Source organism: Micropterus salmoides, unplaced genomic scaffold (assembly GCF_014851395.1).
Source record: "Micropterus salmoides isolate LMB-PRFRI ecotype aquatic unplaced genomic scaffold, ASM1485139v1 Ms_hic_scaffold_16, whole genome shotgun sequence".
NCBI classification, from domain to species: Eukaryota; Metazoa; Chordata; class Actinopteri; order Centrarchiformes; family Centrarchidae; genus Micropterus; species Micropterus salmoides.
The window spans coordinates 6,439,710-6,511,486 of NW_024040707.1; the positions used below are offsets into that span (position 1 = coordinate 6,439,710).

At 41.1% G+C, this 71,777-nt stretch overlaps 5 protein-coding genes across 5 annotated transcripts; 3 read left to right on the forward strand and 2 right to left on the reverse strand.

Moving 5' to 3' along the window:
• Positions 1-316: 316 nt before the first annotated feature.
• On the forward strand, positions 317-4,652 carry igfbp6b (insulin-like growth factor binding protein 6b). The gene is made up of 4 exons (XM_038721834.1): positions 317-904; positions 1,800-1,834; positions 2,611-2,730; positions 3,083-4,652. The coding sequence occupies exons 1-4, from the start codon at positions 568-570 to the stop codon at positions 3,194-3,196; spliced, it is 606 nt and encodes a 201-aa protein (XP_038577762.1). The 5' UTR covers positions 317-567; the 3' UTR covers positions 3,197-4,652.
• Positions 4,653-9,434: 4,782 nt separating this feature from the next.
• pip4k2ca (phosphatidylinositol-5-phosphate 4-kinase, type II, gamma a) lies at positions 9,435-24,132 on the forward strand. Its single transcript, XM_038721836.1, has 10 exons — positions 9,435-9,895; positions 10,849-10,946; positions 12,501-12,597; positions 13,285-13,434; positions 18,707-18,853; positions 19,336-19,374; positions 19,468-19,581; positions 20,335-20,599; positions 21,403-21,506; positions 21,702-24,132. Exons 1-10 carry the CDS (start codon positions 9,737-9,739, stop codon positions 21,780-21,782), a joined length of 1,254 nt encoding a protein of 417 aa, XP_038577764.1. The 5' UTR covers positions 9,435-9,736; the 3' UTR covers positions 21,783-24,132.
• A 4,310-nt stretch (positions 24,133-28,442) lies between these two features.
• On the forward strand, positions 28,443-30,968 carry gpr182 (G protein-coupled receptor 182). The gene is made up of 2 exons (XM_038721838.1): positions 28,443-28,665; positions 29,286-30,968. The coding sequence occupies exon 2, from the start codon at positions 29,289-29,291 to the stop codon at positions 30,378-30,380; it is 1,092 nt and encodes a 363-aa protein (XP_038577766.1). The 5' UTR covers positions 28,443-28,665; positions 29,286-29,288; the 3' UTR covers positions 30,381-30,968.
• Positions 30,969-31,382: 414 nt separating this feature from the next.
• Positions 31,383-37,612, reverse strand: LOC119905106 (zinc finger and BTB domain-containing protein 39). Its single transcript, XM_038721837.1, is given in 5 exon segments — positions 31,383-33,736; positions 34,744-35,103; positions 35,185-35,407; positions 35,409-36,469; positions 37,475-37,612. Coding segments are annotated over 4 exon segments (2,574 nt in total). The 5' UTR covers positions 36,431-36,469; positions 37,475-37,612; the 3' UTR covers positions 31,383-32,767.
• Positions 37,613-39,768: 2,156 nt separating this feature from the next.
• On the reverse strand, positions 39,769-62,212 carry agap2 (ArfGAP with GTPase domain, ankyrin repeat and PH domain 2). The gene is given in 20 exon segments (XM_038721839.1): positions 39,769-41,128; positions 41,970-42,249; positions 43,240-43,462; positions 43,645-43,735; positions 44,688-44,839; positions 45,157-45,216; positions 45,647-45,781; positions 45,915-46,040; positions 47,351-47,531; positions 48,034-48,138; positions 48,521-48,595; positions 48,751-48,903; positions 50,923-51,041; positions 51,190-51,324; positions 52,320-52,455; positions 52,583-52,668; positions 52,823-52,910; positions 55,729-55,787; positions 59,795-60,166; positions 60,169-62,212. Coding segments are annotated over 20 exon segments (3,531 nt in total). The 5' UTR covers positions 60,917-62,212; the 3' UTR covers positions 39,769-40,921.
• Between the last annotated feature and the right edge of the window lie 9,565 nt (positions 62,213-71,777).

Genomic DNA, 71,777 nt, shown 5'->3' on the forward strand with positions numbered 1-71,777 from the left:
TGTTACCATGGCAAATGTACCAGAAAGTGCAAATATCTGAACATGAGTACTACACTTTATGCATTTGTAATGTTGAGCACAAGTGTAAGAAGAAGGGCTAGATGCATGTGTTGGTATATAACAGGAAAGGGTGGGGAGATTTTGATAATTTCTGAAAGGAACATAATCCACCCCCCACTTTCTCTCTCCCTCCCTGCCACCTCCCTCTCTCCCTCCCTCTCTCTCTCTCTGAGTCCCAGCCCCTGAAGGTGTCATAACTGTGCTCTCTCCCTCTCGCTCTCTCTCTCCCTCTCCCTCACTCACTCACTCACTCTCTATCACCGCCTTTCAGATCTTTAAAAGCTGGTGCTTTGCTGTGTCTCTCTCGATCTCCATTTGTCTCCTCTGGCACTGCAGGGGACTCACCCGGCAAAACACCAAGGAAAGCTACTGTATAGAAACGGGAAGAAGACTGAGGAAAGGGGAGAGAAAGGGAGAGAGAAGGGAAAATATACATCCAGAAATAGCATCAGCCACATTTAACTGACAGAAAGTGACAGAGAGGACAACTTGAGACCTGGACAGAAAATGCCTATTCTTTCTAACTTAACAACCGTTGTTTTATTGCTGATTGCACAGTGCGGATCATGGACCGGGGCAAACCGTTTGGGCCCCTTCAAGGTCTGTCCCTCCTGCAGGGATCCACTGGGGGCAGGTCGGCCCCCCAGGGACCATAATGTTGCTGGCAGCACATCAGTGTTGGCCCAGGGAGAGCCCTGTGGTGTGTACACCCTGAGCTGTGCCAAGGGGCTCCGCTGTGTTCCCCCAGCAAGGGAGCACAGCCCCCTCCAGGCTCTGTTGCAGGGAAGGGGCATTTGCGCCAAGCACAGCAGGACTAGTCCCACTGAGAGGCCCCACCCCACAGGTAAGATAATGTATATACACACACACACGTGCATGAAATCACATATGCACACATGCATGCATGCTTCTACAAATGCACACAGACACATGCGTGGACACTGCAGGTAGGCTGGCCATCAGCCACCACACATAATTGTACTTACAGTGTATCTCCTGTATTGCTGTGAATAGCATGTGATGCTGTGTCACTCGCCAGCATAAAGAAAGGCCAATTAGTGTGTGACATTTAAGCCTGGATGCATTTTGTGCACCATAGATGAATTTGCAAACCTCTGGCATCCAGTGCTGCTCAGCAGTGCCTCTGGAGTCACTGATAAAAATGTAATTTGTCAAACATTATTGTAAAGGACTTTGATTTGTTAATCAGAAATGATGGCAATTCACAAAAAACAGGGACCTTTTATTTAGTCCTGGGGTGTTGCAACAGTGTATAAGTAAAGATGCATATCCCTGCATTTATATAACTTGTACAGTGTTGTGTATTTCTTTAATTTCAATGACAGGTGCATGACAATGATCTGTCCTACAAGTCAGCCTCTCTGTAGAGAATTTCGAATGCATGTGAAACTGTCACAGTGTCACCTAGATTCTGATCAAGCTGCTTTTTATTGCAGTGATCTCCATCTACTGTTCAAACTGAGATACTGCGATTAAGTATATGGAAAGGAAATATACTGATGGAAATTAGGTCTCTCATTGAATGACCAACCCAGATAGATCTCATCTGACAGACTGCTTAATAATGTCTTGTGCAAAAATATAGAAACATAGATACCAAAGTTGAAATATTATAAATGCAGCATATACTGTAAAATGTGACATTGGATGTGGTTTGATGTTAATGGCTACGATGGTTTAATGTCACATTCTCATGCTAGTGTGTCATTTCCTCTCAGGTCCTCATCCCTCACACAGTGGTGACATTGAAAGAGTAAGTTCATGCTCGTATTTTACAGTTGAATTGAATTTACAGTTGATTGAAGCTAATGGATCATCATCTAAATTATCAACATTCTGAGATGTATAAAGCATTTTATATAAGATATTGTTAATACACATCATATGTCGTGGACAGGGTCGTATATCGAGCTGCACTATATTATAGAGAGTTATTACCATAGATCCTCTGCTGTTTGGGGTGTTGCAGTGGCATGTACACACAGTGCCCTGAAGCCATGCATTATGGTGCATGATGTGTGTGCTGCTATGCGGCAGAACTAATTGAGCATGATGTGAATCAGGAAAGTTTCAAGTCGGCCGCTGCCGCCAGAGATTTTTCACTTTGCGAGCCGGGTGATCTGCAGCATTTGAACTAATATGTATGTTATCATGGTTACAACAATAGTCACATAGCTGATCAAGATGACACAGTTTAATTTCACAAAAACGCACAGTCACTTCAAATCATTCAGTGACCTGAAAAGCCAAAGCATTGTGTAACAATATGATTATATAATGTTTTACAATATGTGACATCTGATATATATATAAATACACATCATCTCTGCTTCTGGCTCTAATGCTGTATCACTGTAGCTAATTCTTAGTGATTCACATTGATATGTGTTGTGATCAAAGAAGATTTCGTACAACACAATCACCTGAGGAGAGGTAGCAGCTTGCCACTGTCACTCTTTAAATGAAGACAGGTCCTGTCTATTTGCCTCTAATGATGTTTGAAGTCACACTCTGCATTGCTGTTTTCAGGCACCCTGCCGCAAGCTGCTCAATAGTTACCTGAGGGGTCTGGAGCTGACAATCTTCCAGTCTGACCGCGATATCTATATACCCAACTGTGACACTCGTGGTTTCTACAGGAAAAAGCAGGTAGAGTGTCTCCTGAAACAATATGAAACATATTACTGGAACTTTATTGGCTGTTATGTGATGTGAAAATGTGTCTTTGCTGCACTGACTTGGTGTTCCTGTATGTATTTCTGAGAGTGTGAGAGCTGCACTCCACTGCAGCTTTCTGTTCGGTGCATCCAGAGATTTGTCTGTGACCACAGGGGCTCCTCTCTCTGAGCCTCTCAGCTGTGAGCTCAGAGAATCAGTACTGCGCTATGATGACATATCATTTTCTCTCTTTCTCTCTCACTACCTTTCCACCACTCTCCCACTCAATCTCCGCCCTCCTTCCCTTTCAAAATCTCCCTCTCTGTCTTTTAATCTCACACAGTGCCGCTCCTCCAAGGGCATGCAGCGTGGCCACTGCTGGTGCGTGGATGAGCTCGGCACGCCCGTGCCCTCAAGTGCCAGCGAAGATGGCACTTTACCATGCGATGGGGAGTGAGGGATGAGTCTGTCCTATTGCTTTGAGCCTGGAGGAAGAGGAGAAGTTGGAGGAGGAGGAGGAGGAGGTGGTGGTGGAGGAGGAGGAGGAGGAGCACAGGGAGAGGGGGGGTGGCTTTAGCATGTGCTAAACACTGCCTGGACAGGAGGTAGCAGGGATAAACCACTTCCTATGGAAAATACACACCAGTTAACGTTGTCCGCTTTAAGCAAGACACACACACTCTCACAGTCCAGCAGCAGCAGCAACAATAACATCTGCCTGAATGTTCAACAGTTGCAGCAACGTTCTCTGCGTCGTCTGGTGACAAGCTGCATGCTCACATTAATGCTCCGTGAACTGCCTCAGTGATCCAAGCGGTATTACTCCGAATGATCTCTATATTCCCTGGCTCTTGTCCTGGCTTTCTGGTAGATTTTTATTTTACTTTTTACTTTAGGATAGCTGACACTGCCTGTGTTTGTTCTGATCTCAGTGGGCTGAAATACTGTTACGCAGGTGACGTGACACAAATGTTTGAAAAAATGTGTCTCCCTCACCGTCCTCTCTCCCTCTCTCCAAAGATACACTGATATCAAAATACCTAATTGACAGAATATTTCTTTTTTTTTTTTATTTATTTTTGAGTCTGTATTTCCATAAAGTACTGCTTGAATCTTACAGTATCTTATATATGGTGTCAAGTCAGAAAAAATAGTCATACGAATATGATCTTGGATGCTTCTGTTCATTTTATTTGTCAAAATGGCGTTCTGACTGCTTATTAGTTGATTGTTTGTACATATGTTGGAATTTTGTGGTCGACTGTGTGTTCTGAAGTGGCAGACAAAAAGCTTACGGCTGTTCCCTTTTCAAAAAGTTGTAAGGCATATTTTTATACACGTCAATATAATATTTTATATATGAATTGTTGGTTTATTTAATGAACTACAGTACAATGCCATGTATTTTTATATTGTCAGCAGTTTCTTATTTAAAGACAGAGATTATTTTATTTCATGTTAGGGGAAGTGTTGTGCTTTAAAGGCACCTTTATGGCAAAACTCATCACATTCATCAGAGCTCTATTCAACTGCTGCACATCCTTATGGTTATATCTCATGTTTTTAATTTCCTTTTTTATTTATGCTTTGTTTATTTGAGAATTGAGAATGTCCATGTTACTATTATGTTTTATGTTGGCACATCATAATACAAATTCTGATTTCAATAGAGGAAAAAAAAAAGCTCAAATTTGTTATTGTTATAGTATGTCTTTCCTTGTCCTTGCAAAAGTCATGAAATTGTGTGCTATTAAAGTGTGATTAGAATTTATCTGTTTCTGAACAATCTTGTTGTGCCAATGTGTGTGCCGTGATGATAGGTCCGTGCACAAAGGACCTGTAAGATTTGCAAATATGAAAATAAAACATAATGATAATAAAAATGGAGAAGAATTAAACATATATTAATATAACAATGGCTGTTTGGTGTTCTTTTTATAAAAAGCATTTGCAGCTCTGGTGACAGGTGGATGTAGGGTAGGGTTTGGTGCCAATCCACTGTTGCTCTCAAAGCAATACGTCTCATAGTTCTCGCGATATTTCAGTCTGGACCAAAGATGTGGACCGACAAAGAAACTGCCGGAGTGGCTAATACATGAGACCGATCTAAAACAATAACTTAATGAGACTAACACGCCAAGAATCAAAAACATCTAAATGGGCTAAAACATCAGCAGCCAGGGGAGAGAAAACATGGTCAATATGTTGAAATCACCCACCTACAGCTGATATTATAGCCTACTGCTTAAACCTGACATTTGCTGTCAGTTTTCTTAGCTTTAGACATTGGTATCTCCACAGTGGCTGAACAGATTTTTACCATTCAAACTACATTTGAAGTTCCCGTCTCCCTTTGTTCTTTTGCAATTGGAACTGCGAAGATAGCCCATACCAATCTCTTACAATGTTAGTTTATATCAAGAGACACCCATGCTGGGAACATTGGGATGAGCCCCAGTCAGCAACAAAAACAATAGCTGTTAGGTTATAAAAGGGTCTGCATTTTCTGCCCACGTATCCAGGAGATACAGGCTTTGTTTCAAAAATAAAAACCTAATTCCTTCTTTAGCTTTTTCACAAGCTGCTGAATATGGAGCGTAAATGAAAGAGTGTCATCTGGAACAAATCATAAATTAGCCTATAAGAGGAAGCGTGCTCAATCGTTTTGCCAGGACTGTGACAACCAAGATGAAGTGTGGTACTAAATCAGTTGTGGGAAGATTTTTGGAGGATGAGCACTGATGCAGTTCATAAAGGTATCTAACCCAATAACAAATACAGTGACTTCTTCACAGTCACTCTTGAAGCCTTGTGCTGAGAGTTTCTCTGAATCCTCACAAGCATATGAACACGTTACTGAGTACTACTGATTCAGAAAGCCTTGGTTTAAAGCTCTATGCTTGCTGTGCCTGTGAGAACCCCCCCCCCCCGCAGTCTCCAGCAGCGAAACAGAAATTACACATTAGACCACATTAGAGTCATGCTGGTTTTCTGCCATTACTAGGCACATAAAGGATGATATTCTCCTGCTTCGCAACACAGGGACCCAATACATGCCTGTTTCCAAGGTAACAGCATAGAATATCCCATTTGTCCATGCGTGATAGAAAATGAAGGCCTTTCAAGAAAATGAAGGAGGAAGCATGAACCTTTGTAGAGCCAGTGACATTGTCTGTCAAGTAAAAATATATCCACCTACTATCACTAAACCACTAAATAAAAATTTGTGAACTGAGTAAAAACAGCACATTTATAATTCAAAATTAACGTATAAACCACGAGTCTTGCATGCAGATAGATTGGAGAGACTCAACTCTCTGGGTCAAAGTTTAGAAAATGCCCAGATGTTAAAGCTGATTAAGTGTTAATTACTTCCATATGTATTTTACAACACATGCTTTACTTATTCTCACCCACCAAGTGAAGGACTGAAAGTCGAGCGCAAAGATCCTACACTCATCTGGTTTTTATTCATTCATTTAACGGGGATGACACATATTAATAAACATCAATATGATGTAAATGTTTCAGATTAAGCAAAAAGGCACATTTACAATGGACAGGTTGATACATTAAAAGACACAAACCATAGAAAAAGCTTTTGTGTAAAAAGAGCTTCTCACATAGGGAAATGTATGCACACTACAGTATATGAGAAACACTGCTGCGTTCATGCATATTGGAAAAATGGAATTTCTTATGCATCAACAAAACTTCAATTAGGAATAAAACAATACCCCCTGAAAATCTTGTTTTTGTTGACCTCCAGTGGTTTAGCTTCTCACCTCGCTGCAGTGTTGTAAAAGTGTACTCCCGAACGCCACAATATCACTGTTGGGTGTGGTTACAGGTGCAACCAAGCACACTTCTGACCATACTCATCAGTGATACTCTCTGTGATACTCTGTGTGATCAGAGGTGAAACAGACTTGAAGTTTTTAACCAGAGAGGCGAATGTGTGAAATCATTTATAATATGAATGTGAAATATAAAGTACAAGAAGGTAAGTTGAGTATGTAGTGTTGCTAGCAATATGCTGATTGGTTACAGGTGCTGAATATCATTAAAACTGCAGTGAACAGTATTTCTTATTTTAACAATAAATCTAATGACTCCAGGTAGTGATAAAGGTCTGGCTTTGCAGCATTAAAGGGGCAATCCACTGATTTTACACATAAAACTCATGTTAGTCCTATGGACCTGTGGAAACAGATAATTGGGCTGATTTGAGTTCCGATTTGCCCCTCCCGACAATTGCGGGGGTGTTCCTGATCCTTGGCTGGTCAGAACAGGTAGATTATTAGATCCTGTAGCGCGAGGAGTCTATAGACATAATCTTAAATTTGATGACCGGATTATTCGTTCACGCTATAAAATGAATAAACCATATTCATTCTCTCCATTCTCAGCCTCGAGTTCATCCACAGTTTTATTCTCTTTTTTTGTTTTTCTTTGCAAAACATAGCACACACAAGTGCAATTAGCTGACAATGACGGTCTGTTTATGTCTAAAGTCACATTTGATCAAGTGAGTTTCTCTGAGTTTCCAAGTCCCCGGAACTGCCACTCTGAAATCGTTTAGTATAAACACCAAGTGTGTAATTCTGTTGTCATGTCTGTGGTTTCCAAGTTTATAAAATGTATTGAGATATGAAAATTTTCCAGTGTGCACTAGGCATTGTACAATACATTTATAACCTAAGGCCTGTCTTACAATCTGGAGGTTTGGAGTTTGACCAGTCAGGGAAGGTCTAATGAATTGCTCACAGCAACTTTAATGATATTCAGCAACAGTTAACTGATTAGTGTATTGTTAACGACTCTATATACTGGACTTACTTTCTTCTACTTTACGTTGCACATTCATTTTACAAATGATTTTAATCAGGTGTCTGAATATGCTGGTCTAAAAATGTCAGGGCTGGTCTGATGAAAGACACTAATAATATTTTGTATAATTGCTGTATCGGCCCTTTCAATGGCAAAGCTAAAACAATAAAGCTAAAAAAAAATGTAGGCCCCTCTGGTCTCTGTAAGATGTCCATGTAGGTACCTCAAAGCATGATGTTGTGACTCTGTTTTGGGATCTTACTGCCCCCAAGAGGTTAAACATCTCTATGGGCATACAGTATAAAAGCAGTTGTATCACACATCTGCACACAACTGGGTTCCTTCAGCTGAAGTCGGACACACAGTCATAATATTCTTGCATGGTTTGAACCAAAGTGAGTTTATCTCTATAAGATAACTTGGGACGTTCACTAAGTTTAACCACCTGTGTTTATCTATTATTACCAATGTTACACTGTCAGTTATTATTATTATTATTTCCTTCAGTGTTGAGTGTTGGTAAGATAATTTACTTAAATAAAAGGAATAAATTGTTACTTTTACTACAATGTCAACAGTAGTACACTGTGGTATTACTAAAGTAGTGGAATAGAGGTATAAAGGTATAGTAGTAGTATGTAGAAGTAGTATGATAGTTAAGACACCCCTCTGCTTTTACACACCTGGCCCCAATAGTAGAATAAGTATTCAGATCCTTTACTTAAGTAAAAGTACCCATACAACAATGAAAAACACTCTGTATTATCAGCAAAATGTGGTTAAAGTGGCAAAGTAAAAGTATTTGATGTGCAGTAAAAGATTCCCACTAAGGATTTAGGATTGTGATGTTATTAAATTGTTAATACATGCATCAATATTCCAGCAGCATTTTACAGTTGTAGCTAGTTTTAATTGCTTTATATAGTCAGGTAGTTTAGTCCAGTGGTTCCCAACCTAGGGTTCGGGCCCCTCCAGTGTCAACAGATAAATCTGAGAGGTTGTGAGATGATTACCGTTCAGCTTTTGTCAGTTTGTTGTTTAGTATATAACTTGACCTCTTTAGGCCTCGAACAGTAGTTTATATGAAACCATCTAAAATGTTTAAGGGGTAAATCGCTCTGTTGGTGAAAATATGATAAGGAACCCAAACAAGACACTGCTTTTTTTTATAAGGGGTCACAAGCAAAAAAGGCTGGAAGGCATTGATTAAATATGTAATTTATCTAAATTTAAATAGTTATCAGCAGCTACAGCTGTCAAATAAATGTAGTGCAGTTAAATTAATACAATATTTCTTTCTGAAATGTAGTGGAGTTAAAGAACAAGTACCTCAAACTGGACTTACGTGGGCTATAGTAGGCTACTCTAGCGAATGTAATAACTTACTTTCCACCGCTGCATGGTCGCATCCTGCAGAAAAATAAATGCTGTTGCCCCGTCCGGTTTGTGGAAATACAGAATGTACACATTTGTTTTACTACAAAAATATGATTTATCATTCCAGGCAGAAAGTAGACATCTGGTAGATGAATGTGGAATTTTGCCTTTAGAAAGAAAACATTTATTACAAAGTACTTCTTTTCTTTTCTAAAAGCAAAATACCACATTTCCCACGTCAGTGCAACATCTCTGTAAATATGGTCAATGGAGAATCTGCTGAAGTTTTGCCATTAGCAGTGCTGATGTCACGGAGTTAGCGAGCTGATAATTCCGACCGTCGACACGAACATGAACGCACCATATAAGTGCAATGTACCCGCCCATCTCTGGGTCACCTGACGCGATGCTATCGGTTTTATTGGTCTCTGTCACCTGCCAATCACGAACTCACCCAGACCACGTGGTTGATAATAACACAGGTGGGCTCGAGGGGGCGGTGGTGGACTGTCTGCGATCATTTAGAAATATGTACGCTTGGATGAAGTTAAGTAATGATTCATCTCGCAGGTTCAAACGTTAAACTGTGCTTTAGAAAAACAGCGTCGGTTCAACACAACCGCAGCTCGACAGGTGACCTTTGGTTGTCGTCGCTGTGTCGGCGCGAGAGACCCGGAGAGGAGCGGTTTAAGAAACGTTAGCTTAGTAACGGTAGCCACCAGGAAGAAGTGTCACCGCTTGCGCCAGCTCTCTCTTAGTAAACAGGGACGAGGAGAGCCAGTCTGTGGCCATGGCTTCCCTCGGTAACTCGGGGGCCGTTTCCAGTCCCGTGGTGATCCTGGCGCCGAAGACTAAAACGAAAAAGAAGCACTTCGTACAGCAGAAGGTGAAGGTGTTTCGAGCCAGCGACCCGGTCCTGAGCGTCTTCATGTGGGGCGTCAATCACTCGGTGAGCCAGTGGAAGCTAACGTTGCACTACGATGCTAACAGTTAGAGCAGCATCACCACAAACGTGCCGTGTAAATTTAGCTAGATCTGTTAGTTTTAACTTAGCAAGTGAGAGTGTTAACTTGCACCAAAATCTGCGACCCTGATTATGGCAAACTAGGGTCATCTGGTACACTAACGTTAGTGCATTGATCAGATATAACGTTACTTGCACAAAACTAACGTTAGCCACATGCTTTCTTACACAGCTATCTAAATATATGACACAATCTGAACATAATCGGGTCAGCTGTTATTACAGTTGTATTAAAATGGACTCGCCATATTTGGCAACAACTAGCAAAACATCCTTGCACTTACGGATTCTGCTGAAATATCTTCCAAAGCTGTCGGGAGAAAGAATGCAGCAAAACCGGTGTAACGTTTCACGCTCAGGTGCATGATGGTTTTGACAGTATCAGTGAAGAATACACGAATGCGAAAAGTGTTGAATTTAGACTAGCTGAATCGCAAACCAGTTATATGCAACTATTTTTAACTTGTTTGAAACTGCTTTATCAAAGTAAATGAAATGTCTTTCATTTTTTGGACTGTTGGTTGACTCCTCTAAAGTAAAGTAAGACTTGGATCCCTCAAAATGAGGCAAAAACAACAGTTCAGGGGGTCCTTCTTATCTGTAATTGTAAATATTATAATATATAATTATAATTATAATATAATATAAAAATTAGTATATTTGTCGACATGTAGGAAGTGATTTAGAGATGTTTTAGAGACAGATTGAATCGACAGATTACAGCTAACAAATCTAAGAAAGCTAAGAAATCCATTAATCTACTAATCGTATGGCAGATGAGTTGATGAGGAAAATAAACGTTTGTTGCAGCCCTGATTTTAGACTCTGATGTGTACTGTTAAATTATTGTCTTTTAGCAAGTGCCTTCTGTCTTTCAGATCAATGATCTCAACCAGGTGCCTGTTCCTGTCATGCTGCTGCCTGATGACTTCAAAGCCAACACCAAGATTAAAGTCAACAACCACCTCTTCAACAAGTAAGACACAAAAATGAGTACATAGTGAAGCAGAAATGATTGAAATATACATAAACAATGATAACCGTCTTGGTGAAACCTGTTCCTGATAGATAAAATCAGTGTCAGTTAAAGCAATACTATGTATTCAATTTATCTTAAAATAACAGCTTTAATATAATTTTGCTGTACACTGACTTGTAATAGGGAAAATGGCGTCTCTGTCATTGCCACTCCAGACCCGGAGCACCTGGTATTGCACTATGGAGGATTTGAATATTGGGCAGAAAACCTAGCACTAGAAAAACGTAATGCTTTACGGCACCACATAACAACAACAACAACAACAACAAGACTCTTCAGCGAGCAAGCTACAAGAAGAAGCTAGCTCGGTATTCTCAGTATGGATGTCATGGCAGAGGCTGTGAAGAGACCAAAGAAGACATCGGAGGAAGCGAGGAAGAGAAAAAGAGAGTGACAAACAAGAGACCCGGACGAGAATACATTTTTGACTGGCTTTTACTTGTTGGCGTGAGCTAAAATAGCTGAGAAGCTGCAGGACAGAAGTCGAGCTAGCCTTCTTTCAGTTGGACTAATAAGTATAAAGTCATTAGCTGGCTTGCTGTGTCTTGTGTTGTTGTGTTTGGTTAATGTTTGCCTGTGTTATCAACTCGAGCATATACAGCCATAGGTTTTGTAGACACGTTTAGTCGGTAGTTATAGGTCTCGAGTTGATGTTAGCAAACTTATTAGATAACACACCTGGACATCAGTAGCATAACTGTAAGTGCTCTTGCATTGGTTGCTGTCTAGCTTTGTTGGAGAACAGTATGCTGCTGCTGATGGAGAGCAGGCATCATAACCGGGCTCAGCAGCCTCTATGGACATGACATTAGCTAATGGCAGAGGCGGAGAGGATGTTGATGTAGGGAGCTAAGAAGAGGGAAAGAGAGTGACGAAGCAAGTGGCTGCCGGACGTTGGCAAGAGCTTCATGAAATAAAAGGCTGCAAAACAGACGCTGAGCTAGCAAAGTTGTCGACTTTTAAGTAATGCAACTTCATAACAAATGCACACAGCTGTCCAAGTCACACCAAATCTTACATAATGTTGCTTTAACTCTCGTTATGCCTATCTTGCAGAAGAACATGGTAAATGGACTGTACTTTCTAGTCTTCCCGACCTATTTAAAGCACTTTGCACTACATGTCACATTTACCCCATTCACACACATTCATACACTGATTGCGGAGGCTGCCATGCAAAGCGCCACCTGCTCACCAGAAACCGAAACTAATCATTCACACACCGACGGGAGCAGTTTGGGGTTCTATATCTTGCCCAAGACCACTTCGGCATGCCGACTGGGGGAGCTGATCCTCTGATTAGTGGGCGACCCGCTCTACCTCCTGTGGCACAGCTGCCGCAGAGTAAAAACGGATGAGAGTCTTCAAATCTGTGTTGGACTGTAGAGTTTAACAAATGTTTTAGTTCTTAGAGTTGGTGAAACATCTGTTTGTGTGTGCGCATCTTCAGCCATCTCCTTCACAATTTTCTACCTCTTCTCCTTTTTGCAGAGAAAATCTTCCAGGACATTTCAAGTTTAAAGAATACTGTCCTCAGGTCTTCCGAAATCTAAGGGAACGGTTTGGTATTGAGGATCTGGACTATCAGGTATGTTCACTATGCATCTGATGTCACTTTGTTGGCTAGCAATTTTCAAGACAAAGGGATGCATTGTTTCCCACATACAGACTTTACTTGGGTGGGCAGCTCAGGTATATTTTGCAGCCCAATATTGCATATTGCAGAGAAACACATAAAGTAGTTATCTAGTACAAGACCCAGACACGGTGAATATTTCACAAGCACGGACCAGGTAAAGCGACAGTGAACACACCAGTGCAGATGTCATTCGTTAGCTACCACGCTGGTTTCGTTTTGATAGGTTGCGTCGTCAACACGCCTCCTCAATATGCAGCGCACCTGAAAAGAAAACAAGTTCTTTGTCTGTTAGGCAACTTTATAAAATGTTCTGCTGATGGAGAAAGTCAACAGATCAAACATACAGGTAGAGAGAGGCAGAAAGAGGCGGGCCGAGCCGGTGTGTTTGCCGCAGAGGTGTGTGCATGTAGGGAAAAGAGAACTGAAGGGAAAGGGAGCAGATTCACTTAGTGAGTAAACTAAAATAAGAATGAAGTAGAACAAAAATGGTGAAAGCTACTAGAAATAGAAAATATGATCCCCTCCCCATTCTGTGGGAAACACAGGGATGTATGTAGAAGAGCTAAGTTTTCTTAATAATAATAACTATCATGATCTCCACACTCACATGTGTGCTTTTGGGTTTCTGTCCTCCAGGTTTCGTTGACCCGCAGCCCCCCAATGAGGAGTGTGGACGACCAGGGAGAGGGTCTGCTCCTCAACTCGTACGACCGTACGCTGGTCATCAAGCAAATCTCCAGTGAGGATGTTGCAGACATGCACAACATCCTGTCTGAGTATCACCAGGTAAGGTCTGGACGGTTAAAAGTCAACAAATCTCGTTAAAAAACAAACAAACCCAAAAACAACAATGTGCTAACCCTCGACTTCCAATAGAATAAAATAGATTTAATTCAAAACGTTCTTTTTTTACAGTGTGTTAAATGTCTACATTGTGATACTCGAGTTATTACAACCTGCACAAAACCATACACAATATATGCACCTGTCCATAAACTGTTCCAAGTTTATTGGACTGTTGAGGTTCCAGGTGGCTAGCTGGACTGGCTGTCTCATAGTGACTTTAAACAGTCACGTCTATGAGAGGGGTGGAGGGATAAAGCTCTCTGAACACCGATTGGCGCCCTCTGCTTATTTTTGTTGACATTTTGTTATCTGGACTTTTCTGTTTAATCTGTGCTGAAACTGATTTTCAAACTGGATGATCTTGCTCTACGTAATTGTAGCATTTCGGATAACATATCTATTGTTTTTTGTTTTTTTTGAATATGCTTAACCGTGACAGCTGTGCAAGTGGTTCAGGTCTTTCCCATGAAGTCCTTATAAAATATGATGTTTTAGTCAAAAACTTTGAATTGTCCTAAATCTTACAGTGGAAATAATACGTCTGCACAACCCTGTTAAAATGCCAGGTTCTTGTGATGTAAAATAATACCTTTTTAATGTGACCTATAATTCAATTTATAAACAAACCGAAATCTTCGAGGTGGAAAAATGAAAAACCAGATTGCATAAGTGTGCACACCCTTAAACTAATACTTTGTTGAAACCCCTTTTGATTTTATTACAGCACTCAGTCTTTTTGGGTAGGAGTCTATTAGCATGGCACATGTTGACGTGGCAATATTTATACACTCCTCTTTGCAAATGCGCTCCAAATCTGTCAGATTGTGAGCGCATCGTCTGTGCACAGCCCTCTTCAGATCACCCCACAGAGTCAGGTCTGGGCTCTGGCTGGGCCATTCCAAAACATTAATCTGCTTCTGGTGAAGCCATGCTTTTGAGGATTTGGATGTGTGCTTTGGGTCGTTGTCGTGCTGAAAGGTGGACTTCCTCTTCCTCTTCAGCTTTCTACCGGACGTCTGAAGGTTTTGTGCCAAAATTGCCTGGTATTTGGAACTGTTCATAAGTCCCTCCACCCTGACTAACAGCCCCAAAGCATGATGCCGTCACCACCATGCTTCACTGTGGGTATTGTTTTCTTTGGGTGATGTGCAGTGTTGATTTTGCGCCAAACATACCTTTTGTAATTATGGCCAAAAAGTTCAACCTTGGTTTCATCAGACCATAACACATTTTCCACGTGCTTTGGGGGGACTTGATGTTTGTTGTTGCAAACTTCAGCCGGGCTTGGATGTGTTCCATTGTATATCTAATGCTTTGGACATTCTTTTGTACCCGTCTCCTGACTGATATCTTCCAACAATAAGATCCCTCTGATGCATTGTAAGCTCTCTGCAGACCATGGCTTTTGCTCTGAGATGCAACTAAGAAAATGTCAGGAAAATCCGACTAGAACAGTTGAACTTTATTAGTGATTAATCAGATTCACTTTAAATAATGGCAGGCGTGTAATGACTTCTAGTTAACATGAGTTTGAATGTGATTGGTTAATTCTGAACACAGCCACATCCAGTTATAAGATGATGTGCACACTTATGCAACCAAGTTATGGTAAGGTTTTTATTTTCTTTTTCCCTCTCAAAGATTTCAGTTTGTTTTTCAATTCAATTGTTGACATTATAGACATGATTTATCTTTGTCTCATTATTTTATATCACAAGAACCTGGCATTTTAACAGTGGTGTGTAGACTTTTTATATCCACTGTTTCATTGTTGAAGGCTAAACTTCCAGCTGAACACTGGCGCATTTGTTGGGGACTATTCTAAACAGCGGATGAATCCACATTTGTTGCTCTAGTGAGTATTTGGGGCAGCAGGGTGGTGTATGTGGGACTGAGTCATCGTAAACTACAGTGTGTGTGTGTTTTCATGCTAATGGAAGGAACATGTCACCCAGTGCAATAATGTGGCTCACTGATGTGTTATTAATTGCTTTTGGAACTCTGGCTCAGAGGCTGAGGCTTTGGGTAATAGTCAGTAGGATCAGTTTATTGTTGATTTGTGTCTTTTTGTGAGATTTGTTGCCATAACCGAAAATATAGAATATCACCGGGCTTCTCCTTTTTAGCATTCAAAGCTCACACATGTCCTGGATTTGAATCCAAATTGAATTTGTTTATGTTTTGTGAGATTATGTTATTGTTAACTGACCAAATTTTAATCTGGACTAAGAGTTGGCAAATATCTTGTAGGACGTTGTTGCTGTTTGAACCTGCAGTGAATCTGTATAGATAAACCTCCTCAGTAGCATCTCGAAGCTGAATCCCCTTCTTGTCCATCTGCCTTATGCTCATTCAATCATTCCCTCTGTCATTCATTCAAAGGTTGCCTGTCAGTCTCCAGGCATATTAACGTCGCACACAGAGCCAGGATCACTCACCTCCTGTCTGCTTTACTGAACTGTGTATAAAGCTTCACATCTATGCTGCTGTGCGTCCTACTTAAGATATTTTCTCTTTAACCTTTGAGCCTTCCTTGTAGCTCAAAACTCCTAATAGCCTTTGTCAAAGAGGTCCTAAAACGAGCACTTCCTGAGGGATTTATTTTTAAATTTTTCTGCCTTGTAGGTGAGAAAAGTCGACCCAAATATGACTATTTTTAGATTTAACGTCTTGCCGGGAGCAGGAGAGTAGTAAGTGGTGCAGTGAGTCGGGAGGCAGCTACGTATTCAACCCAAGGACGGCAAACATCTGTCACGCTGAAGCGTCCTTGAGCAACGCCCTAAATTTGGCTTTTAAGGTGCCTCTCTCATACTGAACCTGACATGTGACCTCCCTGCGGGGAAAAGCTAAACTGAATGAAAATATCCCCCTAAAGACGGAACAAAACAGTGCCTCTCCTCATCAAGTTTATCCGCCGTTACAGCACTTCGACTTAGTGTAGGGGACAGAACAAATGCTCTCTTATACGATTGTTGGTGCATTGAAGATATTCAAATGCTCATATCAACACATCTATGTTCATGCAAATGGTAGAGCACACATGTAGGAGAGATAACAGACTTTCACCTCTGTTTTCTTTGTATCTGTTTTTATTGGTTTGATTTCACTGCCTGGTATCAGTGTTCATGCTTGTATGGCAAAACTGGGTCTCACTTCAGGCTAAACATACCACTGAGTAAACTTTTGGTTGCTTCGAGCTCTTATTGGAATGTGCAGCCTCTGGTTACGCAGCCTACATACAACTGGGAGGAAGATGAGGAAAATGGCAGCTCTGTTTCAGCGTGTTTTTGTTATTTTCGTTTTATTATTCACTAGGCCCTGAATGGACACATTGTTGTCAGATCTCCTGCGTTGGCACTGCACAGATTCTTTCATTCATCATGACAGTTTGCAGGTTGCAGTTTATTGTCTCTGTTTTCCTGTCAACATTTAGTTTCAGGTGTGCATGTTTGGCATGCTGAACAACTGTTACACATTAACCAAATGAAATACTGGGTTTACAGATTAATCTCTGCTAAAGAACTGAATATTGAGATGCTGTACTAAAACAGTTGGGCCGTGCATGAAGGCTTTGCTGTAAACGGCTTTATCATTGTTGTAGTTTTGGCTTTCAGGCATTATTTGGATGAATTTTCAGAATGTTGAGGATCAGGTTTTGTGATTTTTGACAGATGTAGGATTTGGACTTGAGTTCTTTAGACCAGCTTTTTTTTTCACCCTTTAGATCCAAACAGTTTCTGTATTGCTTTTGCACTTCATGATTGTATGACAGCCTCTAAAGGCCTAACCGGTGTTTGTTTGACCACATAAATTACTTATGAAATGAAAACTTGATGAAAACTTGGCATCTTATGTCATAATAAACAAAGAAACCTTTGCTTTAGTGTTAATCCATATATTAAAAGATGAGCCAGTGAATTCAGGAGTGATGGCATGTTTCAAAACAGAGTGTTTTTATATCACAGTATGTAATTTTATATTGCTATTAATGACAGAGTGCATCCTCTGTGGGCCAACTGAAAAATAATTTGTAGATAATATAAACAAATGAAAGTGAAAACACCTTCATAACAATGTTTCCTATACATCCAGTATTGTGATGAAGTTGTGCTGTACATTAAACTACTGCCTGGCCCATTGCAAAATTTGTTAGCTTACAGTAGCAGCTTCTTTGGTGTAAACGATTTGTCAAAATTTACCTTGCTGACATTTGATTACAGTTTGTGCCAGTGCTGGCTTGATGGCACCGTGTGTTGTTGTTGGTTTATGTTGTTATTTGTTTTTCTGCAACAATTTTTCAGCTAGTGCATCAACAGAAAATTAAATATCACCTACTTCTGATAATCGATTAATCAATGATGTTATTTTTCAAATGCCAAATATTTCCTGATTCCAGCGTTAAGTAGTAAGTACTTAGTTGTGAGGATTTGTTTTCTCAGTTTAGAACTGGTATTCAGACAGAACACGCGTTTTTGAAGATGTCACCTGAGGTTTGATATTTCTTGGACTGAATGATAAATGTATTAATTGAGAAAACATTTAGCAGATTAATCAATAACAAAAATAGTTTGGTGTGTGCTGAACACAGTATACTATACACAGTATGTTTTAGGGTTGGGCCGATAGACGATTAAGCCGCCATCGGGATTGTAAAACCACCGCCCCTCCAGCAAAAAAAATCTCAAATTTTCACATTATGCCACCCTGTAAAAGCAGGTTTTAACACCTTCCAACAAGTAGTTGCTGGTGCAGTCACAAAACCACGATCTCTGATCTGCTCTCTGACACTCCCTTTTGTTGTCACTGGGGGTCCTTACTAATCCTGAAAAACTGGGGATTGAACACGGCTTGTGTTTTTCCACTGTTCCAGGCACCCAGGAGTTAGGGGGGAAAAAAAAAAATTGAAGCACTAAACAAAAACAGTGTTCGGACATTTAGAGCGACGTCTTTTAACATCGTGCGCAGAGAGTTTCAGGGGACACTGAATGAGGTCAGTCTGAAGAGTCTATTTTAACTGCTGCAAGTGCTGAGCACAGGTAAAAGCCTGGAATTGGTTTGCATTTACAATGTGACATTTAAAGCTGACCAAATCTAATGGTCTGTACTCTTTAACTCTATTTTACTATTTGAATGTTTAGCATTGAGACTGCCTGTGACAGTTTTCCACATTCTGCACCTGACATGTAAATTCACTGGTGTTTCCTCTCTGCAGCACATAGTGAAGTGTCACGGTAGCACCCTGCTGCCGCAGTTCCTCGGTATGTATCGTGTGAGCGTGGACAATGAGGAGACCTACCTGATTGTCATGAGGAACATGTTCAGCCACAGACTGGTTGTACACAGGAAGTACGACCTGAAGGTGAGGAGGAACTTCACAGCAAATAGTCTGACCGTTTAATCGCACATCCCACTTCTTGTCACCGCAATGAAGAAGTAAGGCCACCTGATAAGTCACACCTTCTGCTTCAGATGTTGCAGCAGAACAAGGACAGAAATAAGTACTGCCATACAATACAGAAAGTGAAAAATAAATAATTAGTAACTTAGTATAGAAAGTAAGAATAGAAAAGGCAAAAGTGACATAGTGGTGTGATTTTATAGCAAGTTATAACAGTGTACACCGGAATGATATATAATATGATTAAGTACTGATACTGCTTGTTTGTCTATATTAAAGTAGAATTGTAATATAGTAAAAATGTAATAAAACAGTATAACACATTAATATATTGTATAGAATATAAAGTATAGTATATATCATAAATAAGTATCCTTACTATAGTGAGAGTTTTCTGGCAAAATGTATTAGTCACAATATTTATAACAATCTTGTTCTTGCAGGGATCTCTGGTGGCTCGTGAAGCAAGTGACAAAGAAAAGGTAAAGGAAACCTCTTCATCCATTTTTACATTGTTGCTAGCTGTCTCCTCCTCATCCCATATGTCCCGCTAAAGATGCATTTTATCCCCAAAGGGAAAAGAGCTTCCAACCTTCAAGGACATGGACTTCAGGAACAACATGCAGAAGGTGTATGTAACCGAGGAGCAGAAGGAGAAGCTCATGGAGAAACTCAACAGAGACGTGGAGGTACGTGATCTGTTAAATATCTTTTTAAATGTGACACTTCACTGTTGTGAAGTGTTGTGTTGTGTCAGAGGCAAGGACGTTTTTCCTTGCCTCTGTCGCCTAGTGCTTGCTCTTGGTGGGAACTGTTGGGCTTCTGTAAATATCATCACAGAGTACGGTCTAGACCTGCTGTTTTATGAAAAGCGCTGTGAGATAACTGTTGTTGTGATTTGGCGCTATATAAATAAAATTGAATTGTTGTTGCACACCTCCACCACACAGCGGCAGCATCTGCACATCAGGGACGCACCACTCTTGTGAGGCCATTTTGGCAGCAGGAGGATGGATGTGAAATTAAATTACTAGTCAAGCAAGTAAAGTTATTATTATACTTATTATATAAAGTTAGATATTATAATTATTAGGAGATTAATCAATTACTTGATTGAGATAAGATGGAGATAATTGTTTTGTCTTCTAAGATAGTAAACTGAATATATGACTCGGGACACAAAGCATCAAATCCTCAGATTTGAGAAGTTAGAAGCAGAATATTTGTTATTTTTGCTTAAGAAATGTCTTAAAACAATAACTTGATTATCTTTATTGTTGCCGATTATTTTTCTGTCCATCGATTAATCGAAAAATTGTTTCAGCTCTAGTTAATTTAACAGCACTATTTACCTTCTATCCTTCTCTTACAGTAAATTGATGTTCTCTGTAAATGTTGTTATAAAAGCGTCTTAGCAAATGTCCCCCTCCCATTTTCTCCAGTTTCTGGTGAAGCTGAAGATCATGGACTACAGCCTGCTGCTCGGTATCCACGATGTGGTTCGAGCTGAACGGGAGGAGGAGGAGGGCGAGGAGGTTTCCAACGAGGAAGAACCGGAGGCAGAGAACGGCCTGGCGCCAGGCACTATGGTGGGCTCATACGGCACCTCTCCAGAGGGAATTGCGGGTTACATGTCCGTCTGTAAACCTCTGGGGCCCGGGGAGTTCGACCCCTATGTGGATGTGTATGCAGTCGGGAGCTGCACAGGTGAGTATTCATTTCAGGCCACAAAATAAGGTCTAATTTGATTTTGATTTTTTTTTGCGGGGGGGTTTAAAGGTAGGAATGCACTTTTTTCTCCTATACCTGCAGAACCAATGACATTCCCTGTAGGCTTGGGCAGTGTCAAGGTATTACGGTATACCGGGGTATTTAGAAATCCTGAAGATATGACTTTTATTACAGTCAAAAATAGAGATGCTCCTCTTTGTATTAAACTAATACAGAGATGCTGTATTACGCCCTCAACATAGGTGCCATGTGAAATTGCTTGACAAGATCTACTACGAGATAACCCAGAGATAGCTCCCCCTGTGGGGGTTGGTAAACAACACACAGGGGATCCTTATATGTGGTATTTATTTGCTGACAAACTGTAACAAGACATTCTAAGACATCACTGAGCTCTGGAAAACTTTTTCACAATTTTATAGACATTAATGAAACAGTCGTCCGCTGCATCCCGTCCAGAGAAAGAATAGAGTGTCTAGTATAGAGTCAGACCACCATAAGCCTCTGGAACAGTTTCCGCTCCTTACCAAGTTTGCGGAACTGTATTGGATTAATGAACCATTTATATATACAGCCTTTATTATAGAGTAATATCATTGATATCTCTTGGATCTGGAAACATCAGCATTCGTGATGTCTTTCCTTCTGGAAAATAATAATTATTTAGATTTAGATATAGATATATGATATTTGTTAAATGAGGCCTATCGCTGCCAGTACAATACTGTCAACACAGGCCCAATAACACAACCCTAATTGTTCTCTGCCTTTCATCTCAGGAGCCCCTCAGAGGGAGGTCTATTTCATGGGCCTCATTGACGTACTTACTCAGTACGACACCAAGAAGAAAGCAGCTCATGCAGCAAAAACTGTCAAGCACGGGGTGAGTAGCACAAGAGAGAAAGGAAAGAGGTAGTAGGCCGCTGTTAAGTTGTTGAAAGCATTCAGGTGTACCTGCCCAGAGGTCACACGTTTGCTCTCATGTCACGTCATGAAGTGTACGATGTAATACAGAGGATGTCGATGGACTTTTTATTTTTGTTGTTCTTTGTCTCCATCTCCTCTCTCTTTGCTACAGGCTGGTGCTGAAATCTCCACAGTCCACCCCGAGCAGTATGCCAAACGATTTCGGGACTTCATCTCAAACATTTTTGCGTAACACTCAACTATGAACACTGCCATAAGTCGATCCAACTGAGAGCTAAAACTATATTTTTACCTTTTGACCAAAAATAGTATGCACATGCAGATCATTGTTTAAAATGTGGTGATCTACTTACTTTTTGCTACTACTTAGTTTGTAGCAATATAATGTACTACTTCTGATGCATATATTTATTTTTAAGATATAAGATTCATTTCTTTTAGATATTAAGCACTCTTAATAGAATAACTCTGGAGTAGAAGGGTACACTGAAACAAATTGCTGATGATACGATAGATGTTCAAAGTGTTGGGCCACTTTAGTGCGAGATCAAATATATATACTGTTTTCAGTCACTATTGTCTGGTTCCCCAGGCAGAAACTTTAGATGAGAAAATTCATACCACTCTCATGTGTCTGTTAAAGGCACCTTGTGAAATTTTTTAACCCCTAGCAGCACTATGGCGTATCTTCTTTTTGAAAGAGTGTTTTTTCTTGTGCATTAAGACCTAAGACACTCGTGACACGATACACAGTCCTGCCAATGGTGTCACACTACTCCCCTGATCTGCAGGTGGCGGTAACATGCTAAGATGTGCAGCAATGGACCAGCAGAGACAGTGAAGAAGACTGCACGCTAATAAAAATGAATATAAACAATGCTGGATTTGAAATATGTAGTATAGATCATACGGAAATGTATTGAACACATTTATTAGAGTTCAAGAATGTCCTCCAAACTTTTGTTTGTGTGTAATAAAACTCCACAGAGCTTCAGAAAATATGAAGCTATAGGAGGGCCAGGAGATGGTTAGCATAGGCTAGCATAAATACTGGAAACAGCTAACCTGGCTCTGTCTAAAGGCAACAAAATCTACCTGCCAGCACCTTTGAAGATGACAATTTGAGGTTTAATGAGAGGTTGTGTTATTTTTTGTGTTGATTAAACTAATTAGATATAATGTGAGCTTTGGAGGTGGTGGTAGGTAGATTTCATTACCTTTGGACAGAGCCAGGCTAGCTGTTTCCCCCTGTTTCCAGTCTTTATTCTAAGCTAAGCTAACCGGCTGTAAGCTTATAGTGGTATTGATCTCCTCATCTAACTAAAGAAAGCGAATAAGTGTAGTTCCCAAACTGTCAAAGTATTCCTTAAATCCTAGAAAAGTCTTTAATGGAGAAAGGTGTGAAAAAACATAATGGAAGTCTAAACTCTACACTTGTTATTATTTATCTAGAGATGCAGCCATTTGAATGTTTAGAGTGCCAAATGTGTGGGATCAAAGCTTTATCCTAGCAGGATTTGCACTTTGCATAAAATTAAATTAACTGTGACAGAGCAGTTATATAAAACATACTTTGAATGGATCAAATACTGTTTGCCACCAAAGTCTACTAAATTTAAAAGAACATGTACAAATCAGCCATGTCAATTGAATTGGTAAATGTGTGGTATTTAAATAAAAAGCACATCGTAATATTTAGCCTGTAAACATTTTTGGCAGCCCGGCATCCGTTAGCTGCCACAGCCTGTAAAGGGAATGTGTGGTGGCTGACCTTGGAGCGTTTCCTTTACCCACAGAGCTGGGCCAGCGTCAATGAAGTGACGCGTCCAAATCTTAGGATTAAATCTATCTTTTTAATGAGAAAAATTCACTTGTAGACGTGTTATTCGACATCAAACACTTCCTGAAAATGAACCCATCCATCATTATTACTCCTCCTTTAACATGGTGTAGTGTTTTGTGCATTAAAATGGCAAATGTGTGCTATGTGAATCATTGTGCTAGGATAAGGTTTAGAACAATAATATAGCAATAGAACTAGGAACTCTTTTCTGTGTATTGTAGTAACATTTGGGATTTAGTGATAACCAGGGTACTGTATAAAACATTGACAATATCACTACATTTCAGTAGCTTATGCAGTTAGCCTTAACACATATGATACATATGATGATGCATTCCTAAACACTGGCAAGGCAGCGTAGACTCTGTATGATGCCTCATCTACCTGATGATTGCACATGTTGTATTTTTGCAAATCAGCTTTTGGACCAAAATATATTTTACAAAGAATTTCTGAGAAGTGTTGGACTCGTTTTTATTTGGATCCTGTCTGTGTGAGAGTCCGTGCGTGATGACACTTGACACTCATCTGGAGATGAACCTCAGAATGACGAGACACAGACACAGCCGGCCTTTTCTTTTCCTGCTTTTTTTTTTTTTTTTTTTTAGATGTTATTTTTATGAGTGTCAGTCAGTCCCTATTTTGGTTCAGACGGAAATGTCATGAAATTCTGTATCGTCCCCAGACGATGAATCATACTAAATTTGATGGTCTTTTGACTTTTGTTTTCATGCAATAATCAGGTCAAATGTTTAATTTGTCCAACATTTGGGTATTGTCATCAGTGCCTTCAATACTAAGGACATTGTGTTTTACTGCTAATTAACTATAAATGCCTTGCAATTTTATAGACATTCATGCTCCCAAGAGGAATCCTAATGACATTGGTGATCTCCCTGACTTTTACTTTAGCACAGCAGGACAAAGTTTTCACTTATCAATAAAATATCTTAACATCTACTTGATGGATTGGCACAAAATTTGGTAAAGATATTCATATTTAATACTTTGGTTTGTGACAAATCGGCCTCAGATGTACTTGGTGTTTTAGTGCTAATTGGCAAATGATAGCATAACATCAAGCTGACCTAGGAGGTGAACAAGGTAAACATTATACCTGCAAAACATCAGCATTTTAGCATGCTGACATTAGCATTTGGCTCAAGGCACTGCTCCAGTGCCACTTGCATGGCTGTAGACTTGCACTTACAATAAGTGGTATTCTCAGACAGTTTACTTGTAGCTACATGTCATTTTATAAGTCAGATTATTAGGTAAACTATATGTGTTTTTGTCCTTATATATGTTTTACTGTAGTCTTAGATAACGTGGTGAGGGTCAGGACTGCTTTTTGTCTCACTCTTTCCGGAAGATATATCTTTGCTGACTGGTTCCATCCTATTTCATCAGATGAGACAGAATTTGCTGACTAGTTCCTACTTTTTTCACCAGAAAACGTAACTGATTTAGACAATAGGAATCGGGCAGGATGAGCAGCGAGACAGAAAGAGGGCGTCGTTGGAGGGGTCATTAAGCTACAAACTGCTGACGGTCCGGAGAGGCAGTAGGAACACCACGTCCAGGCAGCAGATCCCATTAATCAGTGTGAATCACAGCCAACACAAACATTCCTGCGTATTCTCCATGTGACGCTGACCTTGGCCGTGACCTTAACAGTGCCCCAAGCAAGGACAAATCTGTGCTCACTCACCAGGAGCTGCTCCGGATTGCTCAATGGTGTGATTTCCTCAGAGGCGAGAACAGGGTTGCACTTGTTTCTTGTGTAAGTTTAGATGATCACATAAGGAAACAGCTCACCATGCCACATGTTTGACAGTAAGCTGCTCATGTGTCAATTAAATATGTCAGATCAGTGGAATCAGATCTGCTCTGTCATCACCTCTGAAAGCAGAAGTGAAGCCAAACTGCAGCTCACTTTTAAAGAGCGTTGAAATTATGTGATAATGAGGATGTGTCTGCCTGTCTTTCACTGTGCCCCACAGCAAAGGGGGAGGGGGCTTCCTGGCATTGTCCTCTGCTATGTGGTGCCTGTTTTTACTGTTTCTGCACCATTTCTGTCTGCCAAATAAACATACAGGATCACGCAAAGTAATTCACTTTGGAAACTAATCATTACAGTGTTAAAACCAAGGGTGTCACTTTGTGTTGAAAACTGGTGGGGACATAGGGGCTCAGATTAGGGGTGTGAAGAGACACTTACCTTTAGGTTCACGAGAATGAGATGGAAAGATGCCTAAACAGTGTTTCAAAGATATCCTCAATGCTGAGATATAGTTGCGGGGGGTCTGGGGGAAAATTTTGATCATTATAGACTTAATTTCCCGCATTCCTGTGAAAGTTTCTGCACAAATTTATGGTGGAAATTGCTTTATTAATGTAAAAGAAAACACAAAATTCAGGTGGCATGTGACATGTCAAAATATGTAAATATAATAGAATCTAAGTCAGTGCAGCTCTCAGTCATTCTGTGTTGCTTTCAGATCTGTTCCTCCTGTAGATCAACTTTTCTCATGTAATATCATCCCTGCTGAGGCAACACATACGTAGGCATGATTTAGTCGTACTACTTCATGTTCACAGGGAGAGAACGGAAAAAGAAACCGTGTCAAGAAGTTGTTAAAGTGCATGTTTTTGGGTCATTTTATAATCAGTAGCTTGTTCTTTTAATCTTCAGTTCCTTTTTTTGGACAATGCACATTTGTTTCTTCTATATTTTAATTGCACTGCATATTTTCTTAATGTATAAATAAACCTTTCTAAAGGCTTTTTCATTTGTTATTTAACTGCAAGTTATATTTCAGAATATTTTTTTTTAACAAATTATGCTTTAAAAAAGTGCTAGGGACAAAGTCTGCCATTTCAAAAAGTGGCGGGGACTTGTCCCCAGCATCCCCAGTGTAAATTACACCTATGGTTAAAACTGCTGAGAAAAGTAACCCCATAAGATTTGCCAGAATCAATTCACTAAGCGATTATTCTGGAAAATCTGTTTTGATACACATCTGTTTAATAATGATAAATAATAATAGATTTTATTTGTAATAATTTACTTTATATTTAAGCAAATCCCAAAGTGCTACAAGATAAAACAGGTAGTGCTAAAAATAAAAACACAGAGAGAGCATGAAAATAAAACAAAAACGATAAGGCAAAGGAAATCTGAGGGGTGAGTATATTCCTTGAGGTGTGTGTGGGTGGGGGGGCTTCACCATGCACTGGTGGGTAAGGAAGAAGACATTGTACTCAAAACTAAGTGAGACAGGAAGCCAGTGGAGTGATTTGAGGATGGGGGTGATGTGGTCTTGTTTCCGCACCTTTAACAGGATCCTAGCAGCTCTGTTCTGGATGTACTGCAGCTTCTGTAAGCTTTTCTCGGGGATCCCGATGAGGAGCTGTGGTGTATAACATATGTGCATTTGACGCATAACAGTTTAACATAGCACTGTAGCAGCTGGATAGAGGATTAGTGACCTTTAAGGGGAGAGCAGAGGTCAGTGGTTACGTGGAGGCTCAGACCCTTATCTGGTGTCCAACAAGATGTTTACACTAGGACTTTGCTCTCATATAGATTGGTGCCTTAGTTTGCAGATTCAGACCCTTATATGGTATGATACCTAACCTTGTCCTATATAAGCTGTGTTTGATGTACAGAGAGACAGAGTGGCCATCGGGCTGGGTCACTCTCCAAGCTGCTGCAGAGCTTGTAATTGATGCTGAACTCCTTGATGTAATAAACTTTTATGATCAAGAACAGTGTCAAGCGGCTTTCTTCTCAACACATCATCGCAGCATTATTGTTCGGACACCACAGAGCGCATTGCAGTAGTCCAGCCTGGAGGAGACAAAAGCGTGGACAAGCTTTTCCGCATCTGTAAGAGTGAGTGTGGGACAGAGTTTGCCGATGTGCCTGAGGTGGAAGAAGGAGGTCTTGCAGATATGTTTTATGTGAGCCTCAAAGGTCAGATGAGAGTCCATTTCAACACCCGGATTGGTGGCTGATGTTGAAAGTGGAATATCGGCCAGAGAAGGTGATGCTGGTAATGTCAGATGACTGAACCTGGTGTGGAGTGACGACAAAGATGGCCTCAGTCTTTGAGCTGTTTAGCTGCAGAAAGTTTTGCTTCATCCACACCTTTACCTCCTCCAGGCATATGGTCAGAGTGGATGATGGCAGGGCAGCACAGGGGGTTGGGTTTGTCCTGAGCTAGAGTTGAGTGTCATCAGCATAGCAGTGGAATGAAATTCCGTGCTGGGTGATGACGTGGCCAAGGGGGAGCATGTAGAGAATAAACAGGGTGGGGCCGAGCACCGAGCCTTGAGGGACACCACAGGTGACATTATGTGTCAGGGATTTAGCCTCTCTCAAGTTCTCCTGGTGAGGTAGGATGAGAACCACTCATGGACAGAGTCAGAAAGACCGATAGTGGAATGTAGACGGCGAAAGAGGATGTTGTGGTCCACAGTGTCGAAAGCTGCTGTCAAGTCCAGGAGGATGAGAAGAGATGGGGAGCCAGCGTCTGCAGTCATCAGCAGGTCACTTGTGACCCTGACCAGGGCTGTTTCTATTGGATGGATTGATATGACATTTTCTACAGACCTTCATGGTCCCTCGAGGATGAATCATAATAAACTTTAGTGCCACCAGTAGACCAAAGTTTTCACTTATCCAGTGAAATGTTATAATGTCTACTGGATGGATTGGCACAACTTTGGTACACAAATTTATGTTTAAATTAAAACATGAAGCCCTGCAATGGACTGGCGACCTGTCCAGGGTGTACCCCGCCTTTTGCCCGATGTCAGCTGGGATTCGCTCCAGCCCCCGGCTTTGGATGGATATCAATGTTGTTTTCTGTTTGTGCAAGTTTCCTCCCGTGAGTACCAGACAGACATTTTGGGAAACACCTTTCAGTCTGAACACATTTTTCCCTGCTAACTACAATTAACTCACATTTCCTTTAGCTGTGTGGGCGTCCCTCGACTTCTCCACCACTCCCCACTACACACTGAGGATGTCCTGTTAGATCTGTGTCTGTATATGTGTGTGTCTGAGTGCGTATCTGTTTGTGTTAATGAGAAACGGGAGGGTAGAAACTCCTGGCTGCTTGATTGCTCAGATAGTCCTCAACATCAGAGCTGGAAGGAGTCATCTGGTGTCTGCAGACTTCACATAGAAAACTCTCCAGAAGACAACAAGGCCTCAGGGGGTACCTGACCTCTTCATCTCCAGTACACTTGTCATCACAAAAAGGTATGGTAAAGTCCAATTCTGTATTTTTGGAGATGTTGCAACCTGTTTCCACCATACATTTGTAAATTAAAGAGGAACTCCACTTATTTTAGACAAACAGACTACATTAGCTACTACTAGCAGACTAAGCTGTTGCAGTTGAGTTACATTGTGTATAAAGTAGGTGCCAGGTTTTGACAAGAAGGAACAATGCGCAGATTAAAAAGTATATCTCAGTTCTGCTGCATCGAATTTGATACTTTTTTTATTTATTATCCATCATGAGTCAGACAGTTTTATGAGTGCAATGCTAAATATGTGGAGTACTTTTTTAAAGTACTATTAACCAGCAAGTATAACTTATAACTTAACTATAAACAAATGCAAGCACGTACTCAAAGTGAAACATGTATACTCCACTAAACTGCATGTTGTGGGTTGTGAAATTGCTTTCTAACTTGTTGTGGTTTTAGAATCCACTTCTCAAAATCATTTGGGTAACATTTCAACCCAGCACGTCTGCCACCCTCCTCCTCCTGTGCTTCTGTTATGTAACGTCTGAAAACCTAATCAGATTAACCTCAAAGTAAATCCAAACTCTCTCCAGATATGAAACTGTTTTCGTCTGCTTTTCACTCCAGACCATGAGCTCTCACGAGCACAACCACTCATTAGACTACTTAAATGGCACACCATGGTTTGTCTACGAGTGCACCATCCAGCTTGACACGGACTATCGGCGCATCGCCCTCTTCTTGATCTACCTTTTCATCTTCATGGTGGGCCTGCTGGAGAACACGCTGGTCGTCTGGGTCAACTGGCGTCGACGCCACTCGGCCAACGGGGTTCTCTTCTGCATCCTCAACGTGAGCCTGTCGGACCTGATGGTGATTGTGATCCTGCCTTTCTTCATGATGGAGGTGACCATGGACAAGGTTTGGCTGTGGGGCCGTTTCCTCTGTAAGGTCACCAACCTAATCTATGTGGTCAACTTCTACAGCAGCTCCTTCTTCCTGGCCTTCATGACTCTGGAGCGCTACCTGTCCCTGACCAGACCCTCGTTTCCAGCCTTCTTCTCTGTGGTGGGCCGGCGCCGCTGGGTGCTCTGTGGAGGCCTGTGGGCACTTTCCTTTTTCCTGGCTCTGATGGAGAACGTCCACGTAGATCTTCTAGAGTGGGACGAGCCGGGCTGTTACATGCTGCCCGAGCACAACTTCACTGAATGGTTTGTCTCCGTGACTTTCCTTTGCCTGATCTTCCAGTTCCTGGGTCCTGCTGCTGTCATCATCACCTGTAATGTGCTGATCGCTCGTGCAGTTAAAACAGCACAAGATGTGCAGGGTCGGCGGGACGTTTGGCTGGTGCATGTGTACTCCCTGGTGTTTGTCATGTGCTGGCTGCCATACCACCTGGTCATGTTCCTGATGATCATAGATGACCTTGATCCCTACATCTTCAGCTGCAATACAGTGGAAGTCCTCTACTTCTCATTCAGCTTGGTGCAGAGCCTGTCTCTTTTCCACTGCATCGCCAACCCCATCCTCTACAACTTCCTCAGCAAGAGCTTCCGCAACAACCTGATCAACACTGTGTTGAACTACATACCCAGAGAAGGAACTGTGGACCAGGTGGGAGCGGGGACCCAGCCCAATGCTCCCAACGATGGCGGGGGAGACCCAGGGAAGCAACGCAAGTTAAGTAACGCCAGCACCAGCCAGTCTGATGTCGGATCATAAAAAAAAGATACTGATATATAAGAAGAGTAAGCTTTAGGAGCGAGACGTTATCTAAGTGAAGAAGGATTTGACAGAACTGAATCTTGGTGGGTCAGAATACCAGAGGCATAGATTGTATCATCTCACTGTGGTCAAAGACTCATTGTGTTGTTTGTTACATAACAGATGGGCTCACCAACACCTTCCTCCCATAATACTCTTCCTGTTTATAAAAATATCATGTATCAGATCACAGTTTTAAACAGAGGAAGGCAGGAAATGTTTGATGTGCTTTTCCCCCTCGAAGCTCCCATTGGAACACACGTCAACCTCTGAAATCTCGTGGCACAGGGGAAAGATAGTGCCACACCAGGAATGCGTGTGTAAACAAATCTGTCCAGTGCCAGATAAGAGCAATCCTCATAACCACATAAACAGCTTGCAAATTTGAAAATGTAACATGTGTTTTATTTCATTACAAATCTAACAGATAAATCACAGCTCACATTATTAAAGCCTTATTTATCTGTTGCTGGATGCTGCTGTAGTGTACATGTCCTGTAACATGGTCATCTGTTAAAATGCAATAAAACTCCATCAAACACTGTATCTATTCAAACTGGAGTTGAATTTTGTACGTTATCTTAATGACAGAGTAAAGCAATGAAGCTTGATGTGTTTATTTTAGATATTCTGCTGTTCTTGCACTTAGCTATCTTCCTTCTCGCAGTTACTGTTGATTTTTATTACATTTCTGTCTCCGTCTGGAATGTGTCACATTAAACAGTTTAAATGATAAGAAGGCAGAAAAAGGAAAAGGGGGTGTCAGTTTGCAGATAGCACAATAGCAGGAAGAGACAGGGCTTTAAAAGGGCAAAGGTCACAAGCCCCTGGAAACAGGAGGTTCTTAATACTACGCACAATTCTGCAAGTTCATCACTGACATTCTGATGATAGATGGATTTTGTGGCACAGGACATGTTAAAAGGTCACTCAAAACAGATTAAAAAAATAATTCAGGGGTAATAACAGTCTTCCTAGAGGCATTTATTATGTATTCTTTTCAAAAACAATATTTTAAAAAAGCCCAACATTCACAGATAGCTTTAGAAACAGGTAATGAAATGTATAAAGACATAAAAAAATAATAAATAGTTGCACTGTCATCATAAATATGAGGTAAGACACAAATATTACACAGAAATGTAATGGGCACTTAATTAAATATCATGTTTCTACAGCACGACATGCTCCACATGCTCTAAACAAGTGATTACAGCATGTAATTAAATGGAATATTCTGAAAGCACTCATAAACATGTTTTTATGCTTCAATGACACACTTTGACATGGCTGGTCATGTTATATCTGTGTAGTGATAAATGAAACTTTAAAAGACATAAGAAATTGTAGTGTGTGAAAATAGTGACTGCAATTATAAGAAAATAATTTCTATGCTACATTGAGGTGCTACTTTAATAACAGTGTATTTCTCAATCGCTGACATAAAAACCTCTCCTGCTGTTTAAGTTATAAAGATACAGACTTGTTTGGAGTATACGATACAAGCAGAGCGCTGCATAACAGTCAACAATGCGCCTCGCTGACACACAACAGGATACGCTGCCACCAAGTGGCTTCTTTTTATCTAAGTTCAAAGACACTCAACCTCCAAACAGGTTGACTCAGTGAACGCCATCTGACAGATAATATGTCCACTACATTCTAAAAGTCTACGCCGATTATAGAGCTCACACAATTAGTTAGTTTGATTAAAATTAAAATTTCTATGATTGATAGAAAATTAATCTGCAACAGTTTTGATAATCGATATTGTCATTTATCAAGCAAGAAATACCAACAGTCGCTTGTTCCAGCTTCTCAAACATGAGTTTTTGCTGCTTTCTCAGTTTTATATCACTGTGAACTGATTATCTTTGGATGAAACAAGCAATTTAAAGATGCAACCTAAAGCTGATGATACACAGAGCAACTTTTAGAACAATCGTGCAGGGCAACGTTGTCGTCAACAGTAATGAGTAAAGATTACTACCGTAATCCCCTTCCCCCATCACTCCGCCACTCGCCCCGCACCACCGCTATCCATTCAAAACATAGTCGGACTTGCCACTAGCAAGATTGCCCAGCAACATTGCTCAAAAAGTTGCCCCGTGTATCATCAGCTTTAGACTCTGGGCAACTGTGGCAATTTTCTTGTACAATTCTTTGACATTTTACAGATTAAACGATTAATCCATTCACCAAAAAAAAAAAAAAAAAAAAAAAAAGAAATGAAAATACTCGTTAGTTACAGCCCTAGTCTATTATATGCGGTATGTGGTCCACGACAACCAGACACAGAGGACATGTGAGAGGGAAAGGGGACGAGTTAAGAAACACCAGGCTGATCAGGTGTCCACAGTGGGCAGTGGCTCTTTAGAATGATCATTGTACATGAAGGTCTGCTCGATGTTGAAGTCCGGGGGCAGGTGGTCCTTGTGGAGCTCCATGTGTGACGACACCAGCTTCAGCGTGGAGAAGTAAAGGCCGCAGACGGTGCAGCGGTACATGAGAGCACCGGCGTGCGTCTTCAGGTGGCAGATCATGGTGGAGCGGCCTCTGAAGAAGCGCAGACAGACTTTGCACTGGTAGGGTTTCTCCCCGGTGTGTATGCGGAGGTGATAGGTGAACTCCCCCGAGTGGGCGAAATGTTTACCACAGTAGCGACACCGGTACCATTTTCCACGGATGCCTGCTGCTCCGGCTCCCCCGTCCTGCCCTGAATTCCCGTTGATCATGACTCCAGAGGGCAGGCTGTGTACTGACCCCTGGAAAAACTTATCTGTTATGCTGAAGCCCATTCCCAACCCTAAACCCAGGTTGCTAATTTTAACGAGGCCGCCGACCTCCCGTGGAGAGGACGAGGAGCAGGAAGAAGGAGGGCACTCCAGAGACTGGTCAGGTTTACGTTTGCCCAGCAAGCCCTGGCCCCCAACACCTCCACCACTCCCCAGGGAATCAGTGGTGTGCAGGCTGAGGTGGTACTGAAAGGCAGACGAGGAGCGGAAAGTCTGGGGGCACAGGAAGCAATGCAACTCCTCCACTTCTGCCATTCCATCTGCCCTGACTCTGAAAGCCCTCTGCGTTGACCGCTCCCTCTCCTTAGCTGCCGCCTCCTCAGCATGGACAGTCATATGTCTGTCCAGCAGGGAGCGCTCTACGAAGCAGCGAGCGCAGTGTGGGCAGGTGAAGACGGGCAAAGAGAGGTGGGCGAGGGCGTGCCACAGCAGGGAGCACAAGGAGAGCTGGGGGAGGTGACACACACCACAGCTCAGGCTCTGCGGACACACGTGGCTCAGCAGGTGGTCTTTGACAGTCTGTGAAGGAAACATAAACTAAATGTGAGAGCTGCGGGTGCAGCAGCTGATTCCACATTCTTATTTTGTGTCCACATTACTGTCAGATGTCTCTTGTGAAATCAGTTTTCTGGTACTAAGTATACAAACAGACGCCTCAACACACTACATGTTTCCTTTTAGATAGCTTACCACTTTATTTGCTCCATATACAGGTGCATCTCAAACAATTAGCATATCGTGGAAAAGTTTATTGTGAGCGCCAGAATCAGACTGAGGCTCAGGAATATGTAATATGTAATGAATATGTAATGAATTTATAATATATTAAAGTTTCACTTTTTGAATTAAAATAAATTTTCATTATCCACATGTGCACCTGTATTTCAGTTTCAGCTGGTTCCTATATTATTTCAAGAGTAAAGAATCACCTGAATGCTGAAAAAACACATGTTCTTTTCAATGTCCTGCCAAATGAAAAGGACCGTACTGTAAATATACAGATCATGTAACAGAAATACCGTCATTTATACTTGTTATAAATACTTGTTTGTTCATATATGTTTACACTGTGTTTCTATTATCTATTTAAACATGTTTTTACAATTTTCTTTGGTTTAGGAGTCATGTTCAGTATTTTGTGTATTTTTAACGGTCAGAAGTCTGAGGAACCATTTTAATGGTATGACTACAAAATAAAGAATTCATTCATTCATTCATTCAAATTCCTACATTTTTGTTTATTTTAATCTTATTTTAAATTATGTTATTGTTGGATAATGTATTCTATTTAATTCTCTGCACTTCTGGTGGCCTGACTTTATTATATCTTTATTCTGATGACTTGTTTTATCCTAGTTTTCCTATGTAAAACATTGCAACTTCAAATTGCAATTTAAAGTGCTTTACATTATTATTGCTGTTATTACATAGTCAGCAACTTATGTATAAAATTGACATGAAATTGTTTCTTGCAGCTAGAAAATGTCTCACCTTACACCTAGAAAACACGTTAAACATCCACTAACCTGGAGGTCCTTGCTGAGGGTTTTGGCGCACACTGCACACTGCAGCTCGGAGCTCAGGCCTTGGCTGCTGTTAGTCAGAGCCCCCTGTGGTATTGTGTAACTGGAGGCTGCCTGGCGGTGGTGGCGCAGCAGTTTGTTTTGCCCGCAAAACTGCAAGTGACACATTTCACAGGTGAAGAGCTGCACCCCAACGTGGGAGAGGGAGTGGGTGACGCCGGCGGCGCGGTCTGGGAACGAGACCCCGCACACTCTGCAGAGCCCCAGCTCCGTCAGGTGGGTCTCAGCGTGTCTTCTGATGGCAGCTGGATCTGCTGGGAGCGGCACTTCGCAGGCTTTACATGACAGCATGTTCCCCGTCACCTGGAGGAGTAAAGAACATAATTTCTGTTGTGTCGACACTTCGACCTGAAATATTTTAGTGCTGACAAATACAAACAGTACCTGGCTGCTTGAGTTCCCTTGTTCTCCATTCTCCACACACACAAGGTCGTCGTCATCATCCTCCTCATCTCCCTCCTCCATGAAGTTCTCATCATCGCTCAGCTCTATGATCTCACCTGCCAGCTGTCTCCACTGCTCCTCCTCTGCTCCCTCCATCGCTCCATTCCCTTGCAGAGCCTCGCTCTCCTCCTCATTCTCTCCCCTCCTCCACCTCTCCAAACGCCACCATGCCACCCTCCACTGGTCCCACCTGCAGGCTGCTTAGAGCCTCTCCCGAGGACGATGTGGGGTTGCATGCCTCAGCGCCGAGCTGAGCCGAAGAGTCGGGGAAGGAGCAGGAGTCAGATGGTCCAGCATCACTGCTCTGAGGCAGAGAGCTTCCCGCGCTCTCAGAAACCATTTGTCTGTCTCTGTCTCCACTATCACAACTGCCTTCTGCCTCCTCTTCCAGCCCCTGCTCAATCTTTAGCTGGAGCACAGGCCCTGGAGGCAGACCGCCATCACTGCGACTGGAATGGCTGCCGCTTAAAAGACTGTGTCTTCCTGGTAGTTGATGATCTGCTGCCATCTGCCCATAGCCGATATGAGACTGAACGTCTTCTGCCTTCAGGTCCAGAGACAGACCCCCAGTGTGAGCTTCACGGCCGGCCCTGGCTGTCCTGGCTTGGAAGAGAGGCGAGGGAGCGGCAACAGGGGTTGGAGCAGCTGACGAAGACAGAGACGAGCAGGAAGCGGCGGAAGAACACACCGATGATGCAGATACAGAAGCTGCACTCACAACAGCCGCTGTCGATGCATCAGCAGCAGCAACCATGCTGGAGTCCAGGGTGAGGTCTCCAGCACTGCCTGCTTTACAGTTTGCAGACACTGAAGCCTGCAGGTCAGGGAATGTGGCATGACAGGCCCTCACCAGTTCACTAACGCCCAGCCTCTCAGCCAGCTCATACAGTACCCCAACATCTATGAGATCAGTCAAGATCTCCCCCGTGTAGACGAACGTCAGCACCTTCTCAAAGTTGGCTGGTGAGATAAACTCCAAAGAGACGGCAGCGGTGGATGAGGCTGGAGCCCGGGCGAAGAGGTTGCGGAAGTACGTCCCAGCGCAGGCCAGTACTGCACGGTGCGCCGCGAATGTGCGGTTGCCAACTTGTAAGAACACATCACAGTATTGACGTGACTGGCGGCAGCGGTTGAGCTCAGCAAGAAGGCTGGCAGCATGGCCGGGACCCTGCAGCCGGATCCTCATCCCTGCTGCTGCAGCAGCTCCTGGTGCACTACAGTTCAACTGCAGGAACAGTTTTTTAAAAATAAAGAGTCGGATAGTGAAAAAATGCCCATCACAGTTTTCCAGAGCCCAGTGTAAGTTTTGCTTGTTTTGTCCAAACAATCTGTTGCAGTTTCAGTACAAAGTATGAAAGAGTGCAAATATAAAATATATAATAAACAGACATCTAAAATCCCAAATAACATTATACACAATGCCAAAAAGTAAAGTTAACAGTAAGGATCATAACCTGCTCATATGTCAAGTTGCTTCTTGGTGAGATATAGATATAGATATGTATGAGATAGAGCTGCAACGATGAATAGATTAGTTATCAACTATTAAATTAATAGTCAACTATTGAGTAATTTCTTTTAAGAAAAGTCATTATTTTCTGATTCCAGGTTCTTAAATGTGAATATTTTCTGGTTTCATTACTCCTCCATGACAGTAAACTCAATATCAAAACAAGACATTTGAGGATACCATCTTGGGCTTTAGGAAACACTGATAATACCATTTTCATTTTATAAACAACTAATCTATTAATTGACAAAATAATTACCAGATTAAAGGTTAGTTGCAGCCCTAGTATGAGTAGTGGCATATAGCTATGTACAGTATGTACAATATCAAATCTTATATGTATTTTAATACAATACTTTGGGACAAGACATTGTTAATTAACTAAGTTACCATTACTGACAGTGAAGTAGAAATAAATCAAGCTCAAGGTAATTTCACCTCCATCACTCCAATGCAAACATAAACACATAGCATTTTAGCAGGAAACCCTTGAGTTACATGAGTTTGTTTGTTGTTTTGTTTTGTTGCTGGAGCCTGTTTCATTCTCTGAATCTGCATTTTATTTGCAGCAGTAAAACAAGAAGCTAGCGCCAGTTAGCCAGATTTTCACAACTCTGTTCACTAAACAGCTAAATCAGTCAGATTTTTACGGGTTTAATGGTTAAAAAATCACCATGTTGTTAATGTCGGCGTCTCGCTCGTATCATTATCATGACTCACCCATTTAAATGTGTGTGTAAGTGACGAGTAATCTTCTCTTTTATTATGTTTTCAACGGGACTCCGTTGGTCGTCCACGGATTATAAATGTTATAATTACAACCCTTTTCATCGTCCGTCGCGTTTTGGTGACGTATGTCAACATTGTGGACCGGAGGCGCCCCCTACAGGCCGGATAAGTCGCTGCGACGAAAAGGCTCCACATGCTGATCCTTGTAAAAGTACCAAAACATTAATGTAAAAATACTCTATTACAAGTGAAAGTCATGCATTTAAAACTACTACTACATACTTGAGTAATAGTACATAAGTATTATCAAAGTAAGAAGAGTGCTGGTTCTGCATAAGAGGCCCCTGTGACTCTGTTGAACTTCATTTAATAGCCCGGGCTTTTATTTGCTTCTATCACTGAACTCACCCTGCCTATATTTGGGAGAGGTGTCTATAAGGGACTGGCCTTTAAATCCTTTCGCACAATACTAGGGACGGAGTTGCCATGATGTGTCCCTGCATTGTTTGGAAAAACTGGCACCAGCTTCTTGTTGGACTGCTGCAATTAAAATGCAAATTCAGCGTACAAAACAGGCTCCAGGTACAAAAAACAAAAACAAAAAAACCCAGATGTAACTGAACGGTTTCCTGCTAAAAGTTTATTTGTTTATGTTTGCTTTGGAGTGATGGAGCTGGTATTGCACCGAGCTTCATTCATTTCTTCATCACTAGCAGTAATGATTGTCAATTTAAAAATTCAGTTCTTCTAACAGATGTTTGTCCCAAAGGATTTTATTAAAATACATATTAGATTTTATATTGTACATACTGTACATGGGAATTGTTGGGTCACTGTAAATAACATCACAAAGAGTTCAGTGTAGAACTGCTCTAAATGAAAAGCGCATTGTGATAACTGTTGTTGGGATTTGGTGCTATAAATAAAATTGAATTGAACTGAATTGAACTGAAAACTCTTGCTCAGCAAAGAGTGGAAATAGCCTACAATCAAACTGTTTGTTTCAACCAGTATGAATATTACTTGTAACAATTTGGCTTTTTTCTTTTTCTTACCATACCGGTTTATCTGAATTGTTTCTGTAAAATTGAATTGAATTGTGGAGAATCTAACCGATCTAACGATATGTAACATGTCCATATTGACAGAAGTTTTACATTTATCTTGGTATGCACGTTCTAAGCAGCTTAGAACTAGCTCAAGCAGGAGACCTGGTGGGCTTTAAAAGGTTTTATACGTCCAAAAAGCTTCTATGAAAACCAGACCAGGCGTCTAATTTAGACCTGCCTTTATTTGTCAAAACAAGAAGCCATGCCTGGCCAGTAAAAGGGACAGGCATCTAATTGGGACTTGGCTTTTAACTGAAGTTTTACGGTGTATTGTATATTGTATATGATATAAAACTAATGTTGTAGAGGTGGAGCTAGTTTTATTTACTTTACATTAAAGTCCTTAAAAGGTAAAACATCTCTGTTTATTTTCAGTCAGGTTGTTTAGTCCAGCAGTTCCCAACCTAGGGGTTGGGGCCCCTCCAAAAGGTCACAATAAAAATCTGAAGGGTTGTGTGATTATTAATATGAGAGAGAATAAGAAAAAAAACTCATTCTACTACACAGATTTGTATGACTTTATCAGATTTTTCAACAACTCATAAACACCTGAAACGTGTACAAGACCCCAACTAGACTCTGCTTTTATATAAGGTGTGTCGTGCCAAAAAGGTTTAATCTTTCACAATTTATTTTGTGAAGTAACTACTAACTAAAACCGACAAATAAATGTAGTGGAGTAAAAAGTTCAATGTTTCCCTCTGTATTGTTGTGGAGTAGAGGTATAAAGATTTATTTACCCACTCCCTTATTAGGTTACTTGTATTTCCTCGATTTGTTTTAACAGTGTTAATTAGAAAACAAAACTAAATCTAAAGCCACTTCTACCAGCCCTAAATGCTAAGTTTAGCAGGTTTAATGTTTACTATCTTGGTTAAGTGTGTTAGCACGCTAACATTAGCTAATTAGTGCCGAACACAAAGTACAGTTGAGGCTGATGGGAATATTATGAGTTGATGAAAGTATTGCACACATTTTAGTCTGATGATGGCACCAGATAAAATTTAGTAGGCTTCATCCTGTGGGGTCCATGAAATATCTTTTTTACGGCTATCTATCCTGCAGTCGCTGAGATGTTTCACTCGTGGCCACGGCGCTAGCATGGCTAAAAACACACTAAATAATGTTATGCAGCAGTCAGGCCCAGACAAAGACAAAATAAAACACAACAAATAATCATAGTAAATGCTAATTTTAAAAAAAAGTTTTTTTTATTCCGGTAACCATTTCTTTTAGCTCACGAGGGATTCACACGACCCACAAAGTGTCCGAAGTCACAACGACACCTGCAACTCTTCGTACTTCACTGTAAACTCATGGGACCTACACAACAGTAATATGAATAATGTCATAGTCTTTATGCAGTCGTCTGGCCATCCCAAATAAATCTTTTAACAAATAAAACCACATGTTTACATAATGTTAAAGCATTTGTTTACTGGCTTATGCTTTCATGACATGTAGGAGAATAAGAAATTATGAGAGATGATGAAAAAACAAACTTGACATACTTTCAAAACTACCAGTAGAAATCATTTACAAAATTGAGTCTTTGATTTTTCAGTTGTGTCTTCGTTACAGAGTTTAACATTAATTATGTAGTATAGTTACATGTACAGAATATTAAAATGCCATATCTTTGACCTGTAAGAGTAACACTGACATATTTCATATTCCAAACTATTCATTTTTCTAGTCTAAGCAGAATAATCTCAGCTGATTTGTCACTGGAAAACAGTTTATATTGGCCAAGCTGACCTTTATACTGCTGCGACAGGCACACATAACTAACAACATGACATATTGTAGGTTTTGTTTGTAAAGCCAAAGAAAATAATTGCTCTTTTGGTCCAGTCACAACAAATCTGAATAAAAGCAGCACCCTCTCGATGCACTGATTCTCTCACAACAGTGACCATCCAGTCACCCGACACAGCTCGCTCTACAACCTCTTGCTTTTCGTCACCATAGCTGGATTATTGCACTTCTTCTGGAGGAAGTGAAACAGAGACAGTTCAAGTGTCTGGTCTAAAATTACAGAAGACGACTACAAAGTTCTACTTGATTCATTTTAAAACGAGGTCGACAACAACACAGTATTTCAGCAATATATCTGTCATCAACAAATTCAATGAATATTGCTTTTAAATTGCTTGATATGTTGTTCAGTCTTCAGAAACATTTTTAAATCCTTAGTACTATGATATAGTCCTGTAATTTTTGTTATAGATTCTCCAAAGTCAGCTGTCTCCCTGTTTTAAAAGGTTTCTAACTAATAAGCATCCTCCAGTCGTCACCAGCTGCTGTGTGGTAGCATCTTCAGTTCACGCTACGACACCCGCTTCCTGGAGCTGGTTCGGCCCAGGCTGGCAGTGCTGGACCGGCGGGAGAGGACGGGTGTGGCAGTGGGGGGGGACGTCTCGTTGGGGCAGCCGTGTTGGAGCAAAATATCAATGCAGCCTTTGCTCCCTGTTTTTCTGGCCATCCTCATAGCCGTCTGGCCTTGGTTATCCTTCGCTTTGACATCGATTCCATACTGTGGGACAGAGAGACGATATTTGCTCGACGTAAGCTTATTTTTAGAATACATATTGATTAAAGGCAGAACAGTGTGTGCGGTAAAATGTCCTGCCTTCACCAAACTTAAGAAAAAGTATTATCAGCAAAATGTACTCAAAGTATCAAAAGTAAATTTCTGCAGCAAATGTCAGTGTTTTACTATTACAGAGGATGTTTCTGATTAATTTTACTGCTGCATTAATGTGGATGTTGCATTTTACTGCTGTAGATGTTCAAGGTTGAAGTAATTTAACTACTTTACATCCTGTTGGGTAGTTTAATCTACAGCAATGCATTATATTCTATACGATCCTCATGTGTTTGTAGCGTTGCTCTCCGGTGAGAACCAAGTATCTCTATAAAGTCCACGTTTTTAATGAGCTCAGAAAAACAGACCTGTTGTTTTTCAGATTTGTGACAATGTATTTTCCAGCTAATGCTGGAGTGGGCGAGTTTAAATAGTTTATCTGGTTTAGGAAGGAGGAGACTTAAGCCTTCAGTTTATAAGAAAAATTATAAATCAGCAAATGTGGAAATGCAACTTGTAGTCTGTTATATAAATAGTAACTAAAGCTGTCAGACAAATGTAGTGCAGCAAAAAGTACAATATTTCCCTCTGAGATGTAGTGGAATTGAAGTATAAAGTTTCATGAAATTTAAATAGTACTACTACTATGTCCTACTTTATTATGAAACTGTTTTGCCTTTTACAATCTATTTCCCTTCTCATTTATGAGCATCTAACATCATACAGAATGTCGAGTATGAAGAATCAAAGAAGAAATCTAAACGAATGTTAAAAGTAATCAGAAACCAACCCAGACGAGCAGCTGGGTCATGACTACATCCCCCAGCTGACAAGCAGCGTGCAGGGCTGTGCGAGGCAGTGAAGTCGACCCAGGTAGTTCAGCGTTGATCTGTTCCTTGGTGCTGTGGGCCAGAAGGACCAGGAGTCTGGGCAGATCTCTCTCAGTCACCGCAGTCAGCAGCCACACCGGCATACCCTCCCCTGGAAGACGGGGCCCCGAGGCTGGCTCAAGGGGCGGCACAAACGCCCGTTGTTCATACTTAGCGCGAATCCAAGACTCCCTCTCCTCACTTATAAAAACAGACACACATGGGACATCCAGTCATGCACAGTACACGATTAACAAGGGCTAAGTTATAGTGATCTTAGTGTGCACTTGTGGTGCTGTTTTACCATCATCTTATTCCTGATCTGAGATTCTGAGATCTTTTTACAAACTTACAATGTTGTTTCTGGTGGTTAAAAAGGTTTGCTATATGTCATATCTCATGAGTTCTGAGTTTTCGATAAGCACTTGAATGCAGCAACAGAAATGCTTCTTGATAACACTTTATTTTAACCCCCCTGGTGTAGCTCTTATAAGTAGTATATAAACAATTAATAATGCAATTAATGTAATTGTCATCAAGCATCTGTAACTCCTGCAACAGATAATTAATGACTGTAAATATAACAGTTAATATTTAATATTAATATTAAATATGAAGTATTTTATTCAAATTTTATATTTAAGTATTTAAGCATTTATTTATTAATAAATACTTCTTCACTTTCCATGACAATTGAGACATCCACTGATACAATGAAGACAATGAGATGCTAGTAAAAGTACAGAAGAAGTCTAAACTGCTATGAACTTCTATTTCCAAAATAATGAAGAAGCCTTGATGCTCATCAAGTCTGCATGAGCTTTAAACACGTGAATGATCTGTATATATGTATAAACATATGTTTATACATTTAATAGTAAGGATTCATAAATGTATGGGATAATATAATGCTAAATACAGCTACCAAGCTATGAATGACCACAAGATATTAATAATTTATTAACTGTTAACACCAGTTAAATTTTAATTGGTGACAAAGTGACACACTTTAAAATAATACATTTTTTCTGCTTAAAACTTCGTTATAGTGTGTTATTACCTACCAAGGAAGGGGAAGCTAGCCTAAGACATTCTGTTTCTGCAAGTTGCTTTCAGTATTGTACAGGCATGCACTGAAACCAGCTTCTGTCTGAAAACGCATTCATCAATCTGGCGATGGGTTGTACCCACCGTGTTGCATTAGGTGTGGGTTTGGTTCTGCCTTGGGTGCAGCTCTCCCAGATGCTGTTTGCCATGTGGTTTCCGATGGCAGCTAGGACTTGCGTGAGCTCTCCGGGCCAGTCGTCCAGGTCCAGCGAGCGAACGCGAGACAGGTGAGTCCCCAAGTTCCGATGGATGCCTGAGCACTCGATGCAGATCAGCGCACCCAGGTTGAGACTGGCCCAGGTGGGATCTGCAGGACAAGAGACCGGTTAAAGAAAGTAAACCCATAATGAACTAACACCATTTATTGGGTAGAAATAAAGTGTGTAAACAATAACACCACCGCAGGCTGTGGATGGTGCATGAAAGCAGAATTATCCTCCAGAAGAAATCTGCAACAGGAGGGAAAGATGTCAACATTAAAGAACTCACTTGGTGCTTCACAGTCCACGCACAGATTGTTGCCCTTGGCGTTGCGAATTGCCTGCAGCGCTACAGCCTCGCTCTGGCTGCTCCTCCGAGCCTGCAAACACACACACAAACAAACAACTATTTAAATAATTTATCCACACAGTTACTTATATTACAAGAACAAATGGTAGTTAAAATCCATCGTGGCCTTATTGTGAATGCTTAAATCACAGCACATAGCTCAGTGAAGTCATGTCACATCCATCCGTCCGCATTGTTGACACTGCATCATGTGTACTGATTGTGGTGACACATTTAAGTTTACAAAAAGGATGTAAAAAAGCTTTCTCACACATATCTTACATAATTTTAAGCAGGATAACACAATGAATATTTTTAAAGCCCCTGATAACGTTTTGTATTCAGTATCTTTAAGTGTGTATAGGTATCTTTAACAGAGAAGCTTCCTTAGTTATTATTTATGAAGCGTTTGAAGGCCTGCTCACACAACAATGTGTCACAGTGAAATTCTTATAGGCATATTCATGAAATATTTGATTGGGAAAGCTTTGTGACAGTTAACACCTGCAGGGCTAGTTTATAAACAACTGTAGCTGGAGAGCTAACTGCTAACATGCTAGCCAGCTGGGACATGTTAGTAGACTAGTCAGACAAGAAAGCATTCAGAGCTGCTGTGCTGTGCCTTCTCATTATTGTTTTTTATTTTATTCAAATAAGAGTTTTATTGAAGAGGGAAATAAAAAACATCTTTGTCCTAACAAGCATGCTAAATGTCAGTTAGCAAACTCATTAGCTCAGTTGCTAACAGGACAGTAAGGTCACACAGTTTATTCAAAAGATGTATTTGTACCATCAAATCCTGTCTCATTCCTGTCACACAGAGGCAACCAGGGACATTTGTGACAAAAGCAAAACACAAATTCAAAAATAACCAAAACTGTTCGGACTTTGGATGAAAATGTGTGCGCTTGCAGGATCTGGCTTCTCATAGTAAGAAACTCACAGAGAAAATAAGTTTTTTATTGCCTTTAAAATGTGTGCACCTTGTTTCTGCCGCTCTCACAGGACTGCAGGCTGGCCAGGATCTGGCTCTCTATAGCTGACACCCACGAGTCCCTCTCCTCCAAACTCTGAGCCTCGAAGTGCCACGTCTGCCCGGTGAAGGTCACTATGATAAAGTCAGCATTCTCTTCATCTGCAAGTAAAAATGAAAACTCCAGTAAGATTTGTACAAAGACAACTCATTTACTGTATTGGTTAATATAATGGCTGTTATGAATCCATAGTCAGTGAAGGAAGTACAAAAAACAAACAAATGCAAAACAACGCAAAACAGCAGTTTGATGGAAGGTGAGAACACAAAAGTATTGGGGTTATTACAATAAACACAAGTCAAATGGACAAGTCGAGCGTGGGATGTCAGGCACACTGAAGAGGGAAACAGACAGAGGGAAGATATTGTATGTAAATCACAACACAAGCTGTTTCAGCTCCATCGCCCTCACTTGTTACCTGTCTTATTAATGTTTCTCAAGCTACCAAAGCTCTTTAATTTCCACATTTTGCGTTTGGCTGCAGGGCAAGAGATAAGCACAGGAGAAGGAAAAAGAGAAACAGAGAAAGACAAGTACAAGTGTCAAGAAAAGGCTGTTATAAATATTCAGAGAAAGAAGAGCATGTTCACTAATCTGTATCCTCACAGAAGCTATAGAGGTAGAAGACAGAGGCATGAGAGAAAGCAAAACTGTGTAGGAATATGTAAATAATGTGAATATGTAAACAAATTATTTAATAGGTTCCAGTTGTTTATATTAACAGGTGGTGACTGCAAGAATTAAATGCTGCCCTTCTTTAAATTGCTTGAACACATACTTTAGTGTTTTATTAATGCATTCATTTTGTAGTTATTCATTCTAAAAATATGTTTTTATCACAATACTACCGGTAGTAGATGTATTTCATGCAAATAATAGTTCTTGGTAAACCCTGAAAGTTATGTTACCTTCAGCCTGCCCAACTGCTGCATCTCCTTTTTGATTCATACTCTTCTTCCTCCTGTTCTTCTTCCTGTCGCTCATAGGAGATGATTGGCCGGGGTCTTTCCCAGCAAAAGGACTTGCTGCCCCTTCAAGAGCATCTGACATTCGGTGCAAAAATAATGAAACACATTTATAACAGCAGCTTTATGCATTTTTAGAGAAGCTGTATAACCAGAGTGCTTTAGAACTGGTGGCAATGACCGTAAGGGTTTTATTTCCAGTAATACGTACCAACACTTTGCGCTTTGGCAGACAACGAGGAGGGGCAGCGTTGAAGTCCTCTGTCTCCTCCTTGAGGTGACAAACCACCAGACCGGTCATCAACCACAGAAAGGGTGGCAGGACACAACTGAGGAACTGACAGAGGAAGTGAGAAGTTTATATACAGTAAATCATATTCATATGATGTGCAAGAGTGAAATCATATGTTATTCGTTATGCAGAATACTCCTTTGTTAGTGTTGCATTATCATGTTATTAGATCAGTAAGCAGGCACTTTAATATTGTGGCTGTTTAAGTTAAAGCTAATATTAACTGCTTCACATACTTGGGTAGTTTAATTTAATTTATTACAATAATATTTTACAAATTCAATCTGAAAAGTGATTGTAGTTGTTAAATTAATTAAGAAAGTACAATACTTCCCTCTGAAATGTACTTGTGTAGAAGTATAAAATAGCGTAAAATGGAAATACGCAACTATACAAAAAAAAAAATATTTATTCAGTATGAAAGTGTGAACTTGGGGCAGAGTGACAGAAACAATATAGGGTGAAGTATTTAGCGACAGACTAACACAGTGTTGATTTTGATCTTTTCATGGGGTTTGTAGTTATGCTGCTATAGGCCTAGACTGCAGGGGGATTTCCTATGATGCACTGAGCTCCTCTCTCCTCTACTTTCTCTCCATCTGTATGCAACCTCATCCCATTATTGCATGTTACTAACTCAACTTCTCCCCTTTCTGGTAGTCTTGTGCTTTCTCGTCTCTCTCCTCTCTCCTCCTATCACTTCCTGCAGGTGTTTCTTGCTCTGGAGCTGTGGAGTCTGGATCTGTGGTTGCGGGTCACCTGCTGGCCCCGTGTTCCTGCTCGACACCCTCTGCTACAATTATTGATACTAGTCCTATTGTTATTATTGTTATTATAATCATTAACATTACGATTGTTATCATTAACACTACTATAAATATCTGTACCATTTTTCATTTAGTCTATAGCAACATCACCTTTACTGCCTCTGTGTGTATATTGTGTAGGCTGCCTCCCTCCCCTCTCTCTCCTTCCATCCCTCTCTCTCTCTCCCCCTCTCTCGCTCTCTCTCTCTCCTTGGCCCCAACCGGTCGAGGCAGATGGCCGCCCACCCTGAGCCATGGTTCTGCTCGAGGTTTCTGCCTCTTAAAAGGAAGTCTTCCCTTGCCTCTGTTGCCTAGTGCTGCTCTTGGTGGGAACGGTTGGGTTTATGTAAATATCATCACAGAGTACGGTCTAGACCTGCTCTTTTATGAAAAGCGCTGTGTGATAACTGTTGTTGTGATTTGGCGCTTATATAAATAAAATTGAATTGAATTGAATAGATAACAAGAAAAGTATAAAATAATAGCATCCTTATCTTTTAAATTAAACTCAGACCTTCAGTGATAATGCATGTTCACAATAAGAAGTACCTGTACTAGTGTTATCAGCGGCTGTCTGCTCCTTACTCAGCCCGTTAACTCCAGGTACAGAGCCGGGGGGCGCAAGTGAGGGGCCCACAGGGGCGACGGCTCTCGGAGGACGTTTCCCAGGAACTTTTACTGTCACACGCAGCAGGTCGATTTCCTTTCCGTGTATGTTCTGTGTGTAGTCCTGAAAACGACAACATCTCACATGTTCACCAAGAATAAACATAAACAAGACCTTGTAACTTTTAAAAGAAGAAGTAATTCTTCCTCTTACAAATTCTAATATTGAATTCAGTTTAAATTAGTTGTCTGTTGCTGGTGACTACCATACGTGTTTTTCCAAAATAAGGTCCCATGGGGGGAAGCAGAAGGGAGGCACTTAGGCTTTCTATTGTCAGTTGTCACTGTTTAGCAAATGTTACTCAGGCTCGCTCTAAATCTGTTTGATTATTCTTATGTTGTTTGTCATTAAGGTCCTATTCAGTGGTGCAGGAAACTCAATGGCTATACAAATGTTAAATCACAAAAAAAATCTATATTAAAGTTTTCAAAGCAATTATAGAGACAAATGTGGTGTGTATTGAACACCACTGAAACAGAAACTGTGGTTAAATATAAAACTCTGCAGATATTCTGTCCACAGTGGACACTTCAATCTTCACTGTGTTTTACTGGTGTTCTCTTACACTGGAGCTGGAGTGGTAAGACAGCGTGCCATTGTTGGACAGGGTGACATATTTCTTCTTCCACTCCTTATTCAGAGAGCTACCGCTTCGCTTCCATAGGATGCTCTGTCAAAAAAAATAAAAAAAATAGGTCACTGCACTCGCAAAAAAACAAAACAAATCTGCCTAAATTTAGAGTCGTCACAACAGAGCAATCTCTTCAAAGTGTAGCTGTGTTACAGAATGAGTGGCCTGACAACAGTAGCTGAAAGCACTTGCACAATATTAATAGATCACCCTTGAGAAAGGTTGAAAAGGATGAAACAGCTCATTTTTTTCAAGCTGCTTATGTAAGATGAAATAAAAAGACATGCGTTTTTGTTCCCACCTTGTTACTAAAGAGGGAACTGGTACAAATGATTGTGCCTCAAGCAAACTGAAGCATGTAGATACCCACTTCATTGGAAATTCAGTGTATTTCTGGCACTGTTTGTATTGTTAACCGAACCTGTTTGATGGGAACGCCCCGCACGCCGCTCAGGTCTCCTTTTCCATCACCAGCCTTCTTGTCTGTGTCCCGATTCTGAAACAAATCCAACAGCAGCAAACATGTTTATAAAGAGCAGACGATTTGAGCAGAGAGAGAGCGTCAGACATGGAGCTGAATGGGGTGAAATGAGAGCGAGAGATGACAGGAAACTAAAAGGTGTGAGACACCGGCAGTTGGTGACAACTGACCTTGAAGAGGGAGGGCCGTCTGGGGATGCTCTTCATTGATCGTGCGTTGACGCTGCCTCCCCCCTCTCCCTGTGCAACCCGCAGTTCTCTGTGACTGACCACAGGGGTGGAGGGGAGGGAGTAGGCGTAGCCACTACTTGGGCCATTACTGGCCTGAGAGGAGGAGCAAGCGGGGGAGGATGAGGACAGCGGGGTCAGGAGGTCAGGGAGCAGGGTTGGGGGGTGGGAATGGAGAGAGTGAGGGAAGAGATGGAGAGAGTGAGAATGGGATGAAAGATGAAAAACAGGTGAAGTAAGTGTACAAAAAGTGGGCGATGATCGACAGTATGAATTTTTCAGCCATCGATTATCGTGAATGTGATACTCATGGAGCTGAGATGGATGTAGCGGAGGTGATGAACGCTCTTGGAGATGGCTTTGAAAATTAGATGTCAGTTTGATAGACGATTTTAACTTTATAATGCACGTAACAGGTGAATGCTTAACCACCAAAACCACCGAGAGAGAACGCCACATTCTTACTTTGACTCTAAAAATCCTACTTTACTCATGTTTATAAAAGATATATGTATATATTTCCATGGAACACCTTTTTAAAGAAATAATTTTGTCTCTTTTATTCATCAGTACTGAAATATTTTGGCATCAGGAATGCAAAGAGAAATTCTCCTGAAGCTTTATGGAGGTGAGCAGAATAATAAAGTGCTTTAATGTTGAAGAAAACACCAGCATGGCAACAACACAACACTTTCATCAGTATCCTATTTTTATCAGGTCTTATGTAATATCTGTCTAGACTGGAGAAAGATTGTGTTTACTTAAACAGAAGAACAACAGCAACTAATAAAAAAGTTTCACACCTGAAGCTATTAGTATTAAACACCAAAAATGCCAGTGTTCTTTCTGAAACTGGAAAGTTACGGCTCCTGATGATTGAGGATTTTCAAACAAGGTGTCTGGGTCTGTGAAATATTTCTGTGTGTGAATCAGTGCAAAACATTGCTGTTATTTTTTGGTTATGCACAAAAGTAGTCTGTAGTGGAAAGATGTGGGTTGGGAACAGAGTATAGCTCAGTTATTGAATTGGCGACTTGATATTGAAGAAAACAAGCTGAGAATAATTTATTTGGGATAAACAAATGATGATGATAAAAAGATGTTTGCTGAGCATAAGGAACGGTGGGTTAAATTACATAAACCATACATTTAGGATTGGAAAATATAAATATGGTACAAAGATTTATGTAAGAAGTGAAATGCTGCCCAGTTAAGATCTGATATTTTACCAGTCAATGTTAAAACTGCACAGTTAGTCAGTTAATTCTTCTACTATTTAGAGTACAGCTTGTTAAAGTTATTTTAGTGCATATATTATATAGCAGCAGTGGTGGAATAAAAGTTCTCTGTTTTTTTACTTAAGTAAAAGTAGAAATACCACGGTGACCACCAAATCCTGCTTAGATAAAAATATATCAAAATATACTTTACAAAAGTAAAAGTACTTGTTATGCTGAATAAAGCATTTCAGAATTATATATACAGTATTATATTACTGGATTATAATTATTGATGCATTCATGTGTTCACAGCTGGTAGTTATCTCATTTTAGATTACTTTACAAATGTAATCATTGATTAGTTGATCTATAATTTGTATTAATAATCTAAATCTGCAAAGTAGCTAGTGCAGTGGAGTAGAAATATAATGTAGCATAAAATAGAAAGACTCAAGTAAAGTACCTCAAAATTGTACTTAAGTGCAGTAGCTACTTGAGTAATTGTACTTAGTTACAACCCACCACTCTATAGTATCAAATGTATAATTGTCACTGTATAAGCGGTTTTTAATGGTACTACAATTATTGTTTTACTGACTATTTTAGAGATAATGGTGTACTTGTTGTCACTGTTATTATCATCATTAGTATTTTTATTGTTGTTGATTCATTGTTTGTTTTGTGTAGTTGTTTTACATTATAATGTAATGTTTAGCCCACTTGTGTGGACCCAGGAAGAATAGTTGCTGCTGTACCTTGGTACTAATGGGGATCCAAATCAAGAAAAACAACAAAAATTCTTTTGGAAGAAGAAGAATAAGAAGATTTGTTGTTGTGTTTTCATATATAACAGTGTCTTAAGTCAAAACTAACTACAGCTGTTAGGATGTGGTACCTGGCCAGGGAACGATGCTGATCCAGGTGTGGAGCCTCCAGAGTGACTAGGAGAGTTTGGAAGAGACTTGCAGGCCTGCAGCGCCGCCTGCTTCTTCTGAGCTACAATCTTCTGGGCAGCTGGAAAAACACACAGTGGCCATTAAACTCTTTCACTCAACTTACTATCAGAAATATGTGTCACAAGTTTGTTTGTAACATCAGTGACTAATAACAGGTGAATCAGGCTGCTCGTCCTCACAAAAAGATAAACATTCGGTGAACTCACCCTCTGAAAAGACTCGGTCAACATTGAACCCGTAGGTGGCGCAGGTCTCGTAAAAGAGTGAGTGACGCACATCAATACACAGCTGTCTGGCTCTCTGATCCTCGATCACACGGGGGTTGGTGCTACTTATTTTATCTAAAAATTCAAAAAATAGGTCAGTGAACAGAAAGTCCCGCAAAGGGGTATATATAATACAGGCTTGTAGTTTACTTGTCGATCATTATCTTTATTGATTAATCTGACGGCCCCTTTTTTCTTTACAAATTCATTAATTATTTAGTGAAGCTTCCAGCTCCTGTACTCAGCCTTCCTTCCGCTGAACTCACAGAGAGGAAATTGATATCGCCATCAAACCCCGGTAAGCAAGCAAGTAACAAAGTGTTAGTGACATCAGTAACTGCACGTAAATAACTGGCTTTCAAATTGTAATCCCTTTTACAGCCTTAGCACTGCTGCCTGAGGTCTGACCAATGCTTCGAATGCATTAAAATAAAACATATTTTAACATTTTCGAAGTTGAAATGTTGAAATGTTTTGCTTAAATTCTAGCCTAGCACTGAAAAAAACTGAACAGCCAAAACTACACTGAAGCAGGATGGAGCTGGAAATAAGGCCATGCTCCAGTTTGTTTAGGACTCTGCTCACATGCTCTGTTTCCCAGCATGCATTGTTTGATAGTTAAAACTTCCCTTTTTTGTTGAAAACATATCATGATAGAAACTTGTTTTGTGTATTTATTACATGTTAAAATACAGTCTATCACAGTTGTTTCTCCTTTTAATAATGAAAACAATGTTAACCATGACACTGGCCGTCTGCCGTCTTTATACTGGACACACAACTGTAGGTTCCTATATGTCAAAAGAAGAACTGATTCTTCAAACTGTGAACTACAACGTCAGACTGAACAGTTAACTGAACTTAACATCTATAATTGAACTTTGTTTGATTTTACATTTTTTAAAATTATTCAAAACTTATTCAACTTTAGTTCAGTTAGTTCAAGGAAACATATATTTTAAAGCAGGTGCAGTGTAAAATGTTTTACAGTGTAAACTCTGATTGCCATCTAGTTACGAATGATTTAGTCCCTATATGTAGATGTACAGGACTATGAGTCATGTGTTGACCTTGGGTGCCGACCACTATGACTGGGATATCTGTGCGGTGTGCATTCAGCTGGCTGTAGAGCTGGTAAAGCTCCTGGAAGCTGGCTTCGTTCTCCAGGCTAAAGACCAGGATCACTGCGTCAACCCAGCTGGTGAACTGAAGGGAGGGAACAAGATGATGGATGATGAATGATCAAGTCTGCAGGTATTTTCTGTTTTGCATACTAACTGCTGTCTCTTACACACAAACACACACACACACACACACATACACAAAGGCGCACCTGTGCATCCGGTGGGCCAGCTTCCTCCCGGATCAGTAGCAAATGACTCTGTCCGTCCACCAGCACTTCCTTTTTATATCTGCCACCTGACAAGGACAATGACAATGACAGACAAGTTATTCAGCAGCGTGACAAACACACCGGGCTGGATGAAATATGCTCAGACATATCTGAGAACACAATAAATAAATAGCGACTGTTAGGACACGCTATAAAGAAGATGTACTTTATGTTTCTTACCATCAGGCTTCTCAAGTGCAACATAACTGCCTGTGATGTATTTGTTCACCAGCGCTGACTTGCCACTTTTTAGACTACCCAGAATGCCCTGAGAGAAGGAGGAAGGAAATAAAACACCATGAAGCTCATTCAGAGGGAGCGTGCGCGCACAGTATAATGCATGAAAAATGAACTCTCAAACTGAATTAAATCACATTCAACCCAAAGTTTTAGTTCCTCCATCGAATATGTTTTTGTTCCTTTTAATCAGTTTAATCTGTCTGTCAGCAGCTTTTGAATTTGTGCTTTTAGATTGCTTCATTGTTTTATTTCATCTATATATGGGCATGTAGTCAGCAGTGGAGGAAGTGTTAAGATCTTTTGCTTGAGCAGAAGTAGCAATACTATACTTAAAGACAAAGTAATATGCAGCAACACACAGTGGCCACTTTATTAGGTTAACCTGTACAATATAATGCAATCCAACACAAAAGCTCTGTCATAACATTTAGTTTATTTCTGTTGACATCACCAAACAAAATTATACGCAACACTTTTGTTTTTGCCACCATTCATCATGAGCTGAACTCAAAGATCTAAGACTTTCTCTATGTATACAAAAGGCCTATTTCTCTCAAATATTGTTCACCAATCTATCAAAATCTGTGTTAGTGAGCACTTTGTTGAGATAATCCATCCACTTCACAGCTGTGGCATTAGATGCTGATCAGGCAATGGGTCCATTAGGCTGGCCACAATAAAGGGCCACTCAAAAATGGAGTTTGCATAGAGTTGATCAGGTTGTTGATTGTGGCCTGTGGAGTGTTTGTCCACTCCTCTTCAATGGCTGCGCGAAGTTGCAGTCAGGCCGAGACCCCGATGAGGACGACGAGAATGCAGATGAGCTTCCCTGAGACGGTTCCTGACAGTTTGTGCAGAAATTCTTTGGTTATGCAAACCGATTGTTGCAGCAATTGTCCGGGTGGCTGGTCTCAGACGATCTTGGAGGTGAAGATGCTGGATGTGGAGGTCCTGGGCTGGTGTGGTTACGGTTGTGAGGCCGGTAGGATGCACTGCCAGATCCTTTGAAACGCCTTTGGAGACGTCTTATGGTAGAGAAATGAGCATTCAATTCACGGGCAACAGCTCTGGTGGGCATTCCTGCAGTCAGCATGCCAAATGAACGCTCCCTTGACTTGCTACATCTGTGACATTGTGCTGTGTGATGGAACTGCACATTTTCGAGTGGCCCCCATTCATCGTGAGCTGAACTCAAAGTCTTAGATCTTTAAGTTCTGCTCACGATGATGGGGGCAAAAGAAAGTGTTGCATTTGTAATTTTGTTCAGTGTAGTTAAAGGTGTTATTGTATTGAAAGGGGTTTCTAATCTTGTGTCCTCCCTATTTAATGCCCCTATGACTGTGGCAACAAAAACTAAACATTATAGGCAAGGGCGTAAGTAAAGACAGTGCAGACAGTTCATCCGCACTGGGGCCCACACTGCAGAGGCTCTGTAGAGGGGCACACTGTAGAGTGTAAATTGTACTCTAGATTCCCATCTTATCTTAGACCTTTTTGTGTCATGTGAGATCATGTTGTATGTATACCATCAAATGTGCACATCCACCTTTGCCATGGTGTCAATCAGTAGTTTAATCAAAAAGTCTGTAGCAAGAAAAGTATAAAACAATTAAATTCCACAGACAACACAGAATGAAGATTGTCTTATTTTCTTTGGTATTCGTGTCACATAGCCTACATATGCAGTGATGGTTGTTGGGTAATATGTGTAGCCATATATTGTTTCACAATCTTACATTTCTAATTGATCATGTGACAAGACGACAAGACTTCGGCTAGGTGAAACGCAAAATCTGACAAGCAGACCAGCAGAGCCCACCTGCAAGCTAGCAGTCATGCCATTCAAACAAATAAGTTGTTGCCAGAAGAGACAAGCGAGAAAAGAACAGGAAGAGAGGGTCACAAAGCTCCCAAATTAGATGCATTTGGATTTTTTTACTGAGGACATTCTCGAAGATTTTGCTTAAGGCAAGGCTCGTGGGATGCCATTCAAATAAGTAAGTAAGTATAGTCTATAAGTGCTTTTTCAAGGCATTTGGTGTATCTTAAGGGCCATGGGGTCAGGTCGCCGCTGAGCAGCGGTTTGATTATGTACATGTGCTTATGGGTATTAAACTGTGTGTGCGCTGTAGCTGGATAGTTTTCAGGACATGGTGTTGTTGATTAGTATTGCAGCGCTCTTCTGTCTTATTTACCATAATCTCTTGCCTCTCTGTCCTTGATTTGTGAGCTCATTGTACAATGCCCAAAATAGTCTGCAGTCATTTCAGCGCCACAGTGGACACCTACCCTGCACTCAGGTGTTTGTAGTGAAGTTTCAGGATTTCAACAGTGACAGCACTATCCATGGTTCTGATTCATTCTTTCTGAAGTTTCTCTCTGAATTCTGTACTATGTAAATACAGTAGTGTGTTTGCTTCCTAACTGTGGAACCCAAGGGCCCTTCATAATAGCCTGCACTGGGGCCCGTTTTTACTGACTTTCACAGCTGATTATAGGCGTCATAAAAGGAGACTTTACGGTAGAACAGTTTTAGGTGTACCTAATAAAGGGTCCACAGAGTGAATATAATATATTAAGTAGGGTTACACTAACTTAACACCTTGAGTAACTTTATTTATTCTCCACCTCTGCATAAAGGTATATTTAGTTATAGTTAAATATAATTATATAGTGTATATTTTGAGTGTCAAGAAATATTTTTACATAAAGTTCTGCTGAGTTTGCACTCATTAAAGACTTTTTATTACAGCAACCTCTCCAAAGAAAATTACACAATTATGAATTAATTCTTCAGTCTCTGATACAGGTGTGTACTGGCTGTGAGTGGTATACATTTTCCTCACCAGTCTCAGCTCTGGGATGGATCTGCTCAGTGTCCACTCCTGGCTGTTGGCAATATTTACTACAGAGAGAGAGACAGAGACAAAGTCAGTGAGGCAGAGACATGAGAGAGATTCATCATTTTGATCATGTACAGTAAAAAGGGCAGCCATCATCATGTGAGAGAGCAATAAATCACACAGCTGCTGCGTGACTGGTCGCCATAAGCGCACGTGCGGCCGAGCAGGTCGTTTAAATTAATATAACCTTTAAGTCACAACAGGGGATCCAACAAGGTGTGGCCTCGCCATTCGTTATCCACTTTGCTCCCCTTGTGCTGCAGCTGTGTGGTGAGTTACTGAGCCCTTTACTGGATGGTCATTCAAAGATTCAAAGACTCCTCTGTGGGTTTGAACTGCATCTCCTCTCTAAACTAAAATAAATTAGAGCTGCAGCTAACGATTATTTTTATTATTGACTAGTCTGACTACTGATTAACCTTTTGACTAAAAAATAAAAAAGAATAGTCAACAAGTGACCATCACAATATCCTAGAAATCAAGGTAACGTCTGCAAATGTCTGTGTTTCCAAAGACATTTAAAGATATACAAAGATATAAAACAGAGAAGAAACACTCATACCGAAGAAGCCGGAAGCAGACAATGTTGAAAAAATACTGAAATGAGTTACCAGTTTCTTCCGACTGACTAAGTTTGAGTGTTGTTTTTGTGTGTGTGTGTGCGTGCTGGAGAAACCTCACACGACCACACACATGCACGTATAGTACAGTAGTCTGGAGGGGTTGGGTTGCACACAGCTGTGCCAACGTCCCTAGTGGGCAAAAGAGGTGGCATGCCGCCAATGTGATATGACGCTCACACCCAGACACCCAGCTGCAGCTTCAGCGGGACAAGAATTGAGTGAAAGAAATAGCGGAGGAGAGACTAAAACTGATTCAGAGACAGAAAAAAACTACACTCATTGATTATCGGGGACACCTAGCAAAAACTAATGGAGTCTGAGCTCTGCAAAAATCCTGTATTATAATTTTGGAGTTTGGAGTTGAACTGTATTACATTACACAAAAATATGTGTTCTTTTATTTACATATCGTTAGATGGGATTGATATGAATTGGGTGGACAAAATAAAAGAAACACCTCTCTCTATAATGTAATACAGTTCAACAGCATTACAAACTGCAACCTCCAAAATGTAAATTGTAAAGTTGAATCAACAACTCTTTAAACAACATTATAACTTTCATGAGGATTTGTTGCAGGACTGTTTAAGACTGCCTTAGTATTAGCTGGGTGAACAGCGAGGCTGACTAATGTGCTTAATTTTAGCAGATATAGTGTTTACCACATTCACCATCTTAGTTTATCACGCTAGCTAAGGCTGATGGGGATGTCATTAGTTTTGCAAGGATTTTTTCATAAACCTAAGTATTGGGCAAATTGAAACCTGATTATGGTGCTACTACAGATGAAGTCAGGGGATCACCACAGTCATAAAGGGTATTTTCACACCTACAGTTTATTTGATCTGGTCTGAATCAGTTAATGAGTTTGTAAACTTTAGTTTGGTTTCTTCTCACACAAAGAAAAGTCCATGTGATCCAAAATGCATCACTTCAAACAAACATGTGAGAACTTTGCTTATTAGTCAGATGTGTCTGGGGCAGGAGCAAGAAAGTAAATACAAGAAGAAGGTCCTGTGTCCTGGACTAGCGCAGATTTCTGTGAGAGAAACATTGCTATGCAATTTAACATGGAGCAATGGCACAGTTTGCATTTGCTCAAAGTCGTGGTAATAATTATCTGGGCTATATACCAGGCAAAACTATAGCAGCAGAATGCCAAACGCACTTTGAACAAACGTCTTGAATATAGTGTACTCTTTATCACTTTGCAAAGAAGAAAGACTACAGACAGCTGAGCAGAACAAGGGAGCTAATATTGAGCATGCACAACGATATGCTTACCACCAACACGTTAAACAGATGATGTGTTCGGTAAGCTTCTCATGTTAATGGAATAGTTTATAGTTGTTTTGAGTGTGATTACTGTGTTCACACCAAGGGGGAAACCGACCCCTAGTCTGATTTACTAAAAATAAACAATCTAAGATTCATCATCTGCAAACCATGAATGTCTAAACTAAACTGATGATGATGAAGTAGATGTTGAAATATTTCACTGGATAAGTGAAAACTTGTGCTCGAGGAAAGGTTTGGGGATCATGCTGCTAGCGTGGCAAAAAATGAATTCAGAGATAGAATAAATATGTATCAGAAAATACACAAGGAGAAAAGGAATAAAATGGAGAAAGACAACAGAGGAGACCAAGAGGTTTCGGGAGGCTAGTCTGACAGATGTAACGCTTGCTATCCAGGGTGTGAATGTGTGATGCGTCCTTCAAAGACAGATGATGATTAAACTCGAGCCTGGTTCTAAATTTATGGAGCATGCAGGCCAAGACCGCACAGATGCAGCGGGTGATGATGTGCCACAGATGCAGAAAAAAGGGGCTTACACACGAGCTGCAGGCAGCTCCTTGGGGAAAAGGACAACTCCTACCACACACTCAGAGACTTTGTCTATCTTTGTCTGTCTTGCTGACTCAAAGCTCTCTTTATGGCCTGCTGTTGTTGCCAAAAGTGATCAGACAGTGTGATCCTTCTGCTGCCTCGACACAGATTTCGACAGAAAGCCAATTATCCACGCTCCCTGCTCCAAACCAATCACGTCTGATCCACTACAACCCCCATACGTAGCCTGTAGCTCACATACAAAACTGCCAATTTTCAAACTTAATTCTGTTTTTGGAATTTTATCAGAATCCTCTCAGCCCATGTCAAAGCACGGTCACACACACAAACACACACACACACACACAGCCTTCTCCTTCACCTCCTCCACCCCTCTGTTTCATCAGGCTCTGCCTCTGTAGCAGCAGCGGCAGAAGCAGCAGTCCTGCCGGTTGCCATGGCAACACTTCCTCCTGCCCCGAGTATGTGAGTGTGCGTATGAACGTGTGCAAATTTGTGTGTGTGAGTGTGTGCAGTCGGCAGTCTCACTACTTGACTGAATCCACAGTGTGCATGTGTAACAGTGTGAATACGCAATGAGTGAATGAATACATAAAACACACGCACACACGCGCGCGCGCTCTTTCTTTGAGCAAACATGTTTGTGAAAGCGCACTGTTGTACGCCACAGCCGTCGACAAGCAGCGTAGAGGGCAGTAAAAGCAGCGATGGTAACTCACAACCAACACTCCTAAATCTTAAAATGCCATGAGAATGCTTTTGACATGATGGAATTTAAATGGAAAGCCTGGCAGAGACAAAGACAAAGAGTGAGAGCGAAGGGAGAAAATAAAAAAATATATAGTGGAAGAACATCTAGTGGGTGGAATATCAAAGACAGGATTTGAAATGTTCTTGATTGGCTGTGGATCCACACTTCCCTTTTTGACATGGGTGAACAAATATCGCCTCATGTCTTTCCCTCTTTCCAACGGTTACAGCTTTACGGAATTAAAGCTGAGGCAAATATCAACTGGAGCAGTGCAATCCATCTGTGATCATGCCACCAGCACCTCTCCCCCTTTTGGCTTCATTATGAGATTTAAACCCATGCTGGGAACGCTGCTTAAGTGTATATGTGTGGGGTGTGTGTGTGTGAGTGCAGAGATTACCCCTCCAGCGGTGTGAAATCTGCCCGCGCTCTGAGGGGAATTAGATTACGACTGTCCAAGATGATTCCATTGTCAGTTTTCAGATCAAAGAACTTCATCTGTCATCAATTTGTACATGGTACAATTTCGCTCATGGCTTCGGGAAAATATCTCTTGGCATGTGACAGTATTATAGCCTGCAAATATATTCTGCGCTGGGCTCTATGAAAGGATCAACCACACCCACGCTCAATGTAAATGGATGTCAATGCACAGATGAGGGGGCTCTGATAAGTGAAGAGAGGAGTGTCGCTGATAATGGTTTGTTGTCGTGGATGTAGTTAACATGAAGGGCGGATTTAGAGTTGAAGAGGTGACAGTGATGTTGTGTGTGTGACCTCCTACCTTCCTCCTCACTGGAGTCTCTCTGTATATAGACAGGAGGTGCTGTGGAGGATGACCCCGCTGCCCCTGAACTGCTCTTTGTGAAAATGCCACTGATGAACTTGAGCATCTTCCTGTCTTTAGCGGAGCCTCGCTGGCCCTGTTGTGCCTGCTGGGCCTCCCTAGCCAGCCCCAGGTCTTCAGAGAGGCTGTTCAGGTCACTGTTATCCAGCGTGCGGCTTTTACCTTTGCGTCCTGGTTTGGGGACCTGGGTAGCAGGCGCAGGTAGGGAGGCCGAACCTGTCTTTAGTCTCTCCTTCCTGGGGATGTCTCTCATCACTGCAGTCATGCCACCTCCAATCTCTAGAGGTATTCCAGCTGGAGCTTCATCCGCAGGTCCCTCCATCCTTCAGGTCTGCTTGCTTCTGCCCATGAGGCCCTACAAGGCCCTGGTGAGCGTGTTGGCATGCGGCAGTCCTTCCGATCCAGGCTTTGTGCTGAGGTAGGGCTGCGCTCTCTACCATCCCTGGGCTCGCGACCACGGGTGGCCACATTGCTGTGAGACTTCAGCAGACTCACAGGCCTCTGTCCCACCGGACGGATAGGGAGGCTGGTCCTGGTTGGGGTGCGGTTGGGCTCGACCACCTCTGTTGGTGGTGTTGTGGTCAGTGATGGGGACCTGCATTGGATTGCCTCTGGGTTGGAAAGGGTCTTCTCAACTGGGGTTAGGTCTATCTCTGCAGACTTTGTCTTCTGAACTGTCACTCTCTCAGCAGGTAAGGGGATTGAGAGGTTGCACGGTGGCTTTTCACTCTCTTTTCTCGGGACATCGACAGTGGAGGGCGGTTTATCTTTCAGATGGCTGAGGGGTTTTCTTTCTCCATCTTTGAGTTCATCAGTTAACTTGCTCCCTTTCATTATAGCAGCATCCTCAGCGCAATGTGCTCCAGCTCCATTCTCAGCCCGTGCAGGTACTTCTCCTTCCGCCTCCACGCCTGCCCTTCCTCCTGGCCCGGCCTCCACCTCCTTCCCCTGGGTGCTGTTCTTGGCCTCCCCTCCATTCTCCTCCACAGCCTCTACCTTGACCAGGGTGAGGGAGATGAGGTAGGTGGTGCGTTGCTGCAGGGCGCCGCCTCCGCTCATGTGGTCAGGCTTCAGTGGACACACAGTAGATGAATGAAACCAGACAGAGCGACATGAACAACTGACAGCTTGTCAGCGTATTGGGGTGTAAAAGAATCTGACAGGACGACAAAAAACTAAATGGAGGGAGATTAAGTTTCTTTTTGGAAGATAAAACAGCAGAGGGTCTGTTGGTTTCATCCATCCCCCAAATCCCCTTTTCTTTGTTTCGGATTTTAATTTCTGTCACGGATATCTTCTCTGACTGCAATTTTCATTTTTCTGGGATACAGAAAAGAAATCCGCTCTTCCTGACAACCTTCAGCACACTGTCAGTGCAGCCCAATCGGCCCTTTTGTTCCTAGAAAACACCCAATTAAAATCTATGCACTGCATAAGTATTGCAGCTACTGTGCCAAATAAATCTTCATAATGGTGTCTCACGCCTCATTCCTGATGATAATTATTTACTTGACCGTATTTTTATGTGCAGAACCCGCATCTTATATGTCGCTCAGTCCGTCCTCTTCACTCAAAGCAAAAACCAGGATTCAATTCAGAATAACAAGTGCCCCGCATCATACGTCATCAAGAATGTGATGAACAGCAGCTGTAACGTGAAAAGGTAAAGTCTTTAAAAATGCATTAGTGTCACCCTAAAGCAGCATGGCACAGTACACCCAGAGCTGTATGCAGTCCAGTCCAGATCATGGGCTCTCATTGCAAGCCACACATGTGTGTTGACAGCAGCATCCATTCAGAGAGCGCGGCAGCAGGAAGACAGGCAGCCTCACAGAGACACACAGGAAGGACATTGATGAGGGCTGAAGGAGATCAGGAGGAGAAGCCAAAAGAAGCCCGGGCTGATATCTGGAGATGCACGACAGAGCCAGGGCGCGTCCGGCCATCACGTCCCTCTCGCTGTCTCCCGGGCAGCCTGTGTCCTCTGAGGGCATCAGGCATTGAGCATGAGAACACAGCGCCGGCACAGAGGAGGCGCTGAGGCGAGTCACTGCTCAAACAGCTCCCCGACTACCTCTGAAGCCTTCCGATAGAGACGCCGTCGCACAGGTTCAATGAGTCCACATCACACACACACACACACACACACACCCTCACACATGCACAGCTCTTCTCTCTCACACTCTACGTGTCTCTCTCCTGCTCTCACAAACACACTGCTAGGAATCTCCAATGTCCCTCCCTCTACATGCCCCTCCTTGTTCCAATAGTCAATCCATACAATGCAGAAGGATCCTGCTTCTCGTCTTTCCCTTTCAGTTCTTTTCTCTCTCTCTCTCTCTCTCTCTGTGTTTCTGCTGCTGCTCTTCTCAGTCTGTGCAGGTTCCCTGCTCTTTATTGCTCATCCCTCCCATCCCCATCCCCATCCCCTCCCCTCCCCTCAATCTTCCTCCCTGCGTGCCGGGGGGGGGGGGGGGGGGGGGGGATAACGGCTGGTGGTAAAGCAGCAGCATTGCACACACAAGCTGGACCTGCTAAATGATGGGAGACCGCAGGAGAAAAGATCAGTGGCAGGGAGAGGGAAGAAGAAGAGAGAGGCGAACAACGGGGGAAAAAAAGATAGATGCTTGTTTGTGGGGGGAAAAAGACACTCAGTCCGGGTGTCTGCTCCCTGTCTCATTTATACAGCTGCCAGAATAGTTTCATCAGGATCATCCATCTCTCTTCAGCTGTCTATTAGTGTGTGTGTATTTGTGTGTGTGTGACTCTGCGTGGCTCCTCCTCAGTAGGAGGCTTGGCTTGTTTGTTGCTAAGGTGTTACAATCTTCCTGGCTCTGGTGGCACAATCATCTCCTCCATGTCCTTCCTCCTCCTCCTCCTCCTCCTCCTCTTCCTCCTTTGGTACATTCTGTATTGTAATCCCTTACAGGATCTCTGTGTCAAAATGGTGTTTCTCTCTGTGAGTGTTTTACTTTGTGTGTGTGTGTGTGTGTGTGTGTGTGTGTGTGTGCCGTACATGTGAATGAAAGAGATTTCCTGTGAGTGTATTGATCTGTAGTCTATTGCCTACTACGGCATGTGTTCATTAGCAGAAGTGGGTAAGCTCTGGGCTCACAGCATGAACCGAGCAATAGCGTGAGAGGATGAGAGCATATTGGACATCAATAGCTGGACGACAGAATGAAAAAAAGATTGAACACATATACTGTTAAATCTGTGTAAATAAATCAAACCCATTCAAACACAGCTGTAGCAATCTTTCCTTATGATAAATTATGTAAAAAATGTTTGTGCTTTTAACGAATTACTTGATTAACATACAGTGACTCATCTATGATTAAATCCAAGATACTGTATGTTCTGAGGTACTGTACAACACTAATGATTATTTTCATTATCGATGAATCTGCTTATTAGTTTCTAGATCAACCGATAAATCGTTTGGTCTACAAAACATCAAAATTTAATAGAGGCCAAGTTGATCGAATGTCATGTTTAGTCCAACAGTCAAAAACCCAAAGATATTCAGTTACTATAATGTCCTATAAAGGCAAAAAATCCTCACATTTAAGAAGCTAAAACAAACTAATATTTGGCATTTTAAACGATCAATTTATTATGAAAAAAGTTAGCAAATACATTATCTGTCGATTGATTAATCGTTAACAAGCAAAAATTACAATAAAGGAAAAAACACAAGAAGAAATTGCTGCAATTATGCTGCGTGCAACAACAAAACACTGCAGCAAACATAATTACATGTCCATCATCTGAGTTATTACCGGGTGTAATTTCATGTTAATTACTCTCTGATTAAAAAAAAACATCCTTGATGTGAAATCAGAGGATGCCTTTCCCCACAGTGCACCACTCTCAGCCTCCCACTATCATCCCATAATACACGATCTGACTGTCCACCTGCTCAGCCCGCTCCCCCTCCCTTCCACAGTCAGTGAGAGGGCAATAACTACTCTCACTGAATACAAAAGACCTCTGACAACCGCCTTTGGCTCAAGGGGAAAACACACGACCTAGGAGGAAACGGCGACCACAGCCTCCGACACAGAAGAAGAGTCGTGAATCAAAAAAAGACAAGCTGAGCTGCCTTTATTTTTTTTACTCCAAACACATTTTCTCGAGAGTGTGTAAAAATCCATTTTTAACAAGTGTGAGGACATGACATGCCTGTGTGAGTTAAAGCGCATGTCAGGTTGCTGCAGTTTGCAGTGCTGCACAGTGAATCTAATTATCGTGAAATAGACACCCACGCATAACGCCGAAAATCAGGTTGTCTTCAGGAAGACACTTTACCTTCACTTCAGAAAACACATTACCTTTCTTTTTCTCTATGACTCACATGCATGCGTATAGACAAAGCTCCCCTAAAACACAAACAAACACACATTGACACCCATGGCGGGTGCTGTCAGATGGACAGTGGCCAAGGGCAGTGGTCATGCTGGGTGATTTTTCATTTCTCCTTCACTGTGAGCTGTCCTCACTGTCTTTCCCCCCTCAATCTCTCGCTCTGCTGCCATGCTGCAGTGAGCACTATAACAGTCAGATTCACATTTAAATGCCTTCATTTAGCTCCACCTCAGCCAATTTTTTCCTGTCTCTTCTCTATTTTTTTCTCCCAGCCTTTTCCTTGGCACAGAGCATCAGTAGACCACATCCCACTCGCTTATTAAGTCCAAAAGAGAGGTGGCTCTCTTTAGCACCAGTGAACTCTACACTTCACAGATCCAGGGCCCGCTGGACGATACACTGACTTTGATCCTCACTACAGCAGCCTAATTATACAAAAATAATTCAACTGAAGGTTTTTACACATGGGGGATGCCTCTCAGAGTGTGTCAAGATCTGCCAGATCCTAAAAAGACCTCAAAGCTCACCAAGATCCATCAGGGAGCTGATTGACCTTCAGTTCACAGACAGTAGAGGGAGTGTAGCAGCTAAATGGATTACATCAAAAGGTAAGGTGGTTATTTTATGAGGTTATTCCACCCAGCCTGACCTCACCAGAACTGGTAGCACACCAGTACAGTAGTACAGGTTTGAGGTATGTGTACCCTACTTAAGTATTTCTAATTGCTGCTGCTTTATACCACTACATTTCAGAAGGAAATATTTTACTTTTTACTCCACTACACACTACTGCTATTTATCTTACTGTACATACAAAACGTATGATCACCGTACTAAACATAATGCATTATTATAGATTAAACGCCTCACATAGCATCACAGGTGTTTTCAGCTATGTGTCCGACTGAACCTGCTCAGGTTTGGGTTGTGTGTGTGATGTGATTTAAGCAGTTGTGGAAGTATTTAGATCGTTTACTTCAGTAAAAATAGCAAAACCACACTATAAAAATATTCCACTAAAAGTAAAAGTTCTGCATTCTTAACTTTACTTAGTAGTACAAGTACAAAAGTATTAGCAGGAAGATGTACCAGCATCAAAAATCAAAAGTACTCCTTCAGGGTAGAATGGCCCCAGGATGGTCAGTGTTGTGTTATACTTATTATAGGATTATTATGACTAAGTCATAAGTGTAAGCAGCATGAAGCTGCTGTGAAGCTGTGTGAAGTGAATATCATTTCAACATTAGTGATGCATCACACCAATCAGCCGGAAAGGTATTGGCACTGATATTGACCCTTTTAAGTGGATCAGGTCACAGCAAGAAGTGACCGATTCAGATTCTGCTATAAGTTATATGAATTTTGTCACAGCTGATTAGTTCCAACGAGTTTTGATGAGCGCATCCCTACTTTTTATATTGTTGGGTAGTTTATCGAACAAAGTAACACATTTGTCTGGTATGTGACATCTTGCAAAGTAGCTTCAGCCGTCAGATAAATGTAGTGGAGTAAAAGTACAATATATCCCTTTGGAATGTAGTTGTGTAGACGTAGAACATAGCAAAGGTCAAGTAAAGTACAAGTACCTCAAAAGTAGAGTATCCGCAACAAAAAACATGCTGCACAGCAGTAGGCTACTTTAGTAAAAGTACCAATAAACCAAAGTAAAAATACTCCATTACTCCAAGAAGTCTTGCATATAAAAATCTTTTTATCAGCAAAATAAACTTCAAAAGTAAAAGTACTTGTTTTGCAGTAAATTGTCCCCCTTGACTGATATATTATTATATTATATTGTTAATACTGATGCATTAATAGCATTTTACTGTAGCTGCTTGATTTGGTGCAAGTCTTTATTACTTTCTATTAATTTTATATACTTTATTGAGTAATTTAGTCCAATGGTTCCCATCTGAGGCTTGAGCCTTCTCAAATGGCACAACAACAGTCTGAGGGGTTGGGAGATATTAAATGGAAAGAAGAAAAAAGGTCTGTTACATCATTTGTATCTGTTTTTAAAACACTGGATAATTTGACTTCCTCTGGCCCCAAAGGAGACACTGCTTTTTTGTAAGAGGTTGTAAATCAGAAAAGGTTGGCAACCACTGGCCTACTTTTTAACAATAAGTTGTATTACTATAAAATCTTAATCTGAAAAGTTACTAGTAACTAAATGTCAGATAAAGCTAGCTCAGACGCAGAAGTAGAACATAGAATTAAAAGCAAGTACCTAGTTACTTGTCGTAAAATGTCTTTGAGAACCTTAAGAGCTCCATAATTTACCACTCAAAGTTGCCATTTTGCACTGTGAAGACTTTTACTTCTGATAATTCATGTACATTTAGCTGGAAATACTCACATAGATTATGAATGCAGGACTCTCACTTGCTACAGAGTATTTTAACAGTGTGGCAAACCCTACTTTAGTCTACGTAAAGGATCCAAATACTACCTCCACCACAAAATCTCACCTATGCTGTTTCTACAGAAAAAGGGGACAGATATGAACAAAAAACAGTAACACGTTGTGTCACATTAACAAGAAACGGTGGGAAGTAGTGATATGAGGAAATGATGTAAAACTGATCAGCTTCACATGTAAAGGCCTGTTTGTCTGAAAGGAAGTGGCTTTGAGGGCAGTTGCAGATTGGCTGACAGGAAGTAGGCCGCACAGCAGGTTTCTTCCTGCTGCCATGGCGATGGCTGCTGAGGGATGTTGCCATTGGTTGTCCGTGTCCAGAGGCTGACTGATAAATAAATGCCACCACATTACAGACGGCGGGAGGTGAATTTTTGCCCTCAGAGTGAAACGAGAATGAAAATGAACATCAACAGACAAACACGTCCCCCGAAAAGACACACCGGCTGACACAGGAAACGCGGATGAAAGATATAAATCACCTACGCTGTCATGTTCCCCCACACCCCACGCTAATGAAAAGAATGACTAAACTCACGGAGAAGTGAATCTGCACTTACGATTGTTAAGATTTTTCCTGTTTATCATATCAAGAAAGTGAGCATCCTCAAAGTGAGACCATGCACCAAATTCTGATGACCTGCCAATAAGAACTTCACCAACTTAGCATACAGGTGATATGTTCCATTCTTCGCTAAATACAACAAAGAAAACTCAATCACAAAGAGCTACAGAGGTGAAGAAAGATGAGCTTACCTTGAATGCTGTGGAGGTAAACCTTAAGGCCTGAACGCAGCTGTTGATCTGCAACTCTTTCAAACTGCTTGGAAAGCCTGTTAATTGCGCTCTGGAGAGATTCATGCCTCTTGATTTCTGCTTTTATTGCAGTGGAGTTTACTGATTTACTGTTGCTGTTCATCCTGACACACAGACCTGTTGTAAACTGAAGCAAAGTGCTTGCTTCAGCCCATTTGAACTCCCGACTGTTTGTTCCACAAGATGAACACGAACTTAACAGAAAGAGAAGCAGAAAAGAAGCGGCAGCGGCGGCTGCCTGGGTCTCTCTCTCTCTCTCTCTCTAGACCACAAAAGTCAGCTTACGACAATGTGTCTCAGTTTCCTCTGCAGGTTTGAACTGAACTGAATTCACTTCCTTATTTTAAACCATACTCTTTTCTACTGTACGGCAGCTCTCACTGCTGTGGAGGCCACACTACTGAAAATGCAACTGAGGCTTACATTTACGTTACGTAAGACAATTTACTGCTTCTAATAAAGAAACAATAATTTAATAACTTTGTGTTTTAAACTCATATTCACTGTCTATTAGAAGACACACTTTGTTTTTAGCTATTAACTATTCATTGCTGTGTGTGACATGTTGGCCATACAGAGAGGATTATATGAGAATCTTTGTTTTTTGCTTTGTTTTATAATTGAGCTACCAATGCTGCTGCTACATTGGACTTAATGCATACAGTATATGCAGGGTAAAAGGTATAGACAATGCAGACGCACTGTACAGAGGACCTGTGACGCAAGTTGTTGGGCCCTACCCAGTTGCAAGCTGGACTTCAGCAGTTACAAAGTGAAGCAGCTGCAAACCTTACAACCATGCCTTCACTGCAGTCATGTGGTATATATACCCTCATATGTGCACATCCACCTTTGCCATGGTGTCAGTCAGTAGCTTAACAAAAAAAGTCTGTAGCAAGCAGCTAATCATATCTGTTGTTAAGACCGTGCACGATAAGGTAACAAAGGCACAAAAATTGGGGTTAGGGTTCCCTTCTGGACACGAACATACAGTGTGTGTGTTTTGTAACTGTGGAGCCCAACGGCCAATCATAATAGCCTGCAATGGGGACCATCGTTATTACTACTACTACGCTGCTGAGGATTTGCACTGTCCCCTGATCAGAGACCAATATCTATATTTATATTTATAGTTATCAATACACATAGTGAAATGTGCCTAACGTATGATGATTTCTGTGGAAGCCCATTATTCATGTTAAAAAATGTTTTCACCTATCACTAGTCCCTGAAGTGGGCTGTCATGAATTTACTGAACTCTAACGTACCTTTAAACTGCCTCCAACTTCTACCATCACCCAAGAAAAAAGAAGACACTAAGCTGCTTAACTGATCAAACCTTTATTGGGTAGCCCCATTGGCTTGATGGGCAGTTTTATCTCAAACTGGAGCTCGGTCTAACAAACATATCAAACAATCTTCCTCAGTATCTCACTTTTACGAGCAACAAAGCATACTGTACACACGCAGGGCCAAAATGTCAGGGGGCGCCGTGAGAGAAAGTTTTTGACTCAGCGCGAATCAAGTCCGCCCAGCTGATGCGACACCAGCGACAGTAATCAAGTCCAGACAGTTGTGACAGAGTAGTAACGTAACTGATAGAGCAATAAACATCACAAGTGAAGCGCAGCCTTGCTCTGTTTGGGACTGTGAGCTGCACTTTAACATGGCTGCTGAAGTTAACATGTGTGGATTTGTGGTGAGATTTCTGCCTGATCACAAGTGTTTCTGTTAGTTTCGGTTTCACATGCAGCATGTAGTCCCACACTGTGTCAGTCTAGCAGAGAATAGGACAGGTGGACTTAAAAATATTGTTAATTTTCATTAAATGATGATGTTTGTCTCATATTCTGACTTTTTTTCCGACATGTCAGAGAAAACACATTTGTGGAAGTCCGGAGCCCCCGAGGGCCCACTTAATGAAGAAATACTATCTCGTGGCCACGAGATATTACAAATTATCCTTTCTTCATTAAGTTAGAGAATTAGAGAGATTCTGAATGTGCAGAAAGTTTTCAACATGAGCAGAAAACCTGCTGAAACACAGGAGCTATTAAAGTCCATGAGTTTCTTATTGAATTAAAAATAATAAATTTATCATTGAGGTGAAAAGGTGCCAGATACACATTTAAAGAGGTTACTTCCCCAAACAAAGACACAAATTTAAATCACCAGTTTGAAATCTCGCCTAGAGCTACAATACTGTCAGGGCCAGCCCTGTTCACACATGGCTGACATCATGCTAGCTAAGAACAGTGGGACTTTTTAGCGTCAACCTGCTGTCATTAGGTCAATGCTACAAAGTCCCACTTGCCCAGAAAACCATCTACAAAAGATATTTTATTCCCTCAGCTATGATCTCCCTGAACATATAAACATAGGCCACCAACAGGCACTGTACACTGACCAATTTACCTGTACATTCGTGTGCTGTCGGAATAATTGGAAAGATTATTTCCCAAAAATACACGTGAGGTCAGAACAACAACTCGGAAAGTCAAAGAAAATTTTGGTGCACGAGTTGCCGAACACGGCAGACAACATGCTCGATGGTTAGAAATGTTTGATTAATGGGTCAAAATCACATTTTGCATATACATTTTTAGCTAACATGTCATTTGTGATATCGTATTAGGTTATTTCGGTTCGTTCTCATCCATGTAGAGTGACCTACTAATTAGGATAGTTATTTATTAGGTTATTTCAGGTACTGGTGCAGTAACAGCTATGGGACAAAAATCACTTTGTAGTAGAAAGCTTCAAACTGTTTCAGCATACTTGGATGACAATGACAAATCGAAAACATCTTTGTAGTACCGTCCATGTTGTTTCCACATTCTGACATAAAAACATACACCGAAGTCAGAAAAACAACTTCACGACTCGGAAGATGGGACCATCTGAGGAGTACGTGAATGCACAATGACACTGTTCTTGCAGTTGTAGTTTCAACAGTTTCATTTCTCTTCTATGTGTGTTCCAGGGCTGCCAACTTGAGATTCAGTATTGGAGGTCGGTTTATTTTAGGCCTTCTGTGTCATATCCCACTGCAGGGGCTCGGGGTCATCACTCATCTCTAATCATGAATAGTACACATGTATGTGTAGATGAAAAGCCAAGTCAATAATCATGGTCAGATCAGTGTGATCAAGATACTTGCCAACCTCCAGACGTGATAGCCTTAATTTTGACCAACCTAACCATGTATTGGGGAGTCTTCCCCTGTGTTAAAACCAGAGACTGTATTTCTTTTGATTCTAGAGAATGTATGGAATATTATAGGCTAGTTCATAATAAACAAGAACGTAGGTTTTCCTTTAGCAATAGAGGAGCCACTTATTTAGAAATGGGGTCTAGCGGCCCTCCCCTAGCAACTTTTTTTCATTAAACACTTAATTTCCTGTATTCTGGTGCATATCTGCACCAATTCCTGCCTTTTCTGCATCAATTTATGGTGAAATATAGGCTATGTCAACGGAAACACAAAACTCAGGCAGCAGGTGACAATTTAAAATATAAAATATGCCAGAATTTAATTCAGTAGGTGCATGGCTTTCAAGCAATCTGTTTTTCTTTTTCTTTCATTATTTAGTCTTCACTCCCCTTTGTGTCTTTGTTTGGGGAAGTTCCTCTTTAAATGTGGCACCTGTTCACTACAAGGATAAATTAATTCATTTTTATTCAGTTAAAAACTCCTGGACTGAATGGTCAAAACTTTCTGCATAGCGATCCCACATATCTGTGTACTCTGACATCTCCAGAAAGATTTCTATGAGAATAACGTCATCATTTAATCACAATTCATAATATTTTTCAAAATCTCTCCGCCCTACAATCTGCTGTTCATTACTTGCTCTGCTGATATACAGACAGGCTCAATGACTACCGAGCAACAAAGCATACACTTCTGTCTATAACATTACTGGCTAACATCATCTACTAACAGCATGCTAGCTACGACAGCTAGCTAACTGCATGTACATAGTGGCTTATTTTTAAACTTAAGAAAATTTGAATATCGTGAAAAGGTTCATTTATAATAATAATAATAATAATAATAATAATAATAATAATAATAATAATCTTTATTTGTAGAGCACTTTTCAAAAACAAGTTAACTTGTAACTTGTTATGCTTTAACAAGTGTAAAGACAATAATACCAAAAAGACAATAATACAAAAATAATACAAAATAAAAGCATGAAAACATTGAAAAGACTAAAATACACATTTAAGATAAATATAAAATAAGTAAAATAGAATAAAAGGGATAAAATAAAGTCAAATAAGATCGGGAAAGGCTCTCCTATAAAAGTA

Bases quoted from the DNA above. Each gene is read 5' to 3' on its own strand.
- igfbp6b (XM_038721834.1), top strand. From the start codon at position 568: ATGCCTATTCTTTCTAACTTAACAACCGTTGTTTTATTGCTGATTGCA. The intron at 1,835-2,610 runs GTAAGTTCATGC...TGCTGTTTTCAG, and splicing joins ACAGTGGTGACATTGAAAGA to GCACCCTGCCGCAAGCTGCT. The intron at 2,731-3,082 runs GTAGAGTGTCTC...AATCTCACACAG, and splicing joins GTTTCTACAGGAAAAAGCAG to TGCCGCTCCTCCAAGGGCAT.
- pip4k2ca (XM_038721836.1), top strand. From the start codon at position 9,737: ATGGCTTCCCTCGGTAACTCGGGGGCCGTTTCCAGTCCCGTGGTGATC. The intron at 12,598-13,284 runs GTATGTTCACTA...TCTGTCCTCCAG, and splicing joins TTGAGGATCTGGACTATCAG to GTTTCGTTGACCCGCAGCCC. The intron at 13,435-18,706 runs GTAAGGTCTGGA...TCCTCTCTGCAG, and splicing joins TCCTGTCTGAGTATCACCAG to CACATAGTGAAGTGTCACGG.
- gpr182 (XM_038721838.1), top strand. From the start codon at position 29,289: ATGAGCTCTCACGAGCACAACCACTCATTAGACTACTTAAATGGCACA.